This window comes from Pinus tabuliformis, chromosome 9 (assembly GCF_031772625.1).
Source record: "Pinus tabuliformis cultivar Carrire ecotype Pingquan chromosome 9, CPIR1, whole genome shotgun sequence".
NCBI classification, from domain to species: Eukaryota; Viridiplantae; Streptophyta; class Pinopsida; order Pinales; family Pinaceae; genus Pinus; species Pinus tabuliformis.
Window position 1 is genome coordinate 1,284,678,576 of NC_142307.1, and position 72,089 is coordinate 1,284,750,664.

The 72,089-nt window shown below is 37.2% G+C and overlaps 1 protein-coding gene across 2 annotated transcripts; it reads right to left on the reverse strand.

The window, feature by feature from the left end:
* Positions 1-20,201: 20,201 nt before the first annotated feature.
* OEP16-3 (Mitochondrial import inner membrane translocase subunit Tim17/Tim22/Tim23 family protein) lies at positions 20,202-57,645 on the reverse strand. Of its 2 annotated transcripts, none has more exons than XM_089439305.1 (3): positions 57,476-57,645; positions 56,903-57,251; positions 20,202-20,708 (listed from the first exon to the last, which is right to left on the reverse strand). In XM_089439305.1, the coding sequence occupies exons 2-3, from the start codon at positions 57,231-57,233 to the stop codon at positions 20,572-20,574; spliced, it is 468 nt and encodes a 155-aa protein (XP_089295431.1). In that variant the 5' UTR covers positions 57,234-57,251; positions 57,476-57,645; the 3' UTR covers positions 20,202-20,571. The 2 variants fall into 2 exon arrangements, with proteins under 2 accessions (XP_089295431.1, XP_089295430.1); XM_089439304.1 differs by having other exon boundaries at positions 57,480-57,642.
* Positions 57,646-72,089: the final 14,444 nt, after the last annotated feature.

A 72,089-nucleotide genomic window follows, 5' to 3' on the forward strand; every position in this document is an offset into this window, starting at 1 on the left:
TATACCATGAAAATGATCTAATCATTTATTTTTCCATTAAAATTTGTTTATCCAAATGACATGATATGTTCTCTTTTATAGGTTGGTATATTCTTGTTTTTAAGCACAAGTGATAATGGGTTTATTATGAAAATCAAAACATTTTGTTGGAAAAATCAAAGTATTTTATTGCGACAATCAAAATAGTTTGATTGGATTTAATAAGTAAGAATATGTATTTTATTTTAAAAATTCATGAGTTTAAATTTAAAGGAAAATAAAGTATGTATATTTTTATATGTGTTTTATGTTAAGAAGTTTTGTGTTCAAATTTAATGGAGAATATAATATGTATATTTTATTAGATTTTAGTAGCCAAATTATTTTAGGGAGACAATTATTTTGGTGTACAAACAAACGGATCTTTTACACCAATTTAACATGTTGAATTGCTAACACGTTGGAGTAATATGGGTCAAGCCCAAGATCAATTCTTCTAGCTTCCACACACCAATAGTATATTCAACAATCGGAAACACTTGGAGCAATATGGGTCAAGCCCAAGATAAATTTGTCCATCTATCACTATAACACCAATAGTATATTCAACAACTACAAACCACGAGTAGTATATTCAACAATTAAATCGGTAACACGTAGGAGCAATATGGGCCAAGCCCAAAATAAAGGCCTCCATCGACCACTATAACACCAATAGTATATTTAACAACCTACAAACCAAATATATCAATAACTTATGACTTATAAAAAGCTAAGATGTTGCATGAGTGGGGACGCCTACTCTTCAAACCTCAAATAATGTTCCCAAATTTTGGATTACCTAGTGAAATGGTTAGGAGATTTTTTTGGAGCTTGTGTCAACTCAATCATAGGAGTGGGATTACTCCACTGGTGGGCTCGAAGAGTTTTAGAGGAGTTTCATGGGTCTGACTGGGATCACTTACGATATTTTATCATCGAGATCAATTGTGCCCTGTAATGTGGAAAATTATGATTTCTTCCATACCATGTGGCACTACTGATGTGTGCCACATGTTACTCATATTTTCGTAGCTATTAGGCCCAAAACTCCAAATCCAAGTGATGCATGTCTTCCACCTATGACTTCTACTTCATCATTTTTAACATCATTGTGACATCATTCTTTAGAAGTGTAGATTCTTTGATACTCCAGTGTTATTTGTTGACATGCCTGATGAACAATAATTTTTCATTGAGTGAAGTCCATTACATTGAAGTTTTTTCATACCAGAGTTTGACCAAAAATCAATTCTTCCATTCTCTTTATGCATTTATCATCAATGTAAAGGGTTCATTGACCCTCTCGTGGTGTTAGGTAATACATAGTTATCTTCCGAATACATCTAATACACTAGTTCAATACAACTGCAAAAGTGTTAAAACCTCCCATGGAAAAACATTTGAGTAATCCCTCATTTCAGTAATGTGACTTGGTGCTAAGACTGAGGCATCTAAACCAAAAATTCTCATAGAATGTTGTGTAAAGGATTCTGTACCCATATTTATCTTTATAAAAAATTAAGAATCAACCCAAAATTTCCTCTATCCTATATTAGGGACTTCACAATTGGTTATTAGTCCAAACTAGTGCACATTATGGTTTTTTTAAATCTTTAGCTAGTCTGCAAAAACTCTAGAGTCCTTTAGGGAGCTCTTTGATATTTTCCATACGATGTTTTGAGAATACTTCTTCTATTCTTTTCATAGCACAACTTATGTTCTTGCAAGTGACTTCCACATCATACACAAGATTCTCTAATTACTCCAGTTCACCTAGAGATTTTCCAATCTAACTAATGTAAGACCATGGAAGCTAGTCATGGCTAGGAATAGATGTCCTTCAATCACATGATTAATGTGTCATTTTCATCCTATCCATAACATAAAGGGTATGAAGCATAAGTATGTTAAATATTGATTATGGGGCATATGAGTATTATACATCCATTTTAGCCTAATCTACGACTTCACATCATAAATATACATTATATAGACCATACCTTCTACTAAGAAAACAAGCACAAAAAAATACATTTTAGAAATGACCATTTATTTATTATTAACATGGTTCACATTACAAATATGAAGTCCATGAGGGTACTTATATGATTAATATCCTATGTTTTTTGAAACTTATGAAATGTGACCCATATTTCACCCAACTATAGGCTCTACTTCACTCCAAGATTTCTTTTAGTCAACCACCCTCAACCACATGAAGAAGCCATGAAGGATTTTCTACTCAATATTATAGGGTGGATCCATGAAGTCCATTCTCCTTCATAATATTAACTCATTAGTTCCTTTCATATCGCTATCACCAAGCCCATAGTTTTTCCTAGTTTCTATGGGTGGTTTCACATTTGTTCTACACAACAAGAAACATCTCCCTTGCTACTAGTGGTGTAAGCATGAAGGCCACTCTCCTTCCGTCATGTTCAAGAAACATGAATGCTACCTCTCAAGAACTGAACCTAGGATCATGACACAACAAAATATTCCCATTGAAGGAATGCATAGAATAAGAAAACACCTTCATTGCTTCCTAGAATACCTTGATGAATCTCCTTCTCTCCATTTCTTTGCACACATAATACAACCAAACAATTGATTTCCTCTTGGTCTAATTGACTCATTTTGATGGATCCCTCCCTAGTTTCCACCGCTAACATATTTTAAACATGGACTCCCTCATAGGCTTGTCATGACCTAAGGGATTGTTTTTCTCCCTTTGTTCAGGTCACTCTTCCACAAGTCTTGTAGTTTAGTATTCAAACGCCGAACTACTATTTGTGGGTTCACAAGTTGTTATCACTCTATAGCATGTGATGGTTCATAATTCACACACACTGTATCTCTAGTGAACATTTTCCCTTCTTTTTTCATGACCATTTTCTTTGCATGAGAGCTCCAAGGTCCCTCCTTAGACTGTGGAGTCAAACAGGACCTGCTACAGGGTACACAACCCATGCTTAGGGTAACATGGTACCTCCTTCCCTATCCTTTTCGTAACTTCGTTGGATGTTGGGTAGTCGAACTAAAACATCATGGGTTATAAAATTAATTTCAAGAAGGATAGGAAATTTAGCTACCCTCCTCCTCATGAATTCTCATGGTCTATATCATATCAATCCTTCACTGCTTCATTATCTAGTGTTTAAACTATAATTACAATTATTTTGAGTATTTTTTCCATTTACATTTAGGTGTTCTTAAAAGGATCAATAACCTAATTAATTACAATTAGAATTTCAATGGGGTTAAGAGTTGGGGATGTTAAAAAGTCGACGAGGTTATAGAGAGAGAGAAGCTTAATTCAACTGAGTCTTAACTGCCCCTCAAACCTTATTAGGGCCTTGAGTCTGATACCTAATGATGAAAGAATTGTGAGGGAACTATCATCTTTCATAGGAACCAAAGATACTCTCTAGAGGCAACGTGTGGTGCTTTCATTCATTATCCATGGTTCTAGATGCATAGAAACAAAGGGAGATAGTTTTTAAGAAAATATAGGGGCCTAAGCATTGACGGGAATAGGATCTATGTAGAGACTAGAGTGAAGGGGTAGAGGGGATCGAATTTTGAGGGGATGGTGGGGCATGAAGGGGTGGTGTGACAGGGAAAAAGGGGAAGAGGTGGGAAGATATGAGTGGTGGAGGGTTAGGAAAGGTGCAATGGTAGGCATGAATGAAAGGAGGATGAGTTAAGGAGGAGGTGCAGGTGAGAGAGACACATAAAAGAGGACATAGGTGAGACTAGGGGATAATGGCATGAAGGGATGGGATGAGAGGGGAAAATGGGGAGGTGGTGGTACAAGTTTAAGGCTTGAAAATGGGGAGGTGGTGATATAAGGTGAAGGCTATATAAAATATAGGAGGAAGGAGAAAAGGGGTAGGTCATATAAAACTAAAGAGGGAGGAGGTGAGGGAGGAAAAGAGGGGAAGGGGGGATGTGGTGGGATAAGGAGGTGAGAATAGGTGAAGCAATGATTGATAAGATATGGGGAATGGTTGGAAAGAAAGGAAAGGGGGAAAACTCATCATAGATTTTGGATTGGAGGCTATAAGAGAAGGAATATGCATGGGCATTGTAGGTAGAGGATGTGGGGGGAGAAAAAATGGAGATAGGTGAGACTAGGGGAGGTGGGCATGAAGGGTTGTGGTAAGAGGGGAAAAGGAGGAGGAGGTGAGAAAATGGTAAGGGTAGATAGTTAGGAGAGGGGAGTAGTGAGCATGAACAATAGGAGGAAGGGGCTAAGTGGGAGGGTAAAGATGGATAAAGGAGATGATAGAGGAGATAGGAGGAAAATGTGACTTAGAGGGAAAGGGAAAATGTAGTGGAATAAAGGAGAGTGGAGATGAGGGGTAGAGGGGATGGAGTTCTTAAATGGGTTGGGAGTGGAGGAGAGTGGATATGAAGGTTAATGGATATGGATGGGAAAGGATTGAGGGGCATAGAGAGTGGTATATAGGTGAAACAAGGAGAGGTGGGCATAGAGAGTGGTATATAGGTGAAACAAGGAGAGGTGGGCATAGAGAGTGGTATATAGGTGAAACAAGGAGAGGTGGGCATGAGTTGGTGCTATAAGAGAGTAAAAGGGTGGATGGGTAGGGAAGGGAGATAAGTGACACCATGAAATAGATAGGACAAGAGTGGGAGATAGGTTAGACTAAGAGAGTTGGGAATGAGGGTTGGGGTTAAACAATCAAATGGGGAGGAGATGAGAAGAGGTCAATCATTCTATAATTTCCTCATGTCCCACATTAAGGGCCATTACCAAAAACTTATACTCTAACACCAAATTTCAAGTATCCATTACCAAACAAAGTGAAAAAAATTGGTTCCCACTAAAAGAAATGCATGCATGAAGCATAAAAGAAATTCTTGTGAAACTAACTAAAAAAATTAACTCATAGATGCACATTATTTAAGCTTACACATCATTCATGAATTCACCAAACATAGAGTAAAAGCGTAGCATTAAAAAATAAGAATTATACATGGCATTAAGTTTGTAGATAAAAAATAATCATAACACTTACATGATGTGGGAATTGTTTCCAACTAGTTACATACAAGGGTTGTTCCTCCCAAGCATAGGATTTTATTCCATTTCTCTAAATAACAAGGCACCCTTGAGTTGGGTCTATGATTCCACGGTGAGGACTTGCTATTTTGGCTATCCACTATCCATAATAAGCAACATAATGTCCATATTTTTTACTCAAACAAAAATTCCAATCCAGCAATTATTGTTCCCTATAACCTACACGTCCTAAGCAATGGTATTCTCTTCTTTTCCATGTGGTCCCTTAGGATATCACACCCCCCTTTATAGATATGGTGTATGGTCCACTAGAAAATATATTAGTTGGGGACTCCAAGAATTTAGAGTTGCCATATAAGTGCTCACAATAGCCTTCTCAATATTCTTGAGTAATTTCATCAACAATAAATTCATTTACAAGAAAAAAATATGATTCTAAACCTATACTCATCCAAATAGAGCTACTTTTTCCATTCCTTGGATATCTAGTTCTCTTTATAATCACCAAACTCTCCTCATGCTCTCCTCTCCAAGATGAAAAAACTGTCCCTTTTTCCTACTGAAACTTTCTTTTCTTTCATGCATTCTTTGACTCTCACATTTCCCAAAATGTGGCTACAATTAGCCCATTTTAACATAAATTGGTAATATGTATTATCTCACCAACCTCCAACATGTACCCAAAAACTATTTTGATAACTCAAAGTAGGTAAACATTAATAAAAAAGGCTTGAATTATTAGGAATGTGGAATTATTCCCATGGACCCCACTTTAGACCCTTGTCTTATTGGATCATAGCCCCCGAATATAACTATCCATCTTGTATCATAACCAATGATTTGTGTTTATAAATAAATTCAACATACAATTTACATGCCAAGTTTGGGCCTCAACCATATCAATAAAGGTATGATCTCCAACCCACAACAAACTATCTCACCAAACTAAATAAAATTTGCACAATAGCAATACAATTTATGGGAATTAAAATAGGGACGTTATAGTTTCCAAGGCCTTGGGACATATCCTTTCTCAAAACCACCTAATAGTGCAGTAACATCGATAATAATAGGATAATGATACTTTCAAGAGGTGATGTGTGGTTGTTTGAGACATTTGTATTGGCCCTAGATGGGTAGAAGATTCCTTTAGTGCCTAGCATTCTTCATTCCACCCACAACCATGTATAAGGCATGAAGACCCATACCTACTGCTAAAAATGGTTATAAATACCTATATACCCAATTAGAGGAAAATAATTCCCTTAATAAGTCATTTGTGGGGAGGAGGTGAGGGAGGGAAAGAGGGAGGTGAGATGTAATGGACTAAGGACTTGAGAAGAGGTAAAGTATTGATGGGTAAGGGAGGCGGCTCCATGGGAATGGAGGAAACGAGGGAAAATACGTAGAAGGGTGAGGATAGGAGGTGATAACAAAAGAAATGTCAATGGGAATGAGATGCAAAGCATGATGGGGGAGAAGAGAGGTAGATAGGCGAGACTAGGCTACGACAACATCATGAGGTGTAGTGAGGGGAAAAGGGGAAGGAGATGAAAATAGGTGAAGGATAGATGGGTAGGGGAGGGGGGGTGGTGTGGATGAAGGAAGGAGGGAGGAGCCAATGGAAAGGGAGAGATAGGATGAATCGGAAGTTGGAGGAGAGGTGAGGAGGTAAGGGTAAGGAAGAGGGGAATGAAAAATGGTGTTTCTTAGGAGAAGGTGTAGGTGAGGGGTAGAAGGATAACTTATGTTTAAGGGCTTGGTAGAGGAGGTGAACGAAGAGAGAAAGTGGATGGACATGAGTGGAAAAGTTGAGAGAGGTAAGAAGAAGGAGAATATGTGAGACAAAGAGACGTGGGCGCAAGGGGGCCGCGGGTGCATGAGTGGAGAATGAGGAGAAAGTGAGAAGAGGAAAATAGGTGACGTGAGAAGAGGAAAAACAGAGAGATATTTGACGTGTATACACATTATTATCATATCCATCTTAAACCCAAATCCATACGAAACTCAAATTTATTAAGGTGTAATTTTTTTTTATCATTAATTTTATGCCATGTATTAATTCCTTAATATTAAAAGATTAAAAAAATTACACTTTAATAAATTTGATCCATCTTTGGTGCTTCATAGATATAGACTTAAGATAGATCTATGTTGGTTTAGTTTTTTAAATATAGTCATGGACATATGCACACACTAATTTATGATTTTATTGTTATTATTGTCCTAGACATGTGACAACATCTCCTATATACTATGTTGTAGATCATCTCACTACTATCTATGTAATGAACTATGAACACATCCTACATACTTCCAATTTTTTTAGTTTATTGTCAACCAATAAAAAAAACATTTTTCTAATATAATGGTTAAGAAAAACCATTAGCATAAATAAGTCTTTATGAATTTTCTTGTCATAAACTAAGCACACATTTTGTCATATGTTTTTATAAGAAATGTATAATTAAAAAGCAAATCTTTTTTTTTATTATTATAATGTAATAAAATCAACAAATTTTTTTATTTCTAATTTGAATTCCAAAATATAAATGTAAATTTACTCTAAAACTAATGTATTTTTTAGTTTAAAGTTTATTTGGATTTCTTTTTAACTGAAGTATTTTATTATTATTGTTTAAATATAACGAAAGGCTTATGAGAACATCTCTACTATCATGGAGTCTGTTTAAAGGCTATTACAAAATTAGATGAAGAGAGAAAAAAATGAAATCCACGCATAACTAGTGCAATTTTACAAATTAAATCGATTATAAATACTATAAGGCATTAATACATGATAAACATCAAAATACTTATTTCATGAGAGATCCCATTTTGTTATAATTGGAAAAATCAACTAAACTATAAATTTATTTTCTGCGAGAGTATATCCATCTTAACCCAGAATCAACCAAAAATCGAAAGGGATCAAATCTCTAAATGTGAAAAACTCTTGTTTAGTGCAAAGTTCTGAAAGTTTTGTTCCTCTCATAGATTGATAGATGCTTACTTAAGATAGATCAATCTTGGTTTTTAATAATACTATTTATATTATATAAAGGTGTACCGTGTAAGTTTTGTTTCTTCGGCTATCTTTATGAAGTACTTATGGATACTACATAGCCCTTCTAATTTTATTGGAAATCAAATCAAGGCAGACACTAGTAATTAGACAACTTACCTACTTTTTATAACTCAAAGCTCATTCTTTCTTGTGGTCTTAGTGGACTTTAATCATCATTGTTATCATATAATTAATTAATAGAATGTCATGAATTAATTGTTTGTTAAATATAGTGTTATGAATTAGATATTTGCTAAAAGCTTCTTTGTTGTTGGTGATTAATTGATAAACATTTAAAAAACCATTAAGCTTAGGAGGTGATGAGACATAAATTTGAATAAAATGTATTATTTTTTTTAATAAATATTTTTTAATAAACCTAAAATAAAAATTAAACTTTTGATTAAGAAGTATTGTTTTTATTGTAATTTTTTTATATTTCAAAAATATACTCAAATAATTAGAAAAATATTTAAAAACATTTGAATTTTAAATTAATTTATTGTTGTAAACATTGAAAAGGGTTAAATTAAAGAAACCTAAAACCAATATTCCTCTTAAGCAACCAAAATTACACTAAATAGCTTTTGTGTTTTATATCACCGCCTAGGAAATTTCCGAATTAGAGAAAATAACATTTCAATTCTACCTAATTCTTTGTCTTCTCGCAATTTTTAATTAAAAACGTATAATTAAAAGCAAATTACTTAATATTCTATATTTAGTTCAATTGAATTTTAAATTATTTTTTCCCTAGAAAAGACATTAGCATTTATAGTTTCTATTAACAAATACAAAGCAATTTGAAATTATTTATACTTGTAAACTATAGAAATAGTTATGAAAATAAACCATCACTATGTGCAATTTAGGGATTACTAATAGTTTCTTCAATAACTTTTGAAACATCATGATTGAAATAGTTTTTGAAACATTATTGTTGTTGTGCTTATGTGGTTATTTTGGCAAAATATAAAGCAACACTTAAACCACTCACAAAAAAGTCAAATCTCATTAAAATAGAGTCAAAAGCTCAACCTTCCTAAAGGTTCATATTGGTAAAGATATAAATTAAAGCCAAATAAACCCTAATACCTAGCAACAAAAGAAGAATTGAACTTATTAATTGTGTAGAAAACGTTCAACAGATCTAGAATGAACCCCAAAGGGCGCGAAAAGTCAAGCAGGGTCATAACTTTATTCACACTTAAAAATGCAATGCTCAGGTTCTCTCAGATATTGCAAAGAATAAAATTGAAAAACTGCTCTAGCAGACATCTATGTGACTTTTTGGGGTTTTCGTTGAAACACCGAAACCATTGTTGGTAATTTTAATAAGATGTTTGTTAAATTTTCAAATTAAAAATGATTCCAAGAAAGAACACAGCACACATCTCATCTCCTCCTCTCCGGCTCAAACACACAGCGCACACAACATCCTCTGCAACTCCCCCCATGAAATCTTTGCACGAACGTAGTAAATGGCAGACATTTTCTTATTATTTCCTCCTGCGCGAGGGGATTACAGTTTGCCTCTTGCAGTGAAAAGGAGGCGGAGGTCTTGGGTTCCAGAATATTGGCCAACCCAACACACTGGAGAGCTCACGAGATGACGTTCTTTATGCATGCTACCAAAATTGCGACATGCAACATAATGACTAGGAACCCTGTGAGCGAAGGAAGAGACTTGAACCATGGACCTCCAATGCTATGAAGATCATTGTGGGAGACGAATAAATAGAGAACAAAAGAAGACAGTCAAGGTTGAGGGATGGAGAGGTCAAATCCAATTTGTGGGTATAAAATCAGATGGAATTAAAAAAAATCCAGATGGGATCCAGCCAGCTTGAAAACCCCACCACTGCACGAAAAATTTGGCCTCAGTTTTAACCCACAAATCTTGCAACAATATTTCTATGAATGAACTGCGCAAGTCCATATTATATGCATCATCTAGTATTGTGTATCATAATTAAAAAGAAAGGGTTGCAGTGAATATGAGAGAACTGGTACATCGGTGAAAAAAGAGCGTGCTGAATAGTGCATAAAACAACCTTGCTCGGGTAGTGGATAATGAAGAAACAAAATAGGTTTCCCATGTATTTAAGAAGTACGTTGCGCAGTGATTCCAAAATTCGAAATTGAAATGAGAAGGAAATGGGAGGGAGTACGCCACTTGGGGTTTTCAAATTTTGAAATTTAAATGAGAGGGAAGTGGGAGACGATAAATGATAGCCAGAACGCATGACGCCATGGTATGATGGGCATGTCATATATGGGCACGAGTAAGATATGTATGATGCACATGAGCATGCCTCTGCATTTCAATGACCATCCATACAAACAGCCAGATGGATGATCATATCATGAACGGCAACGCCTATACACATTCTCCTATTAATCGGAAACTGTTAGCCGGGAAATGATGCACACGGGTTGACAGCCAGAGCCGATGTCAGAACCCGTGTCCCAAGACTGTCCTTAGAGCCTCTTAATGGAGCTATAGAGGTGGAAATAGCTCTTGCCCCCACGTCACACCATTCCATGATTATTGCCAGTGATTTCTCTATCGTTATTGTATGACCTGACGCACCCATACATCCAAGGTTGTGGTCTATTCAAACGTACCCTTGTATCATTTGATACCAACTAATATATTAATTAACCGAGATTAGGCATTGAAAAAATATATATATTGCAAAGGATAAAAAAACATGAAAAACAATTGTTAATAAAAATAAATTTATGAAGTTATTTGAAAAAAAACTATATAAAGTTATACATATTAAAGTATTCTTGTTTTATATATATATTAAAAGGAGTATTTCAAAGTTGTGTGTGTGAAGTGAAAATCATGTGAAGCAAAAGGATTACACACTTTTATAAAAGATAATATATATATATATATATGTGTGTGTGTGTGTGTGTGTGGAATTATTAAGGGAATGAAAGAATTTTAATTCAAATACTTTAGAAATAACTAAAGAAAATATTATTAATAATTAAATTTAAAATATATATATATATATATATATAAAGTCAAAAAAAAAGCAAAAGATATATTTGATAAGAAATGGTCGATTCTTTTGAAAATGCTTTCTTTGTTCAGAAAGATATTTTAATTGTCCAGAATCGTTTAGAAATCAAAATGTTGTATACGGAAAATGTTGCAAAATTTTACTTTAATTGAATATACACAAAAACAATCGTTAGGAGATATGAAGTTTCATGAAGGAATAAAAAATTAATAACAACACTTGAATGAAAACATGCAGATTTTAATAAAGGATCAAAGAAAATAGAATCCAGCTTGCAAGTTGAACCCCTGACACCACTCCTACAAGACAATGTAATTCAGTGTGCCAAGAAATTGCAATTCGAAGATTAAGAGAATTCACATATTAAAAATTTAGAAGACAAAATGGCCAAACTTCAGCAAAACAAGGAAGTAATAAAAAAGGACAAATTTCGTGTCTCAAAGATCACAATGAAAAAATACTCGCACAAGTTAAGAAGGCTAAGGTCACAAAGAAAAAAACTCAAGAAACACCTATCAAGAAAAGGAAAATTTACGCTTAAAGAACCTTAATCAAAGGTTATTAGAACAAATCAAAATTTTAAGAGATAAGAAAAAAGACACTATAATAAAGTCGATAATCTAAAAAACGAAGAACTTTCATGTCTAAATAATCATAATCAAAACCTACTTACGCAAATAAAGAAGCTTAAAAATGATAAAAAGTCACTAAAACACAAGTTAGAACAACTTATTCTAAAAGAAGCATCAAAATCTTCAAATGTGCAAATTCGAGTCAATGAAAATGGAACAAACATTGATCGAGATAATACCACAACCCAAGAAGATATCAATCCAATTGAAGTGAAGAAGCATGCAAATGTTGCAATTCAAATGATAGAAATTTCAAATAAAGATCCAGCAATTAACCAAACAACTTCTTTACCAAAAGGAAATCAGATACCTCAAATAAATCAAGAAATCGCCACAAACAAGTTAAGGATAAATCAGATCACAAGAACTCCTTATTGACACCCAAATCATAAAAGCAAACATCTCAATCAGTCTACTTATCTTTATCATTCAAACCAGAAACAAATGACTTGTCTTCCCAAAAACATCGATGTCACCATAATCCAGTCTTATGATAACAATTCATCCCAAATTTCTAATAATTGCAAGATTCCACAGAAAATTAATTTGAAATGGTTAAATCATTTCACAGTAAGACAATTTTATACCACACTCATAAGTTCATGTCATTTTAATTTGAGAATTAAGAGATGTGAAGCCTTAACAAGACATTAAAGATATCGAGCATTGCCTTCAATAAGCTTGGAGGACAAGCTTCTCTAAAGGGGAAGGCAATGTTAAAAATAAAATATATAAAAATAATATAAATAATAATCATAATAATAATTAGTCGCTGAAGAGGCATGTCTCTAAGGACATGACCATTCGTGAGGGGCACCTGCTTAGGTATATAAGCGGACCCTCATTGGTAACCACATAATCTCATATGAATTCTTTTATATACTATTCAATATATATTTCTATCCTCAATAGATATTTTCATATTCCAAGTGTTTTCGAGTATTTATCTCGTGAGTGTATGAACTTTGTTCGTAACAAGTGTAAAAACCACAACATCGAAATCAGGGCAAAACACTATGCAGGAAAAACCCCAGGATGCAAACAATAGGAAAAATCATAGCAAAATCCTTCTACATAAAAAAATTGCTAACCATTAAAGCCGCGTCATGCTTAAGAAGATTTTGTGTATGGCTTCTCCATAAAATCAAGTTATTGACAAATAATGTGCAATGAATCAAAGTGTGCAGAATTTGCTCTTTGTGCACCCACCCTAAGACAACATGAAAGGAACCCCATCTACTAACATGGGAGGCCTTCTTCCCTTTCATAACCACCCATTCTATGTCCAATTATTAATTGATTACAAATACCTAAAATCTAGCGAAAGTGAATAAAGATGGCTCCCCTGGAATTGCCTTAATTTGGCTTTAATTTTTTCTTAATTCATTCCATTGTTGAACCATGGGCACCTCTCTCAAGGACCAAAATCTCCTTCCATTTGCCTCGAGCCTTTGTTTCAGCTAATCAAGCCTAAACCTAGATATGTTTGTGAAATACTACTTGTGCATGTGTTCTAACGTTCTTCAGCCATTTGAATCTCTATTTATGTCTCTTTGACATTCAAGTTTCAACTTACTCCATTAATTTTTTGTATTTCAGACACAACCTACAATATGTTCATTTCCCTCTCTTACCATGGGTAGTTGCAACAGAATCTTTCATATCTATTGTGGTTTGACCTAAAAACCAAGTGAATCCCATAAAATAGGGTTGGTTTCCTACTCTGGGTGGTATCGGCTCCTGTAAACTTGTAGTAGTGCATAACAAAGAGTAGTTTTTGGGTAAAACTCACAATATGGTCATTGAAATATGATAAAAAGGGGTTTCCTCTATATTTTCCACTCCATTGACACATTGTGCACAAGGACAGCCCTCAGCGATCTACATTATGTTCTTTGGCTTTTATTCTTTCTCTTTTGTGCTTATTTTTCACCTCTTCTCTGCTCTCTCCTCCTTGGAAGCTCTAATTTTTTTCTATTGCAAATACAATTGTGGAGTGAGAGCCCTTAGGTCTCAAAGCTTCTTTGTGTTTGAAGCCAATGTAAGTGGTGATTCATCCACGAATGTTTAGGAGAGATCTTCATCTCTTACACTCGATGCCTATGCTTTGCTTGTCTTGGCCATTGTTGCGATTTTCCAAATTACACATAGCAATCTTCCACTCACAAGAAATCAGATGACACTTACAAATACCAAAAACAAAGCCATGAGAATGAATCAAAGTCATTTTGGGCAAATACAGTGTATTTTATTGGCAAACTAAGAACAACATCATAGATTTCCATCAATGGAAAATTCAACTTGAAGAATCTGATACACAAACTAATATTGAGCCAAAGTTTAAATTAAGTTTCAAATTGAAGTCACATAAGGAAACAGAGAACTTGAAAGATATTTATATGGTCACAAAACATTTCCAAGCAGCATTTCCTATCGAGAAATCTAGGGCATAGCAATTATGTGATTTCTCTTCTATTAGTAACTGCTTGTGGGTGCTTTTTACTTCTTTAGATTAGGATCTTCTTTTACTTAGGTTATTAGTGTTCTTCTTCATCAAACAGCTACCAATGCATAAACCATAAAGAGACAAGAGACAAAATATAAGCTATCAGCCAAGGCCAAAACCTCTCACTCTTTGAGAGGAAAACCTGAACAAATTCCTCTCCTTATAGAGATTCCAATTGACAAATACCAAGACCAAGACCCTTGACCTATTTGTCTCTCCAAGACCAAGACACAAAGATCCTTTGTCAACGATAGTCCACCTTCTGTTGCTTCCTCCTCGACTTCTTCTTCACCCTTGGCTCATTTTAGACTTTCAGCGTTATTCCACTTCAGCTCCTTAGGAGGATTGCACCACTGCTGCAATAGACTTCGGGCTTCGCTACTGCAATAGACTTCTCCTCTTCTCAGCCTTCACTGCTTCCATAGACTTTCACCTTTCCTCAGCCTTCACTGTTGCAATTTACTTTCACCCTTCCTCGGCCTTCACCGCTACAATGTACAAGTCTGCAATTTCATGTGTGTGGAGGTAAGATGGCCCACAAAAGAGTCCCAAATCAACACAAACTTCCTCGTTGCCCTTTCTCCCTTCCTCACTGGTAACTCGGATCCCTTAATGAGCCTCGCACTTCAGAATTTGATCAGCAAAAATATGTCCTGAAATGAAGACGCATTGCACTATATATAGTTGTTTCCCAAGTTAATAAGCCGACTTGATAACAAACTGAGCTGACATGTCATTTGGAGAGATAATTAATTCTACTTTGAAGCCGACTTGACGTTAATGCTTGTGCTTAGTCTTGGAGGGCTACTTGACATTTCTATCGACTCATACACAATTGTAATATGCCCAAGAAGGGTCCTTCATACATGACATAAACTCAAATCGACTTTTATGACTAAATGACAAATCCTAAAGGCTCGCAATGGGAGCCATCACTAAAATAAAATTCCTTGCTCATGAAACCCATGAGACAAGCATTACAGTAATAATTTTATTTTTCTTCTTTTCATCAATTACACATCTCATTATGAAGACCGAACCTAGTTACTTTTCAACACTCCCTCTTAACTAGGGAGGTATTAATAATGGTACTTGGTCATTCACAATCTGAAGAATTTCTCATAAGAAAAGTCGGATTGGTAACGCATATGTATAGCATCATATCAACCAGCATTGTCACATAGCAAGGCCTTGACCAACAACTCTATCTCTCCACGAGATCTGAGCACAATGTTGGCGAGACCAATGATGTATAAACACCTTCTTCATTGTCTCTCTCAGCACATACCCCACCCGGGTTCTCAGGGTGTGTTCCACCTGGACTATTCTTATATTGGATTCCCAATCCTCAAAGAATATTGATCTTCTATGACTACTCTTATCTTGGATGCCCTAACTCATCCTCAAAGAGTATCGAATGTCAGATGTTTACTCAATCCTCCATTATGTTTTCCCAAGTGAAGACAAAAATGATGTGTCTATCTCTCCCTCTTAATTAGGGAGGATATATCTATTCCAATAAAGGAATGTACCTAAGCTCCCTCTTGGCTTAGGAATTTCCAAGTTTCTTCCAAGTAAGAAACATGTTTCCAAGATCCCTCTTAATTAGGGACCTACAGTAGCTCCTCAAGTGTAGATAATGGGACAACCAACTGCTTGAAGAACCCCTCCTCACGATGTCATGAACTTCTTTTCGTTATCTAGGAGTCTTCATGTTTGGGACTTCTACATAAGGCACCGACCATCCATCACTTTCTTCCGTGAATCAGCCATGTCATCATTGGAAAGTGGTCCATCAATCCATATTTGGTCTTCCTTCATGCCATGCCATGCTACTTTTTTCATGCCATGTTTACTTAAGGATCTTTTATCCTACTACATGTGCATCGGTGGTGGAAGATATCCATAGATCTTCCCTTGGCGGCCCTGCATAGAACCATCCAGATATTTGTTCAAAAATAAAGGAATGAACATTAAAATCAACATTACCTTTGTGATGGTTTTTCATCATAACTTCTTCTAGTTTGCATCGGCAACCTACATACATATCAACACATCTCCCCAAGATTTATATTGTCAAGGGTCTCTTTCCTTTTCAAACTACATCAAAGTCTTCATATTTTCCATGGAGATATCATAGTCAAATCTTCTTGGTCTTTCGGGTGTTGATTGTCTTTACCATGATTGCATATTCCACAATCTCTTCCTTTTTTTCTTCACACACTTCATTCTCAAGAGCTTCCAATCATAGTTTCTCAATTGTAGTCAACCACCTCATACTTTATATGAGGACATATTATATTGATTTCATCTAGTGAATGTGTGACCCATGCATTCCTACATTCCTTTGAGGGAGGAGATCCTTTCTTTTGATCGTGCTCTTAAGATAGAGCATTGGTCCATGTTACCTGCAACCATATGACATGACACTTCAATATAGACTGTAAGCATACATACCTCATTTTCCTTTGGTTCATTCACACTTCCTACAGCAACTTCCTTGATTAAAAGAGCTTCATTCCCTATCTGTTTCATTTTTACGTCATCATACCATCATCCCATGAATTCCACAAGTTTGAAATTCTTGATGAAACACTTGCTTTCACTCATGATCGGTGAACCTTTCAATGAAGATTCCATCAAAGAATCTTGAGGATCTAAAGTATCCCCATCAGCAGATGTTTCCATTTTGACAAATGTATGATGAACCTTGTACAAAATGACCTTGCCACTTGCGTTTCCAATGAGATTCCCAAGAGCTATATCCTTGACTTCCATAGATTCTAACTGTCTTTCATGCTCCTCTATGATGATGTCTCGAGCTCCTGCTTTCAATGCTTTTATGATGCCTTGATGCATCCCATTATTTTACTTAGTGAATCATGATAGCCATATCTTAAAAGACTTGGGAATTTGGAAAGAACTTATGTGAGGAAGATTATCTCAATAGTGGAGATCTATTACTTCCTCCTTGGATCTCTTCTTTTCAACGTCCTCCACTTCCTTAGTGATGTGAGCTTTTTATCTTCCTCTTTTGTTATTGTCCTTCTTGATCTTAAGACAATCTCTCATATAGTGCCCATATTCTTGACACCCATAGCATTGTATTTTAGCCATGTTCTACTTATTTTTCTGAGAACCAAACTTTCTAAATTGTCCCTTTCTTCTTGTCATTGCAGCATAAGTTTGATTTTGCTCACCTGCTCCCACATCAAATTTGGCCTTTAGTCTAGATTCTTCAATCTTGCATAGTGATAATAGATCCTGGAATGGAGTAGCTTCTTTCTTCCCATAAATACTTGAAGTAAAGTTACCCCACTCCTCTGGTAGCACATTTAATACAACTGTAGTCATTTCACTATCAGACATGACTTCTCCCAGAGCTTGTAGTTGATCTCGAATCTCAGATATCCTCATAAAGTATGAAGCTATTCCATCTTCCTTAGACATCTTCAGCTTGTAGAGTTCTTGCCTTAATGAGATGACTTCTCCAGCAGTGCTTACAGAATACAATGCTACCAGTTTGTCATAGATTTCTTTTGAAGTTTCAAGTTTAGATATATATGGGATGAGGGGAGCCTTGATGGATTCTATGAGAATCCTTTGAGCCCTAATTCCCCTTTCATATACTTGGCAAGAGCTTGAGCATCTTCCTTTCTTGGTTTAGTGATAGAACCTTTGACATGTCCATAACCTCATTTTCAATGTGATTCAGATCTGTCATTTTCTTCCATGCAAGATAGTTTGAAGCAACAACCAATTGTTACTTTCCTTGCAAAAAAACATTTTATGTGGACATACTTACTTGATAGGATGCTCCTTGTTCTTGTTGCTTCCTTGATGTTAATGATGATATAGAGGATAGAAAACTTCTCCTTGATGAAGGCAGTTTTCTTCAAGAATGATCCTTGATCATGCAAAGAGTGAGATGACATCGCCTTTTGATCTAACTTCCTTTGGATGAGTAGTCTTCAAAACACTTTAACTTGAGTAGATGTAGGGTTTTGGCTTTCTCCCTCTTGATGATGATCCCAATACTTCTTTGTAGACTTCTTTGATCCAGGGTTATAATGTTTCCTTTGACTTAAAGATGATCTTCGCTTTGATGCCTTCCTTGAGATTTGATCCTTGGGTGCCCCTGCCCTTCCTTGATTTAGTCACCTTAGCTCTGATTCCATGTTGAGAAATCTAAGGCATAGCAATTATGTGATTTATCTTCTACTAGTAACTACTTGTGAGTGCTTTTTACTTCTTTAGATTAGGATCTTCTTTTACTTACGTTATTAGTGTTCTTCTTCATCAAACAGCTATCAATACATAAACCATAAAGAGACGAGAGAGACAAAATATAGGCTATCAGCTAGGTCCAAAACCTCTCTCTTTGAGAGGAAAACCCGAACAAATTCTTCTTCTTATAGAGATTCCAATTGACGAATACCAAGACCAAGACCCCTGGCCTATTTGCCTCTCCAAGACCAAGACCAAGACACAAAGCTCCTTTGTCAACGATAGTCCACCTTCTACTTGTTCCTCCTTCTCGACTTCTTCTTCACCCTTGGCTCACTTTAGACTTCCAGTGTTCTTCCACTTCAGCTCCCTAGGAGAATTGCACCATTGTTGCAACAGACTGCAGCCTTCACTGCTGTAATAGACTTCTCCTATTCTCGGCCTTTACTGCTTCCATAGACTTAGACCTTTTCTCGGCCTTCACCACTGCAATATACTTTCACCCTTCCTCAGCCTTCACTGCTGCAATGTACATGTTTGCAATTTCGTGTGTGTGGAGGCAAGATGGCCCACAAAACAATCCCAAATCAACACAATCTTCCTTGTTGCTCTTTCTCCCTTCGTCGTTGGTAACTCGACTCCCTTGATGACCCTCGCACTTTAGACTGTGATCTATGAAAATCTATCCTAAAATGAAAACGCACTACACTATATATAGTTGTTTCCCAAGGTAATAAACGACTTGATAACAAACCAAGTCTACATGTCAGTTGGAGAATTAGTTAATTCTACTTTGAAGCCGACTTGAAGTTAATGCTTGTGCCTGGTCTTGGAAGGCTACTTGACATTTCTATTGACTCATACACAAGCATAATATGCCCAAGAAGGGTCATTCATACATGACATAGACTCAAATTGACTTTTATGACTAGATGACAAATCCTAAAGGCTCACAATGGGAGCCATCACTAAAATAAAATTCCTTGCTCCTGAAACCCATGAGACAAGAATTACAATAATAATTTTATTTTTCTTCTTTTCATCGATTACATAAAATCACAATTACACGTGCCATTACGAAGACCGGACCTAGTTACTTTTCAACATTTCCAACATCAAGAACTTAGAAAAAGAAACAACACCTATTAAACATGAGCTGAGGAAACCAGGGACAATTTCCAACATCAAGAATTAAAAACAACCATGCCAAACATATATACAATTTGCAAAATTAACTTCCATTGGTAAAAATGTAACCTAAAAACATTATTTCTTATTTTACGCTCCTCACATGAACCATTTCGTTTATTTTGCTCACGTCTTTCACACTGAAAAGACATAAGTGAATCCCTAAGCAAGGTGAATTCAACTTGATGAATCTGATAAACGAAGCAATATTGAGCCAAAGTTTAAATTAGGTTTCAAAACAAAGTCACATAGGAAACTGAGAACTTCAAAGATATTTATATGGTCACAAGACATTTCCAACATCAAGAATTTAAAAAAGGAAACAATGCCAATCATACAGGAGTTGAGGAAACCAGGGACAATTTCCAACATCGAGAAAGAAATAAAAAATAAAAATAAAAATAAAAAAATAAAAAAAAAAACATGCCAAACATATATGAACAATTTGCAAAATTAAATTTCATCGGTAAAAATGTAAACTAAAAACACTTTCTTAGTTTATGCTCCTCAACATGAACCATTTCATTTATTTTGCTCACATCTTTCATACTGAAAAAAAATAAGTGAATCCCTAAGCAAGGTGAGCCGAACTTGAAATTTACAAGATGACAGACATCACTTGATAATGACAAATAAATGGTCCAAGCTTCCTTGTCCAACAGAAAGTGTAATTATGCAACAAGGATGGAGATTAACAAATGAACACCAAACATATTTCATCCCAACATGAGAAAGGTTCAGCCTGGCCCAGTTATTTTCAACTTGGACCAACATCCACCCAACGGATTACTCTCAAATTCAGTTCACCCAAACTAATAAGAATTGCAATTTGACTGACAAATTAGTTAGGGCTTCTTTTCAACAGTGTAGGGAAAATACACCGTTCCGTTGTCAATCCGTGTAGTCTGTCCACTGGCATCAACAATAGCAGCAGTAGCTGCCAACGCAGCACCAGCAGAAATAGCTGAGGAAATGGTGCGGCCTGTCCAGTTCAATTGAACAAAGTTAGGAACCAACTCAAATGTAGGCTTCCAAAAAACACTTTTTACACTACGCAAATATTAAGCAAAACTGGTGCAGGCATCTTTTAAAATACAAATCAGTTGTTACATTTAAAGTCAGTAGAATTTCCACAAAACCAGTGCTCCACTTATATTTATAAGTCTTTGCACCAAAGATGGAGACTGCATCAAATAAATTTTGCATGATACTGATGCAGGCTGTTTTTCACATGGTTTTAGAATAGAACATGAAGTGGATGGACGCATTAACATCGCAGGTTCATTCAATCTTTTCATGAGATGGAAATTTTCAGCGAAGTAGGCATCTGAGGAAGTCAAGGTGAATACCTCCCTAGCTAAGAGGGAGTGTTAAATTTATGAGGCTGTTACAATCTTTATGTACAACATATTTACTTTTACTCCTACCTAAATTTATGCAAAAAAATTGCACAAATTATGGCAGGCAGTAATTCTTGGTAAATATGTTTAATTACTGAATTATAAAGAATGTACCACATATTTACTTTTTACCTCTACCTAAATTTGTGCAAAGAATCGCATAAATTATGGAGGAACAATTTAACAAATGACTCACATTTTTCTCTCTCTCACACACGTGGGAAGTAATCTGAAGAAGAGGCCGAAGTTTCTAAGGAGTCAAAATTCTCAGTCAATGTTTGACCAGTTGAATTTTCCGAGTGTAATTACTTAATGATGTTCTGGAGTGTGTTAAAGTAATATCATATCTCATTGCAAGTAATTATCAGTTGCAGAAAATTGTGTTTGTCCAACTAGCACTAGAAAATCAACAAGATGGAGACTGCATATAAATTATATTATCAAATATAAGAGATTGAAGAAAATGATACTATCAAGTATAAGAGATTGAAGAAAATGATACTACATATTAGCCATGCAGGATATACAACAGAATCAATGTAAATTCTGAGTGTAGGTTTTCACAGTTAATAAACATGATGCTTAATCCTTCTGGAAGAAAACTGTGACAGTGTACAAAATGTCCAACATTTAGAGTGGATACTCCACCTATCGTCAGGAACAAAAATACTATAATAAAAATGAAACAATCATTTAGGGCGGTGGGATGCACTAAGCAAAAATCTACATTGGTGCTTAATCCTTCTGGAAGAAAACTGTGTCAGTTTACAAAATATCCAGTCTCAAGTGGACAAGGAAAAAACGATAATAGTGATGAAACGATAGTTGGGAAAGGAATTGAAGAAAAAAATTAAGGGTTAGTCGTTGGGATAAAATAATAAAATAATATATAAATAACCATTGGAAATGTAAGGGATAATATGTAATATCCCTTTTTAATTATTTTATCATTTTTGCAAAAGTTTTCTATCACAGATTTCTTCAAAAAAATTCCACAGAAAAATATTTTTGCTAATCAAACAGATAAACCAAAGGCAAATATCTGCAGCCAAAAACTCGGCCTTATTTTTATTAAATGGAATATGAGATTACATGCCAATGCTTTAATTTCACAACCTGTAACAGATTTGTAAATGACCGCTGTTACATGGCATGCTTGGCTGGATAATAAGCTGATGTTGTGGCCTCCAAAGATGAATGCAGCGACATGGAATATGGCCTCCTAAATCTGGCTTCTCCAAGCATTATGCACCTGTGAGAGATCTAATTGACCTCTCATTGTGATCTCCAAATTAAGCCCTAGTGAGTCGATCTAATTTGATCTCTCATTTTTGAGTGGCTAGGGTACATGGTCTCAATACTGAAGCCCCTCAACTGGATCAGCTAGGGTGGATCACCTACCAAGTTACCATCGAAACTAACCCTCTTTCATATGGGCTCTCACCAAGCCAAGCTCCAAGAGCTCAATTCAACAACAAAACAATAATCCAAATGCATGCTTAAGGGGTGAACTATCATCTCTTTTTATAGTTATGGACTATTGAATTACCATGGGTCATTTTCTTCTTTTAACAAAGTGACTTGTAGTATTTTTTTTTCTTTAGTTGTTTTTTAATTACAACATTACATTTTAATATGTAGTCTATGGGAATGGTTAGGCTATTGAGTTAATCTCCGTTCCCAATGCTCGGAAATAAGGGCATTACATAATAAATAGAAGAGAAAGAGAATTAAAATACAAATGGATTAGACTATCTTTGAAGGAGTATTATTAACACATCTTATTTTTCTCCTTTAAAGACAGCCTAATCCATTTCTGATTTAATTATCTTCCTCCTCTATTTATCATCCCCTACATTCCTCGAATCCTTAACATCACTGATACATTGATTTTATCTCTCATCCCAAGTTTATCTACTTAAATAAATGTTTCTGAATCATTTTACCATAAATTTATTTACATAATGCTTTTTCTAACGTTTATTTCCATAATTCTTTTTTTTAATTATTTTCCAACTGTTATATATTTATTATTTTATCATTTTATCCCAATGACTAACCCTTAATTTGTTGCTTTAAATCCTTTCTCCAGCTATTGTTTCATCACTATTATAGCTTGTCCTCCCTAACGATGGGTAGAGTGTCCACTTTAAATGCTGGACATTTTGTAAACTGACACATTTTTCTTCCAGAAGGATTAAGCATCAATGTACATTTTTGCTTAGTGCATCCCACCACCCCAAATTATCAAGATCACTGTCAGTTTACAATGGGTGAAATCCCAATTCCCTTCACACTCAACCAGAGTTTCAAGATTGCCAGATAATACACTGGTGTCTAATGATATAATATAGCCTTCACACCATGGACACAGCTACAAGGAACATGATTAGCAGTTACATTTGAATCAATGTATATTGGCTTTCTATTCCTGCAGTATAACTAGTAATTACAAGAGAAATGTTTTCCTTCATAACATCACTGCTTTACAAGGATGTCATCTCTGCTATATTGAATTGAATCATTGCACAGACATTGAAGTTAATGATTGCTTACCATGAACAACACTGATTAGATTTGTGCTTCCTGCTTTGTTAAGGTAGTCTTCAAACCTAATTTTGTACTCCTAATTCTATTTGCATTCTTGGGTATTAGGAAGCTAAAAAGAATAGGAATTTGATTACTTTTATTCTAGGAAGTTTGGTACCTTTTCTTAAATCAAACATAATAAATGGTAACTTATAAATCCACAAAACATACATATCCTACAAATCCACAAAACATAAATGTCCACTAGAATTCTCCAGTCAGTCTATCATCCACAACGCATAGCATATGACAATTTTAGATCATGCTTGTCGGTCTAGAAGACAGTGCCAGAAATTTCACTGCAACGTTTGGTATGGGTGTGTATAACAATCACCATTGACATATCGGGTACTTCTGTTATTTCTGTTACCATTACCATTATCTTCTTCAGGCACAGTTAAGTCACATTACACAAAGAAGATTATCATGGAATTTGAGCTTCAAATTCAAAATAGTAATATATGGATCAATTATGCATAACTCATATATTTATAGTATAGAAAATTTCAAAAACATAAACCCAACCAACTTTGACAAATTTCTCCATCTTCCCAAATGATCCTTTCATAGATGGGGCATGCATATCAAAATTGTGTCTCTATGTGCTTGTGTGAGAGTGACTGAGGCACATAAGGGGCACACCTGAACCCCCTAAAAAGTCCCGACATTGGAGACTATGTATCTGAACCTACTACAGCAGCCATGAACCCTGGAAACTATGCAATTAGTCATAGAAATCCTCCCTGTGCATTTATGGCAATTGCACAGGAGCATTGTTCTGCTAGATTGAAGATCCAAGGCATCAGTCAGGTAACAAAGAGACTTTCCTCTGGCAACAGAGATGTAGGGTCATCCATGACTTCTTGATACCCTTAGTTATCAAGGCCCCAGTATCTCCATGCCTCTATTAAACTGATATTACACAAGTATAAAGAGGTCGTTTCACCCTGTATTTTATTTTATCCTGCCCTACACCTTGTGAGATCATTAATTATCTTCTTATTTCCACATCATAACATAGCTACATTTACATTAAATAACTCCAGAATTACCAAACCATAAAACTATTTTCTCCCACTCATTTATAACTCATAAATAAACTATATCATCCTACAAATAATTTTTACCATGAAATTGTCCTATATTATGCATGCAAATATGTCAAAGACAAGGACATGTAAAGTCTTCCCAACTTTCTTGACACCTGTAGAAGTAAAAGCTAACCGTATGTCCATGCATATATTGAACTCATATTACACAGACATGAACGATTCGTTTCAGATTCTATACTATTTTCTAATGCCATGTGCCTTGTGTATCCATTACTCATCTTGCCATTTCCACGTTATAACAATACTCTCAAATCTCCCTTTTTCAACTCCCTTGAACGAGCCTTCCTATCAAATGTTTCCTTCACTTTCTCTTAGCTCTGTACAAGGTGGTCAAATGCCCTCCTCTTCTCATCAAGTTCAGTTAACTGGTTTATTCTATCTTGTACTGCCTCCTCATTAGAAGTGAAATGTTGCAATTGTTGATATACTGGGATCTTTAAGTGAACAAGCAATATGACCTCCATCCCATATACCAAATAAAATGGAAATTTTCCTGTCACTTGTCTACTTGTTAGTCAATCAGCCCATAAAGCAAACTCTAATTTACTAGATGATCATCATAAAGTTCTTAACTACATATTGCTCGACTCTGTAAGACCATAACCTTGTGGATAGTAGTTTGAAGCATGGGATATAGGGCAATGCCATATCTGAAATAAAAGTCAAGACAACTCTGGAGAGGCAAAAACTTTGACATTGTCAGTAGTGATTCTGGATGGCACACCAAATCTAGTGATAATCTTCTCAAGGAAATCAAGAACTACTCTATTGGTGGTCCACTCGGTGGGAATGGCCTCTATCTACCATGTGAAATAATCGGTGGCATTGAGAATCCATCTAAAACTGTTACTGGAACTTTCCTTAAACTCACCAATAAAATCAAGGCTCCACTGTTGAAATGTTGCCTCAACCACCATAGGCTACAAAGGTAAAGAAGCTATAAAATCAAGGCTCCATTGTTGAAATGTTGCCTCAAGTTTCAACCACCAGAGGCTACAAAGACAAAGAAGCTAAGTGTTGCTTCCCAAACAACCACTAACAAGGTTGACATGCTCTAACAAATTTATGCATATTAGAGAACACAATTGGCCAATAACATCCAGCCCTCAAATTTTATTTCTTGTAGTTCTAGCAAAATAATGTCCTCCACAAACATCAACATGCAACTCTAACATCAATCTTCGAGACTCAACATTTGTCCACACACCTCAGGACCAACCCATCTAGGTCCATCTAAGCCAATTGTTGAAGTTTGTAGCTCGGGCAGGTAATTTGCACAGGCTTGGTGTCTAGGCATGCAAAATTCACCCCCATATCCTTAGAACACTTGCTCTAGGTTGAGTAAATTGCTAATGTAACTTAGCCTAAGTCCAACTTTAAAAAAGGCACATATTAATATGTTGGCTTATTGACCTAATAAAATTTAGGAAAAGTAAAGTAATTTATTTTAGCAAGTTTTAATCTTAGCCATTGATCTCAAGTAAGGCAAGATCTAATCTCAGTCGTCAAACACTTTGACATTAGGGTTAGGGTAAGGGTTTTGGCTCAATGTAAAGTTATAAAAGCAAGGCTAGGGAGAGGGAGAAAACATACAACAGTAGCACAAGATTGACAGCAGTATCTCATTGAGCATGTGCTAGGTCTGAGGGAGTGCAGAGAGGCTAGGGAAGTAGATCTACAAGAGAGAGCAGATGAGCAGATGTGCTAGATCAAATCCAGAATATTGCAATATGTATTTTCTCAGTTGAGCCATTATCCCAAGACGGGAGCTTAAGTAAGTTCTAAGTTTTACTAATGATGAACTGATTTGTTGGGTAGAAATTTGTTTGTGATTCATGTGATTCAGATCATTAACTGCTTCCACTAAACAATTTTGTTAGGAACTTAGATGTGTGTTTATTTAGTAATTTAATGCTTGGAATTAAATATCGGGTGGTAGGTTGTTGGAAAAACTAACACCAATCCTCCCTAAGTCATACAATATCATGATGCCTTAAGTCTCAAAGCCCTTCTATGATGATATGCTAAACCATTTGGACATGTAATATTTTTCAAGTAATACACAAACATCTATATGCCAATGGTGATGCTCCAAATCATCAAAAATAGCATTCACCAGTGTTGCAGGGGCGCCCCCCCCCCCCCCCCCCGAACCCGCTCCCGAATCGCGCTCCGGGCGGGAGCGGTTCGGGAGCGCGCTCCCAAAATCGCTCCCAGACGGGAGCGATTTTCGAGAGCGCGCTCCCTTAAAAAAATTTGCGCTCCCTGGTCTGTTAGGGAGCGACACAGGGAGCGATCGCTCCGGGAGCGATCGGGGAGCGATCGCTCTCGGACATTAAAAATCGCTCCGAGAGCAATTCGAGCCGGGCCGGGAGCGGTTCGGCGGAAAAAAAATCCGTCGGACCCGAAAAAGAAAAAAATAAATAAATAAAATAAATAAATAAATAAATAAAAAAAAAATATATATATATATATATATATATATATATATATAAAAAAATAAAAATAAAAATAAAAAAAAATATATATATATATATATATATATATATTAGAAAAAAAATTTAGTTTTATAAGCCCAATGGGCCAAAAAAAATTCATTATAACTTCATTGAGCTTGAGTTTGGAGCTGGAGCGAAGAGCAAGTGTGGAGGAGTGAGGAGCAAGTGCCAAGGAGCGAGGAGCAAGCCTGCAGAGGTAAGTAACTTAGTAGTTTAGTTAGTTTAGCTGGTTAGGTAGTTAATTTAGTTAATTTAATTTAGTTGTTTGAGTTTAAAGATCATGTATTTAAATTAAATTAATTAATCCCAATAAATTAAATTAATTTGCAGATTCAAGAATCAAAACCCTACAAACATCAAACACCATGGACCTGGCTATATTTATTGGCATTTTCCTCTTCCTGGTCCCTTTTATGGTTATTATGGTGCTGGAGAGTAGGAAACGGAGGGGGCCCCAAACTGAAGAGGGGGATGAAGAAGCCGGAGAAAGTCAAATGGGTGAAAACCCCAGTGAGGAGGAGCTGGAGGAGGGTGAACATGACCCTCAAAAAACTAAACAAGACCAAACTCCATTGTGGAAATATGTTCACAGGGCTGAAACAGGGAGAGGGGGTGGAACCACTAAATTTCATTGCCCCCATTGCAACACTGATTACACAGGGTCATACACCCGTGCTAGAAGACACCTCTGCGGGAAAAGGCCATGGGATGGAGAGAAACAAATAGGAATCAAAACTTGTACAGCGGTGTCAACAGCAGATAGAGCCAAATACATAAGGGAAGAGGAGGAAGCCCAATACAGAACAAAAAAATCAAGGGTTTCTTTGAACCAAGCTCACAATCACAAAGAACTCCTTCAGCATCCTCCCAAGGCAGTGGATATGGACATGGAGGCACAGGGTCATCATCTTTAAGGCGTAGAACCAAATCAGATTTCCTTGATGAGGGGTGTAGGAATGATGTGGATTCAAAAGTTTACAGGTTTCTCTATGCATGTGGGATACCATTCAATGTTCTACGCTCACCTTATTGGCACGAAATGGTTTCTGCCATAAATGATGCCCCTAAAGGATACAAGAGCCCTGGGTATGACAAGGCAAGAACCGTTGGCCTTGATCATGAAAAAGCAAAAATATCACATTCTTTGAATAAAATGACAAGTTCTTGGACTGACAATGGGGTGTCCATTGTATCTGATGGATGGACAAATGTAAAAGGCAAGCCATTGATAAGTGTTCTTGCTGTGTCTGTTAGTGGTCCCATCTTTCTAGCTGCACATGATTACTCAGACAAGTTCAAGACCGCCATCAACATTGCAGAAGCATTACTTGAAACAATTGAGCGTATTGGCCCATACAATGTCATCCAAGTCATCACTGATAATGCAACTAATTGTAAGGCAGCGGGAGCAATTATTGAGGATAAATACCCGAACATATTTTGGTCTGGATGTTTGGTTCACACATTGAACCTTCTGTTGTATGATATTGTCAAAAACAAAAATGAACAATACCAATGGATTGGTAATTTGTACAAGAAAGGAAAACAAATGATAAAATTTATTACAAATCATAGCAATACCCATGGCCTTTTCCGAAGTCACTCGAGATTGGAGTTGCTGAAGATTGCGAGGACTAGATTTGGTAGCTATTACCTCACCTTCAGGCACCTTTTGAAGGTAAGAGAGGCATTAGCTAGCATGGTATCAAGTCCACATTGGCAGGTGTTAAAGGAAAGGGCTACAAATGTAGCTGACATGGCAGGTTTTGAAATGGCGGAGGAGGCCGCTCTTGATGGGCAGTTTTGGACAACTGTGAGGCAGGTATTGGATTTCACCAAGCCAATTTATCACATGATTCGGTTTGCAGATACAGACAAACCAATGATTGGCGAGGTGTATGAGCAAATGGATACCATGTTGGGGGAAATAAAGACATTGTTCATAATAGAGATCCCAACTTGTACAAACTGATTCATGATTGTGTGTGTGAACGGTGGAATAGGCTTAACCTTCCACTACATTGCTTGGCGTATATCCTTACGCCAAAATACTACTCTACATCTTGGTTGGGCCAACCTGCAGCAGGGGGTGGGGTTAGGACCAAACCCCATTTAGATCAAGAGGTAACTAAAGGATATTTGGAAGCATTAGAAAAGTTGGTACCTGACAGCGAGGAATGTGCAGCTGTGCGCCTTGAAATAGGCAGATACTTCAGTGGCACTGGTTTGTATGGTAACTTCCATGCAATGGACGACAAAGATAAATTTGATTCTCTCACATGGTGGGAAACATATGGCGGCCACGGACTTTTGCCAAAATTGGCAAAAAAAGTTCTTTCACAGGTTGTAAATTCTTCTTCTGCAGAGAGGTGTTGGAGCACCTACAGTTATATACATAATGTGAAAAGAAACAGACTCAATGAAAACCGAGCAGAAAGCTTGGTTTATGTGCACTACAACTTGAGGTTGTTGAGTCATTACTGTGATCGGGCTAATGAAGATCCCACATATAAAATTTGGGACAATCACCCAAAGGATGACAATTTGGAGGATGGCATTGTACATATTGAAGAACTAGAAGAGGAACTTGTAAGGGATGAAAATGTAGCAGCAGCCATGCCACCTCCACCTCCACCTCCACCATCCAATAGCAGTGCTCGAGGTCCGAGTCTTGTTCCTTTGCTGTCGCCACCTCCATCTACACCCTCACGTGGAGGTTCTAGTTCTGGTCGTCGGTCTGTGCGGGAGACTCCTAGAAGACCACCACGACCTGCTTATACTCCTGGAGACTCTCGTGGCAAGGGCCACATGTAGATTTACAGTTTACTTGTCTTTTTTAGTTTCTATTAGACTTTAATTTTCATAACTGTTGAGCTTTGAGTCCTTGACTCTTGACTCTTTCATATCATTATGATATTTTTTGTAAACATTATATCACTGTGACAATGAAAATTTGAAGTTTGAAGTTGGGCCTTGGCAATTATAACTCATTGGTAACGATTGTGAATTATGAATATGATGCTTTGTGAAAGGCTAAAGTTGTTTCATTTCATCTCATTATTCATGTTTCATTTTATAAATTTTTAACATTTCATATTATGTTAACAGTTAGAAGTTAGGACTTAGAAATATCTTCGATATTACTTCTTGTAATGGTTAAACTTAGCTTACAAGTACAACTTTAGTGATCAATGATGATAAATGTTATTGAATTTTCAATTCTAAAAGCTTGAAGTTGAAACTTTAATATTGAATTTGATGCATCATGATTTATAAGACTCAATATGTTGCAGTTGTAATATGTATTTTACTAACTTGTGGACATGGTTGATGACGATTATAATTTCTAGATGATTGATGTGATATGGTTCAATGATCAATCTATGTTTTTTTATGTTTTTTATGTCTAATTCATCATTCTACATGTTTTTGTTGACATATATGTATCAAAAAATTAAAAAATATAAAAAATATATATATTTTTAAAAAATCGCTCCCGGATTCGCTCCCAAATCGGGAGCTTCTGAAAATGGTCGCTCCTGCTCCCGTTTTCGCTCCCGCTCCCCGCTCTCGCTCCCGCTCCCAAGTAACATGGGCATTCACCATGTTGTGACCACCTTCTCCTTCCAAACCCACGACTCTTTCTTTCCCCTCAATGAGCATCTTGTCCAACCATTGACCCTTTACAAATTTTGTTGGTCTAATCCCCATGTAATATCCTTGAATCTAGGAAAACCATTTCCCCAAATGCCCAAACCATTATGTTGCATCAATATGTCTTTCACTACAGCATGTGGAACATAAACTATAATTCTTGAGTACCCAAAAAGCTTCTAAAATGTTTTAAAAATTGAACTAAAGCATAAACTTGTTTTTTCCATTATAGAATAATTTAGTTCATAATACCTTGTTGGAATAAATAGTCATTGATGTCAAAGGGTGAATAGGCCATTGATATGATGATGATATGCTTGTTAAAAGACAGTGGATTTGGATCCAAGACCACTCCAGATTGGCAGCCCTCATAATGACATTTCGTTTGATAGGTGGTATGTCTTGTGGGTTTTCTTGGTCAGAGAGATATTCAAGCTTCAAGGTTGATGCCCCAAATGATGGGTGTATCTCCAGCTCATGCCCCATGAATCCGTGGCCTTAATAATTCATTGTTGCCCCTAGAAGGAGGTCAAATTGTAATTTAAATTGGCCTAAGTCCATGTGTCCAAGTAAGCTTGAAAGGAGCTATAATGAAAGATAAAAAATAATATTTTTGTAAGAAGTCTAAGCCTCCTCCTACTGGCCGTCTTTCCTCTTACAGGTTGGCTTGATAAATGTTTTTTATTGGAAAACATCTTGTATTTTTACGGGTTGGTCGGCCCCAATTTAAACCCCCTTCTTTAATGTATACAAAGGGCACTCGGTTGCCCTCTAAACATATCCAACTCTCAAGTAGTATCTTTGAGATTGACTGAGGCTATGAGCTTGTTGAACATCTGTAGAAGAAGGTCGAAGTTCCTAAGGTTTGTGGACTTGATTGCTTTATCTTTCTATGAGTTTTTTGTTGGGATAAAATCGAGCTTCTAAGGCTTGATCTGAGGCCAATGCTTAGCCAAAATTCGGCCCTCTTAAGGCAATAAGGCCGAGTTATTTGAGGATTGCTTATGAGCCCATGTTAGCGTTGTTATGATCACTGATAAGGATTTGTTATAGGGACATAAAAGCTGCAGGCCTGAGGGTTAAAAAGGCATGTTTTAGCCCATATTCAAGGAACCAAACTACTCCTGTAAACAGCTGTAGAATATCTAGACCTTTTTTTTCATTATATATTCTTTTTCTTTTCCTTTTTGTAACTTTCTTTTTCTCTTATAAACTCTTTTTTTAGTATATATATATTATTTTTTTTCCTATGGCCAAAGGCCTAAATCATAAACTCGCAAAATGGAAAAACTCCAAAAACTGTAGCGAAATGCTTTGATTGCAGTGATAACTACGTTGACGAAGACTTTAATGGCCAAAGACCAGATCAAACTGGCTCTGTGCAGCAGTTTAGCGGCCAGAAGATCGAACAGCTCTGATACCAATGTAACGAACAAAGTTTGTAGACTCAAAGGAATGAATATTCTCAATATTCTTATATAATATATTTTGTCCTATAAAGAATACTTTTATATACCAAATCTTCTGAGTATTCCACTGCATATACGAACTTTGTTTGTTACATTGGTGTCAGAGCATTCCTTTGAGTATATGAACTTTGTTCGTTACGCACCCTTACAGCATATGGAATGAGAGAACGGATACAGAAGCCAAACAGTCAAACAAAGAAGCAGCGTTCAAAGCCACAAAGAAGACAAGAAAAAAAGAACTCAAAGGTTGAAGGAATACCATGGAATGAACCAGATGAAGAAGAAGCAAATTTCATTAGCAAGCTCACGAGGGGAACTGGAAAACACAAAGTTAAGTTACCCTTTAAATGTTTTAATTGTGACAAAAAGCACTTCATTGTAAATCAATACAAGATACAATTATGCAAGAAGCAGGAATAATTATGGATTTGCAAGAAATGACCATAGATCAGAAAATGTTCATGGATATTCAAATAGAAACTACAATCCATTTGAACCACTAATAAATTAGAACATTGTATGTTACAAACGCAATAATCTTGGTCACAAGGCACGAGATTGCAAGCTTATGAAAGAAAACGCCCCAATCATTAAAACGGAGAAGCCGGCTATGATATGGGAAAAGAAAAAGAAGGAAGATTGCAATCTTGCATTGAGGGGGTAATATGGGGTACCAAGGGAGGTACCCAAGCTAATAATGTAATAATGGGATGGGCCATAGTAATAAATAAGGTGGTAAACCCATGTCATGTAAGGGACCACAAGTAGTTAATAATAATGTAATGGGCCCATGGTATTAGTGGATGGTATGAGGAAACCATAGTAATGATGCATGGTATTGTATGTATGAGGCCTATATAGAGGCTAGAGACTCCACATGGAGATATATGAAGAGAAGTATTATTGTATGACAGGCATATGGCTTGTGGAGTGCACTCCTTCCTTAAGGAGTGAATGTATGGTGTTGCCCTACCTTAAGGGTTTGATCAATAAAGAATCATTTCATATTATCTTTGGGTTTACTTGCATTATCTTATATTTTTATATCAGATCTATAGTATTTCCGGGTTAGATCTACAACAATTGGTATCAGAGCTATAACAATTGGTATCAGAGCACTTTCTTGGGCACAAAAGTGGAAATTTTTTTTTATTTTTTGCAGGGTTTCGGGGGCGGCGACTTTGCAGGTCAGATCTGTACATTTTGGTGCAAGATCTGTAAAATATAATTACAGATCTGGATTCTTTGTGCAAAAATAGTCGAATTCAAAAAAAAATCAGTTGAATCGGAGTCCGGATGAAGGAGATATCGCTGATTTAAAAATCAGTGGAGTTGCAATTTTCAGGGCAGCGAGTTTGCGGCGCAGATCTAGACGTCCTGGTGCAAGATCTACAAAATCTAATTGTAGATCTGAATTGTTTGAGAAAAATTACCCAATTTCAAAAAAAAAATCAGTCGAATCGGAGTCCAGATGAGGGAGATATCGCTGATTTAAAAGCAGCTCTTTTTTTGCAGAAATTTTGGTGACGACGGGAGAGTTGCAGCGCAGATCTGGAATTCTAGTGCCTGGATCAGGATTTCTATCACATGGGCAGATGCAGAATGGTTGTTCCATTTCCAAAAACAGGTTATAATAGAGATTTTGAGCAATATTGACGAAACTGTGACATTTTCAAATTTTCGCCAAGTGAAATTTTTTTTTTTTTCCAAACCATTCATGGCTTCTAGCAAGCTTCTATTATTTACAGGAAAAGATAATGGTCCTACTATTGAAGAATACATACAAAGATACAAGTCTACACATGGGAAATATTGGAGGATTCCAATAATATGTAATGTGAGAGATGAAGCTAAAAATTGGTGGTTATCACTTGACCACGAGCAGATGACCAAACTTTCAGATGCAGAATATGAAAAAGTCTTTCTGGACAAATGGTCTCGGGCTAGAAAAAAGGAGAATAAGACACATAAAAGGTTAATTGCTACAGGTGTCTCCTTATTGCAGGTTCATGGATTCATTCAAAAGGAGAAGATCATTGTTTCTATCAATCCTAGTTGTAAACATAATTTTATCAGTGTTAATTTGGCAAAAAAATTACAAGTCCCAGCAAAACAAATTGAACATACACAGGTTGATAATGAGGATGTTCAAGTGTACAAGGATTTGAAGATTTCTATGGATAAATATGTATTGCATGGTGATTTTTATGCTTCAGAGATGGATAATATGGATGTTGTTTTGGGATATCCTTGGATGGAATCCGTTGGTACTATCAATATTAATGTGCAGAAGAAATTCCTGAAGCTATGGTATAAAAAGAAGAAAATTACATTACAGGATATTTCCATCCATAAACAGGTAGAGCACATGGAGGCTGTAGCAGAAGATGTTCAAGGGACTGACATATCAGATGATGAGCCTTTGATGATCGACAATCAAACACAAACAGAGGCTGCAGAAGAAAAGGTTACAGGTGATGATACATCAAAGGAGGGCTCAGTGGTTGAAGTCATATTAAAAAAGAAGACACCACAACAGGCACCACAGCAGGGTGAAGTCAAGAAAAAGCCATCGTGGGTTAAAACTTCAACATATCATCACCCACATCACCCAGCGAGACAACCATCAAGATGGAAACCAAGTCGTCACATGGCGGATCGCGAGGAGAGAAGATCCACCCACTGCACATCAACACAGAAGAGCTGCCACGGTCAACTTCCATCTCAAGCGAGCGAGGCACCAGCGAGATCGAGGGTTCACCTTTCTCTCGGATGGCTAGATGCATGTGCATGGTATCAGTGGACTACTCTTTTGAGTAGATCTTATTATTTGTGTTCTTCCCATGTTTCGAAGACGAAACATGCTTAGGGGGGTGGAATGTTATATACCTAGGGGGGATAATATGGGGTACCAAGGGAGGTACCCAAGGTAATAATGTAATAATGGGATGGGCCATAGTAATAAATAAGGTGATTAACCCATGTCATGTAAGGGACCACAAGTAGTTAATAATAATGTAATGGGCCCATGGTATTAGTTGATGGTATGAGGGAACCATGGTAATGATGCATGGTATTGTATGTATGAGGCCTATATAGAGGCTAGAGACTCCACATGGAGAGATATGAAGAGAAGTATTATTGTATGACAGGCATATGGCTTGTGGAGTGCTCTCCTTCCTTAAGGAGTGAATGTATGGTGTTGCCCTACCTTAAGGGTTTGATCAATAAAGAATCATTTCATATTATCTTTGGGTTTACTTGCATTATCTTATATTTCTGGGTTATATCTATAACAATTGGTATCAGATACCACTTGTTGTAGCTCTGATACCAATTGTTGTAGATCTAACCTGGAAATACTATAGATCTCATATAAAAATATAAGATAATGCAAGTAAACCCAAAGATAATATGAAATGATTCTTTATTGATCAAACCCTTAAGGTAGGGCAACACCATATATTCACTCCTTAAGGAAGGAGAGCACTCCACAAGCCATATGCCTGTCATACAATAATACTTCTCTTCATATCTCTCCATGTGGAGTCTCTAGCCTCTATATAGGCCTCATACATACAATACCATGCATCATTACCATGGTTCCCTCATACCATCAACTAATACCATGGGCCCATTACATTATTATTAACTACTTGTGGTCCCTTACATGACATGGGTTAACCACCTTATTTATTACTATGGCCCATCCCATTATTACATTATTACCTTGGATACCTCCCTTGGTACCCCATATTATCCCCCCTAGGTATATAACAGTTAAGTTACCCTTTAAATGTTTTAATTGTGGCAAAAAGCACTTCATTGTAAATCAATGCAAGATACAATTATGCAAGAAGCAGGAATAATTATGGATTTGCAAGAAATGACCATAGATCAGAAAATGTTCATGGATATTCCAATAGAAACTACAATCCATTTGAACCACTAATAAATTAGAACATTGTATGTTACAAACGCAATAATCTTGGTCACAAGGCACGAGATTGCAAGCTTATGAAAGAAAACGCCCCAATCATTAAAACGGAGAAGCCGGCTATGATATGGGAAAAGAAAAAGAAGGAAGATTGCAATCTTGCATTGATCGTTGAAGACAAAGAAAATGAATGGTACATAGAAAGTGGGCGCTCAACACATATGACAGAAGATCAAAACAAATTTGTCAACCTAAAAAGAAAAATCGGCAGTGTTGCATTTGGAGATAACCCCACCTTCAAGATACTCGAAAAAAGGTGTAGTAAATCTTTGAAGTGAACTTTAAAAGCGGCAAATGTTTTGTTGGTTAAGGACTTGAAGCACAATCTTCTCAATGTCGACAAAATGTGTCATCAAGGGTATAATCTCTTGTTTGATTTCTGGAAATGGAAAATCGAAGAAGAAGACTCAGGAAGATTGGTTGCAACAGCTACAAGAAGACCAAACAATATATACATTCTTGACCAAGCTGAGCAAAAGAGAATTTCATCCAAGAAAAAGAGCTTCGGGAACAACAAAGAAGGAAAGAACAAGAAGACAGAAGCAATGTTTAGTGCCATGTATTCAAGGGGAGCAGCCCAAAAGAAACAAGGCACCCTTTGCCATTGATGTCAAGGGGGGCAAAAGGAATCAAAGCATGGAGACAGGGGAAGCATGACAACAAGTGGCGCAGGATGACAGGGGTAGCATGAGTATTGACATCAATGACAAAGGGGGAGGTTGTTGGAAGAAATTGTCATTGATGTCAAAGGGCGAATGGGCCATTGATATGATGATGATACGCTTGCAAAAAGACAGTGAATTTGGATGCAAGACCACTCTAGATTGGCAGCCCTCGTCACGCTATCCTGTTTGATAGGTGGTATGCCTTGTGGGTCTTCTTGACTAGAGAGATATTCAAGCTTGAATGTTTATGCCCCAAATGATGGGTGTGTCTCCAGCTCATGCCCCATGAATCCATGCCCTTAATATTTCATTGTTGCCCCTAGAAGGAGGTCAAATTGTAATTTAAATTGACCTAAGTCCATGTGTCCAAGTCAGCTTGAAAGGAGCTATTATGAAAGACAAAAAATAATATTTTTGTAAGAAGTCTAAGCCTCCTCCTACTGGTTGGCTTTCCTCGTACAGGTCGGCTTGACTGAAGTTTTTTATTGGAAACCATCTTGTATTTTTATGGGTTGGTCAGCCCCAATTTAGCCCCCTCTCATTCATGTATAAAAAGGGCAATTGGTTGCCCTCTAAACATATCGAACTCTCAAAAAGTATCTCTGAGATTGACTGAGGCTATGAGCTTGTTGAACATCTCAAGAAGAATTTAGAAGTTCCTAAGGTTGGACTTGATAGCTTTATCTTTCTGTGGGTTTTTCGCTGGGATAAAATTGAGCTTCTAAGGCCTGATTTATTAGAATATTCCTATTTAGTATTTAATGCTCAGTCTTTTAGCTGTTGCTATTTTTATTCTTTTAGCAGTTTCTTAGATGAAACTGTTTGTTTCCATATTCTACATAGAAACCTGATGTTTCTATTATTGTAAATATCTTTGTATTATCATTGAGCTGTTTGCTCATTTCTAATTAATTCATTCGATATTCTTTTATGGTATCAGAGCACAGGGATTTTTTTCGAAATAATTTTTCATAGTTTGAAAAATTCAGTAGTTCATTTCGAAACTGCTCTCAGGATCTGTAGATTTCTTGATTAGCTATCCTCTTCGTATCCTAATCTCTTGAGTTCCTTCATTCCTTTCTAAGGTCGAGCCCTCTGTAAGCCAGGTAGCCTTCACTGAGTCTTAGCCTCGGCTTTGCTCACTGTGATAAAAGCTTACAGTCGTCAATCTCGATACAGAAAGGGATTCTTCTCCTGCATTATCACTTTATGAGGAATTAACTTTGTGGCGGTGCTCGGAATCGTAAAATTGCTTTGAAAGGAACAGTTTATTTGTTTGAAGCTGTGGTGTCTCATGGTTCTCGTGGCCCTTGAAGCCTAGCTCCTGAAGAGGAAGAATACGCGCAAGTTCAAGGACTCGGTATTTTTTATTGTTGAAATTGACGGGGATGAGCACAATCTGTAAAACCCGTATTCGGTTTTCACCCTCGCTGTAATAGCCAGCTTCTGCGCTTTCTGTCGCCTTCCCTTAATAGCTTATTCTCCGGCTTCAAAGGCTTCTTTTCTGTTGAAGACGAATTCCCCACCACCGGTTTTTTCCAGCTGCGGGCCTCTTCTCTGCTCTCGGGGCCATTGATGCCACTATCGTGACTCGAATCTCAAGACCACACAAAAGGCTCGGGGTCACTATATCTGTGAAAAGGAAAAGCGTCAGTGGAAATCGCGTTCGTATCCTGAGCCTGAGTATCGAGAGCCTGAGTATCAGAACCGGAAGCGGAACCAGATCGAGAAGCGGAAAACCGTTTTTTTTTTTTTTTGCTCACGAATTTTTGGCTCATTCGACAGATCGAGATTACAGTTCCGTTTTCACCACGTGAAGCATTTTTTCAGTGACGGCATTTTTTCAAAAGGTATCACGCATTTCCCAGATTACAGTGACGGCATTTTTTTCAGTTCAGTTCAGATTCTATCACGCATATATATCACGCATTTTCCAGATTATAGTGACGGCTTTCTCCAGTTCAGTCCAGATTATATCACGCATATATCACACATATATAACAGCGTATATATATCACGCATATATAACAGCATATATCACGCATATATAACAGCATATATATATCACGCATTCAGTCTACGCATATATATAATCAGAACAGAACAGCGTATATATAATCAGCGTGTATATCGATACATGTGACCTCTTGTCATATTTTTTGATCTGGTGTGTTGATCAGGTACAGATCTGAGTTATTGTGAAAGCCTATTTTCTTTCAAATCAGAATTTGTTAAGGTTTGGTACAGTCATTCTGAAAGAGGGATTTTAAGCAGACAGCTACATTGTTTTTTTCAGACTTCTGTATTGTCTTTGGGAAAATGGCCACGCTCACCAATCTGATGTTAGAAGGAAATCAACGCTTTAATGGCAGCAACTATAACATTTGGAAACAAAGAATGCTGACCATTTTTTAATACAGGCGTCTTGATCAGCTCATTTTGGGCAAAGAGTCTCGTCCCGGTACAGCTGGTACCGATCAAGATAAATTTGATGATCGAAATCAAGAAGCTGTTATGCTTCTCAAGCTCTCTGTCGCTGATGATCAGTTACCTCAGATTCCTTCTGGCAAGACCGCTGCCGAAATCTGGCAACAATTGAAAGAACTGCACGAGACATCTGACAAAAGCAGAGCATTTTTTCTCAAAAATCAGTTGTTCTCCATCATGATGGATGAACATATGTCTTTACAGGAACATCTCAACAAAATTAAAGACATTCGAGATCAACTCGAAGCCATTGGTCGGACCATGGAGGAAGAAGATATGGTAGTCATTACTCTGAAAAGTCTACCGAAATCTTATGAACACTTCATAGAAACTCTCAACATTACGACCACAAATGTTGATCTGAAGTTTCCAAATTTATGTACCAAACTTCTGCAGTAGGATCGGTGGAAACAGCAGTTTGGTAGTGGTGCTTCATCAGTGTCCTCAGAAAATGCATTTACTGCAAAATACCAGTCCTCTCAGTCCTTTCAGCAGAAAGGCTCTTCTCAGTCTTTGGATCCTGCTAGGAAGAAAAGTGTGCAGTGTAATTACTGTCACAGGTTCGGTCACATGAAGAAAGATTGCCGACAGAGGATTGCTTCTGAACAGAAGAAACAGGGAGGGCCACATCAGACAGCCAATGTTGCAGAACATTCCGAGCAGACAGATTCTGCCTTTTACGCCTTTATGGCTAAAAGGTCTTCAGAACATGTTCCTTCCTCTGCATGGTACATTGATTCTGGTGCATCACGCCACTTCTCTCACAGGCGTGATTGGTTTATTGACTTCTCACCGTTCAGTGATTCCGTGGTATTTGGTGGAGGTGAAAAGTACACTGTAGCTGGTAGGGGTACAGTTCAAATTCAGTCTGGTGGACGCACACTCATATTTCTGAATGTATACTATGTTCCTGGTATGGAGATTAATCTACTATCTGTCAGCCAGATTATGAGGAATTCTCCTCAGCTTGATGTTGTGTTCAGTGCACACAAGTGCTCCATCATTGACAGGGAGACCAGTCTAACAGTTGTTGTTGGGCTAGAGGACCATGGTCTATACAGGCTACTTGACACCGGTGACTCTCCAGAAGTGGCTCTAGCAGCACGTGTCTCTCCCATCAGCACTCTATGGCATCAGCGATATGGGCATCTAAATATGCAGTATCTCTCTCAGCGCTCTCGGGAGGGACTTGTGTCAGGATTACCTGATATTCAGACTCAGCAGTTGGGGGTATGCAGCGCCTGTCAAGCAGGAAAGCAACATCGGTCTTCATTCACAAATGGAGAATCTTGGCGCGCATCTAAGGTACTTCAGTTACTTCATGCTGATATTTGTGGTCCTATGAATACAGCTTCTATCACTGCTTGCAAATATTTTTTACTTATTGTAGATGACTTCAGTAGAAAGAGGTGGGTGTATTTTTTAAAAAATAAATCTGATGCTCTTAGTACCTTTCAGAAGTTTAAAACCTTAGTTGAAAACGAATCTGGTTGTAATATCATGACCCTTAGGACCGACAATGGGGGGGAATTTTGTTCCTCAGCTTTTGCCAACTTCTGTGATATTCATGGCATCAAACGTCAATTAACCACCCCTTACACTCCCCAGCAGAACAGTGTTGTCGAGCGTCGCAACCGCACGGTTGTTGAAATGGCTCGTTCCATGTTACAACACAGGAGTGTTCCAAACAAATTCTGGGCTGAAGCAGTATTTACTGCTGTTTACCTTCTTAACCGATCACCTACTTAGGCTGTTAAAGGGAAGACTCCTGAAGAAGTTTGGTCTGGTCGTAAGCCTAAGACCAGTCACCTCAAAGTATTTGGCTCAGTTGCATATGTTTGGATTCCATCTGCTAAGCGCTCTAAGTTGGATTCCAAAAGCCAGAAACTCATGATGACAGGTTACAGTGATCATCACAAGGCCTATAGGCTGATAGATATAGCCACTGGTCGTCTTAGCTTCAGTCGAGATGTAGTATTTGATGAAGACAGAGGATTCTTTCAGTCTTCTTCTTCTGAGCAGCGTTCTGAGGATCAGTCTCACAGTGTTCTTCTTCCGGTCGGTCCACCTGATGGGAGGGATGATGTAGCATCAGTATTTGATAATACTCTATCTGAGCTTTCTCCAGAAGCTAACCCTCCCCTTGCTGCCCCTATTGCTCTTGAGTCTTCTCCATCTCCTCCTGATATTGGTTCCTCTACTCCTGATATTGGTTCTTCTTCTCTTCGGCCTAAATGGTGGGCTAAAACCATTGGTGATCTCCGGATGATGATCTCCGGATGATGAGCTCCTTGAAGGTAGAACTTCTAGACATAAGAACAGACAACAGTCTACAGTCAATTTTGCTCTTATGGCTAACCTACACAGTGTTTTTGAGCCTCAAACCTATTCAGAGGCTAAGGGTACATCTGAGTGGGAACAGGCTATGGAAGCCGAATTCCAGAGTCTTCAGAAGAATCACACCTGGACACTTTCTGATCTTCCTGCCGAAAAAAAGCCCATACGCTGCAAATGGGTGTATAAAGTGAAATACAAAGCTGATGGAACCATAGACAAGTATAAAGCTCGTCTTGTGGCTTGAGGGTTCTCACAGAAGGAAGGCATCGATTATGAGGAGACTTTTGCTCCTACAGCCAAGATGAGTACCATAAGGCTTGTCCTTGCCCTAGCAGCTCAGTTCAATTGGAAAGTTCATCAGATGGATGTAAAGAGTGCTTTCCTAGATGGTGATCTTCAAGAAGAAGTCTACATGACGCAGCCCCCAGGATTCAAGGTTGCTGGTCAAGAACAGAAAGTGTGTCGGTTAGCTAAAGCAATCTATGGATTGAAACAAGCTCCTCGGGCTTGGTACATGAAAATTGATCAGTACCTGACAGATCAGGGTTTTCAGCGGAGTCCATCTGATGCAAACCTGTATATCAAGTATACTGGTGATGATATCTTGTTTGTGGTTGTCTATGTGGATGACCTTATCATTACTGGCAGCTCTGCACATTTGATCCATGGGATCAAACAAGATCTATGCAGAACTTTTGAGATGACAGACTTGGGACTTCTTCACTATTGTCTGGGGGTTGAAGTTTGGCAGACTGAAAATCAGATCTTTCTCTCTCAGTCCAAGTATGCCAAAAATCTTGTGGAACGGTTCAGAATGCAGGATTGCAAACCGGCCACGACTCCTATGGAACCAGGGCTCAAACTTTCAGCACAGTCATCCTCTCCCCTTGTGGATGAAACTTTATTCAGGCAATTAGTGGGCAGTCTCATCTATCTTACTGCTACCAGACCTGACATCAGTTTTGCAGTAAGCTACATTTCTCGCTTTATGTCAGCTCCTAAAGCTAATCATTGGATAGCAGCAAAGCGGGTGCTACGATATGTGCGTGGTACTTCTGATTATGGCCTCTTATATACTCGCAGCTCCAATCCTATTCTCAGTGGCTACACTAACTCTGACTGGGCCGGTTCGGTTGATGACCGTAAATCTACAGCTGGGTATGTGTTTAGTTTAGGATCTGGTGCTATTACTTGGACTAGTAAGAAGCAACAGGCAGTGGCTCTCTCCTCAACAGAAGCAGAGTATCGGGGAGCAGTTAAGGCATCCTGTGAGGCAGTTTGGCTTCGTCGTATGCTTGCAGATATGCATGTTTTCTAGACAGGGCCTACTTCTTTGTTTTGTGATAATCAGGGAGTGCTCAAACTTGCCAAGAATCCAGTCTTTCATGAACGAACAAAGCATGTGGAAACTCATTGCCACTACATTCGCCAGCTGGTTGAAGACGGCTCAGTTCAGTTGCAATATGTTCCCACAACAGAGCAGCCCGCCGACATTTTCACCAAGCCTCTTGGTCTTGATAAGTTTGTAAAATTTCGAGGGTCTATTGGTGTTGTAAATAGATTGAGCATTAAGGGAGGGTATTAGAATATTCCTATTTAGTATTTAATGCTCAGTCTTTTAGCTGTTGCTATTTTTATTCTTTTAGCAGTTTCTTAGATGAAACTGTTTGTTTCCATATTCTACATAGAAACCTGATGTTTCTATTATTGTAAATATCTTTGTATTATCATTGAGCTGTTTGCTCATTTCTAATTAATTCATTCGATATTCTTTTATGATTTGAGGCCAATCCTGAGCCAAAATTCAGCCCTCCTAAGGCAATAAGGCCGATCTATTTGAGGATTGTTTCTGGGCCCAAGTTAGGGCTGTTATGATCACTGATAAGGGTTTATTATAGGGCCATAACAGTTGCAGGCCTGAGGGTTAAAAAGGCATGTTTTAGCCCATATTCAAAGAGCCAAACTACTCCTGTAAACAGCTGCGGAAGAAAGGAGTATAGGCCTGTAAAGACCGCTGGAGAATGACGATTTTTGGGCTACAGAAAAAGGTTGAGGTTGTCCACAGAAGACGATTTTTGGGCTACAGAAAAAAGTTGAGGTCGTCCACAGAAGAAAAACGATTCCAGCCACAGGAGAAGGCAGTGTCTTAGGCTGAGTTTAACCCTGTAGCAGATCTCTGAGTTTGAGCCTGTAACAGACCTCTGAGTTAAGCCTGTAGCAGACCTGTTTGAAGAACAATCCTAAAACAAAGTCAAGGCAAAGACAAAGGAAAATCAGTGACAGCAATGATCATTATAATTAGATCGCTTCCATACCGATATGATGTTTAGAGGTATGATGCATTTTATTAAAATTGTTTGGTTCTATGGTTTGTTGTAAATGAGGTGATTTCTTGACTAGTCAGTGCAAGGTTTGAATCTACAGTACTCAGTTTAAATGAGCAGTTTTGAAGACTATGAGTTGGGATAGTAGTAAAGTTATCAGATTTTATACTATTGTAATTGAGTCACTATCCCTCCTACGGGAGCCCAAAGGTTTTTGTTCTATCTTTTATTACAAGGGGTGGCAGGGTGGTGCTAGGGAAGGAAGTTGTACATTCCTTCAGGAGGTTGCCGCCTCCTTCCAGTGGGAGCTGGTAAATCACGGGTTGTAGCCCTTCTAGTTGTAGCTGGTAAAGGCAGAAGTTGTAGCTTCCTTTCAAGATTTATGTAAATTGTAAACGCAAATCTTGTGTACTTCTGATGTGATGTGATTGGTTACTGTTTTGTGATACTAAATTGTAAGAAAAAATGAAATACTGATTCACCCCCCCTCTCAGTATTTCCCACATACCTAAGTGTTTTATAAATGTTATGGCATGCTCCATATTTTCCTCATTCTTTGGGAGCAATACTCCTACGAAGTGTCCTCAGATGCAAATGAAAACATTTCAGATTCTTGATTTTAATCCTAGCTTACTAATAATAGGATTGAACTTATGGCTTGCTTAATTTTGTTAAAGGCATCCCTACTCATCATTTCATTCAAAAATCGATTCTTTCTTCAACAAGCTTGAGATGGGCTTGGTGATTTCTACAAAGTTGGGTATGAACCTTCCAATGAAATTGATTTTTCCAAATAAAGATCGAACAACTTTCTTACATCCACACAAGGGGATATTTTGGATGGTTTCTACTCATGATGGGTCAATTTTTATGCCATCCATAGAATGATGTGGCCTAAAAGTTTCCCTTCATCTAACCCAAAAATTGACTTTTTTAGGATTTAATGAAATCTCTTATTTTACACACTTTTTAAATACTTGCCTTGGGTGACGAATGTGCTCATCCCTCCCACTTGGAAAAAGCAGTTAAATCATCTTGGTAAATTTCTATCATTTTGTTAATTAAGTCCTGGATTGCAAAATCCATGCACCTTGGGAAAGCGGATCCAACATTCAACAACCCAAAAGGCATTCTTAAATACTCATAGGTTCCCAGTGATGTAGTTAAAGAGGGGCCTTGTATTGATCTTCATCGTTGCCCAAGTTTGCTTATAACCAAAAAAACCATCTAGAATAGACAACATACCTGAACCCGTAACTATTTGCAACAAGTTTTCCATGTTGGGTAACAATTGTCCTTAAGAGATAATTGCTTCAAGTTTCTAAAGTCAAAACATAACCTTATCTCACCATTTTTCTTTCCCATTACAACTAGGTGTGCCAACCAATATGAAAGTTTAGTTGATGCAATGATCTTTGCATCCAACACCTTTTGCAGTTCTTTTTGGATATGGGGAGCGCATTTATGGTTTGATTTTTCTAAGTTTTTGTTTAAATTGCTTGACACCTTCCTCTAGAGGAACGGAATGTTGAATAATACCTCCCCACCTTTATATACATTTAGATCATGGCAAGGTCCATGCAAATATGTCTCTATACTCTTTCACCAAGTTTTCTATTATTTTCTTCTCACTTGTTAAAAGGCTCTTTCCTACCTTGATGAGTTTGGGACTCTCCTCAAAGCCAATGTTTATTTCAATGTAATCCTCTATTTGTTGAAAAAGTATAACTAGTATCGATCTTCATAATTGTTATTTGGCTCATGATGTAATTTTTATGCATTTGTCAAAAGAAAAAAGAAAATATTTTTGTAAAAGAAAAAATTCATTTATTTAAGCATGGGTTTCATGCTCAAGGTCATTAGTCATTAGGTCAAAGCACCCATTGAGTGCTTCTACGGTTTTTGTCTTGAGTCAAAGTCATTGTCATCATGTAAAAGACCCTATTGGGCACATGTAACAAGAAGAATGAATATTATTTTTCTCTAAAAATGATTTCAAGAACCCCAAGACCAAGTCGGTCAGCTATTGATGAAGTCGGCCTAGAAAGGCCTAGTCGAGCACCTTAGAAGACTATATAAGGAAGAGGAATTTGACCTCTTGAAGACATACAAGCAAGTCACACATATCTCTCTCATTCTGATCTAAAATAGAAGGAAGAAGAAGTGTGAGGATACTAGAAGGCAAGAAAGAAGTCTAGTCAAGGAGAAAAGAAAGTATCGATGTCTAAAAGTTTGTCTTACCAGCGCACAGATGCAAATTTTCTGTGGTATCTAGGATTACACATGTTCGAATATGTACAGGAAGGTTGCAGACCACACTTGAAGGACGAAGTCTTGAAGAATCTGGCTATTGATGGTTGACTTGGTTTTGGTGGGATCTCTATTCTTAGGTCTTAAGTCTTGGAAATCTCCTTTGAAGTTGTTTCTATAAGAAGAGAAAAGTTATTTTGGGTTTTTCCCCTTGGAGAGGTTTTTCCCTGGCTTGGAGCCTATCTCTAGTGTCTCTCTCATTTTTTTGTGATCTTTGTGTTTGGCAATTGTCTTGATGATAAGAACATAATATTCATGAAGAAGAACTAATAAGAAATCACAAGTAATTGTCAAAGTTAAGAGAAATCAATGAATGAGAAACCCTAATGTTTCCCTAACCGATGTCTCAACATGGTATCAGAGCTAAGGTTACAAGAATAAGCAATTGGAAGATCACAAGAAGATTTCCGTACTGCTCTAAGGATTATTCAAAGTCAAGCATTTGAGGATTGTCTATAATAGTCTTGAAATTCATGCCATCCAAAAGGAGGTCTAAGCAAGTTAAAGGACCATTCTAGGTCACTATTATAATAAGTATACATCTTAGAAACTAATCCAAAGTTTTGTGCTTAAGATCCGAGGAGCTTGTGGCATCTAGAAGCTCCAATTTTCATCATCTTAAGTGCACAAAAAAGAGACCTAACCAAAAAGTCCGAAATTGAAATCTCAAAGGCCTAAAATCAAACTTATAGGCCATCAAAGGATGCACCTTGTAGAAGAATCAAGACCAAATCTTATAGAAGCAGGACCAAGCCATTTAAAGAGCATATTTATGGGCTTATTAAAAGGTCTACATCATTACAATTGGGTAGCAAACCTAGGTCAGAAGTCTAAAATTATTAAGAGAGTCGAGAAGTAGCCTAGCCATCCTTTCAAGGATCAGAAAAGCTATACTATAAGGCCGAGACCACTGAGAGGAAGATCGAAGACCTGCGCATAAGATAATTGAGATCATCTCAACATCGGAATTATAAGGGTCTTGTAACAAGGCCTACTTCAGTGGTTGTCAAAGTCCTAACACATCAATTTATATCAATCATCTTCAAGGCTAGTGACAGCCCTTCCATTCATCAAATTATGAAACGTTGAAGAGGAATCTAATTCACATTCTCTACTTTACAATATAGTTTTGTGAATGAATAGAAGGCTATAGGTATCTCAAGGGACTAGACCTATTATCAAAGGTAGCAAAAAAAGGAGAATTTTGTGTGGGCCTATTATTCAAGACGTTGAGCATCTACAAAACTCTGACCCGAACCCAAGAAGAGAAGTAGTATATCACCTTGAAAAGAGCTTCTTAACTTAGCACCTTGGAAGCTTCTACTACGACCAATATTAGAGAAAGCATCTAGCATCTTGGGATCAGCTTAAAGCAAGTCAATAGTATTGTGCACCTTGAAGTCCTCATCAAACTCAAGTATTGGTATTTCTCTTTATGTCTCAATCATCTAACAATATGTCTTCAGTTTGCAAGAAGAGCAATAAGCTCGATGGAACATCAAACTTTCAATCATGAAAGACAAAGGTATGTAATATTGAGGTATGTATAGCATGATTCATTTGTTAAGGATGAAATGTTTTAGCGTTTAGTTGCATATATGATTATAGGGTTTGTAAGTTCTCATTGTGTTGGATTGGTAATATCTAAGGATCGTAAACCTTAGATAGCACATAAAAACCCTAGTCATATGGACCCTCATCCTAATAGAAACTCTAACTCATGATGTCTAGGGTTTGTAGGTAATCCAGGATATATGGCAATCCTTTGCAAAAAAATGGAATTGAATGATGTCCAGGTTTTGACATAAACTATAATGTCCTTAGAACTAGTTAGGGTTTGTACTCAAAAACCCTAGGAATTCATCCTCTAAAATTTAATGGAAACCTTAGATTATCATTATGCTCTTGTGCTTGAATATTTTGCTTGGTGGTACTTTTCAGTAAATGTTGCAGGTACTTAATAATATATGTTGATCTTATTAAGAGTGTGATGAATAAAGACTTGTTAATCAAGTTGGATTCTTGGGCAGTGTGATAAAAGTAGACTCATATGGATATGGACCATGAAGATGTCATGATAAGAGAAAGCCCTTCAAGAGGGAGACCTTTCAAAGTTTGTAGAAGTAACTCAAGGTATATTTAAAATTCTAAGATTTGTAGCAGGGCCCTATCATATGAGCAGGTACGATCATTTTTTTTTAACCTATTTATGGTAATGACTCGCTCATCTCTATGGGATCATAAAGATTCTTATATTCATAGGGTGTTTGATCTCTAATCAACCCTTGTAATAACTATCTTTTGCTATTTATTCACTTTAGTGTAACCCTAGCCTTTTGATTTTTAAGGTTTGTTGTTGGTATCTAGGGCATACGATAAAACACTAGCTTGTTATGGTTTAATCATAATGATATTATCTAGGTTTTATGATAAAAAAACCCTAGTATAAGTTGAAATAAGATTCTAGGACTTGAGAAAAATAACCTTAGATGCTTCCATTATGGTTGAAACTATGACATGGCTTAGTTGTTAAATATCTAAGGTTTGTTACAAAACCCCAGCGAAGGTTGTTATAAGTGTCTAGGACATGAAAGTGTAACCCTAGTTAATTGCTTATGTTATGATTGTGACCCTAACCAGGTCTTGAATATCTAAAGTTTGACAGTTTTGATAACCCTAGATGCTCTTTGTGACCCTCGTTAAATTCATGCCCTTGTACATATATATTTATATGCTTGGTTGTAATTGTTGTTGAGATTTGCAGGCACATAGTTTGCAATGTTGAAGGAAATGAAACTAGGTTCGGTCTTCATAAATGTACTTTTGATATTTGTATTTATTCAAGAAAAGAAATATTATTTTTATACTATATGTCAATGAGTTTCTTGCTCATTGAAATAGGTCTACCGTCTAGCACTAGTTTAAGTGCTATAGGTGAGTCAAATAGTCAAAAGAAATGTTGAAGGCCTTAAGGGCATGTTACACCTTGTATAATTATGTATAAGAGTCAAAGAAGACACCTCCAAGCAAATTCAAGTCTTCTCCTAGCAAAGACATCATCAAAAGAAGCAATGACACCATTAAAAGCACCTATTGCAGCAAGAAAATCAAGTCGGCCTCAAAGTTGCAAGTCAGCCTACAAGTTGGCCTAAAAGGAGGGACAGACCTCTATATATAGAGGTTGTCCACTCCCTCAAAAAGGAAAACGCATTCCTCTGAAATCTGCGAAGGTACAAGGCAAGGATAAGGGCACCAAAAAGACAAGAAGAAGGTCTCCAAGGCAGCGAAGAAAGGAAGGATAAAACTGAAGGGTTAAAGGACCAATTATAGCCACACGTGCAAGGAAAGGAGAGCAGTCCCTGCAGGTGTGACAACAGAAAATTACAGTTCACCATATCTCATTGTTTTGGGTGCAAACTAGGCCTACAAGACCTCTCTCTCAAGCGTGGAAGAAGGGTATGCAAGCGAAAGGTGGGAGATAAGTCTAACAGAGTTTTGTGAAGAAAATATCCCACACATGCAAAGAATTAGGGTTGCATTGTTGCTGCCCTAAGCCTGCAATAGTTGTCAAGAGAAAAGAAGGCTTAGTTGGGAGGCTAGAAGGTCATCATCCTAAAGATAGAAAGACTCCATCTCAAGAGAAGGAAGAAAAGACAAGGTTCATCCTAGAATACACAATCTAAGGTCTCTATAGTTGTCGGAAGAAAGGCCGAAGGGAGGAAGACAAAGTGTTGGAAGGAAGAGGACAAAGTGTTGCAAGAGGAAGTGATCTTGAAAGGACTTGACTTGTGCTTGGAGGATATTCTAGTCAAGGGTCTAGGGTTTGGCATTGATCAAAGAAGCTTCAATAAGAGAAATTCACTAAAGGGTTTTCCTCTTGAGAGAAGAGAGGTTTTGGCCCTAGCAGAGAGCCAACATCTCGTGTTCTTGTTCTTATGTTTTGGTAGCAGTTTGATGAAGTACACACATGTACTAATAAGAAGAAGAAGAAGAATAAGCTAATAAGGAAAAGTAAAAATACTCCACAAATTGTTATCAAGTAACGAAGAATCATACTACACTACTTTGCCCTAGATTCTTCAACATGGTATCAGAGCTAAGAAAACACATCAAGGAAAGGGCATCTCAAGAACACCCATCAAGGGAGAAGCAACTGCAAAGTTGAAGCATCAAGCCTCGAAGTCTCAATCACTTCAAGGACAATAAGGGTATACAATCCATCATTCATCAAGGAGGTCTACAAAGCTAGAGAACGAGCCTTACATAAAGGCACCTACAAAGAAGAGCAAATTGAAGCAGGACCTACACCAAGCTACAAGTCATTTGGACTCCACGGCCCAATGGTAAAAAGACACTTATCTATCCATCTAAATCAATGATTCCACCACCAAATCAAATCAAAAACCAACCAAGCCTTAAATAACTAGCCTAAAATCAATTAACTCAACAAAGTTAAATCATAAAGAGAGAGCCATCTCTGAGCATTAGGAAGGCTAGATCCTGATCTCAAAAGTAGGTTTGTGGTTACCTCTATTATTTCTTTCATGACAACCCTAAGGAAATTTTAGAGTGATAACACCTAACTCGGCCTCCATGCAAGTGTGAACAGTCCTCAAAATACATCCACTGCACCTTCAGCAACTCGACCTTCAACCACAGATTTCTCCCACGCTATCCCAAAATCTCCTCAGCCTCCTTTACAGCAACTCGGTCCTCCAAAAGACCCATGACTTTGTTGCGGCTAAGACCTATTTGGGCAGCGTATAGGTGTCTGCAATTAGGGCTCTTTCTGTCACTGCGTCTAGGGTTAGATCTCCCCTCTAGGACTGCGGCTAGGGCATCCTCTCTTAGGCAGCTCCCTTAGTCTCCTTTCCTCCTGCGTCTAGGGCTTCATCATCTAGATTTCTCTTGCCACTAAAACCCAGAACAAGTGGAGAGAAATCATGAGTTAAGTGTGTGTAGAAATGACTATCAAGTCACCTCCTTTTATACTAAAACGTTGAGCACATGTGTGGGTTATTTGGTTGCTAGCCGACCTTGACAAATTGTCTTATAACACAAATAAATTCATAACTCCATAAATACTTATCGGAATCGGATGATCTTTAGATCAATCCTACACCTCTCGATGAGAGGAGTCCAAGAAAAATATCATCTACCATAAATAAGATGACCCACATGGAGTTTGGCCCTAGTTGCCAATTTTAACACTTTCGAAGAGCATTCTAACTTCTCTATTGTCTATTATACTTTCATGATGATATTAAATACAATAGATACTTGTTCCACATCTCCTTGGCTTACTTTGGAGCACCCTAGGGGGATTGATTATAGTTTATGAGATGTGGATGTCTAATGGAGTGCCTATTGTACTTCTACAGTGATATTTGACATTAAAAAAATCACTCTTCTTACAAAGTGCCTAGCTCCTTGGCACATTTTCAGCGTTTCAAGGCAACAATGGGGTATGTTTGATGGATCTCACTATTTGGACAATGGCATTCTTGGTTTCTTGTGTCCATTATGCTCCTATGGTCATCTTCTATTAGATAGACACTCAAATTCATGGAGTGCTCCTCCCCTTCCTCATGATTTTTCAAAGATCTATGGATGCCACATGGAGGCTTTGTTGCATATCTCTAGAGTTGGTTATCTTGAAGTTTGAACATTCATACCACTTTACTTGAGTGCTCCTCTTCATGAGGTCTCTATCTCCATGATGAGGACTTGATGACACCTGGTTGGAGATGGTGATAAGCACACGCCACTTGCACTTGAGGATGGACTCACCTTGCACACATATCCATGTATATCCACATGGGCATTTGCTTGTTTCTTGTGTCTATTTAGTTCTCCAACTCCTCATCTACATTGGGATCATGCCACATGTGCCATGTCGACTTATTCTTGCACACCCATTGGAGGAGATCAACTTGTCCCATGCTTCTTTATGGAGGTCATTCCGCTTAATCTTCTAAAAGAGCATACCTGTAGATAAGGATATGGCTTGTTATTTAGGAGCATGACTTGGTTTATTGTCAAGCTAAGGAAGTGCCCTTCACTTTCTAGCAAGTTGTTGTAACTAACTCCTATTTTATTCATTGTTGACTTAGCTCATGGAGTTAGTTAGATGTAAGACTCATTGAGAATTGTTTCCTACATTATTGTATTCTAACCTCCTAGAGGAGATTATGGAGCAATTGGTTTTCTTGCATATATTGTTGATCAAAGTACTTTTCTAATTTCAGCCAATTTTATGAAATAATTACTAGAGAAAATTCAAGATATCTTATATTTTCTTCTTGTTTTCTCTCACACGCACACTCAAGACCATTTGTAATCCATTAGACCACCTAAACAATAACCAAGCTACATTGCCTATAGATTCTTAGCTTTACCAAGTCTTGTAGTTTTTTAAATAAAAACCTTTTAGTTTTAGAATGATGTCCCCTAGTTGGTGGTGAGCACTAGAATTCTTAATATTACAACCTCAGGCAAATAGAAAAGAAATGTCAATGTTTTAGCAAGGAGAATAACTATTAAAATTGGCAACTAGGGCCAAACTCCATGTGGGTCTTATTTATAGCAGCTGATATTTTTCTTGAATTCCTCTCGTCGAGAGGTGTAGGACTGATACAAAGATCATCCGATTCCGACATGTATTCATGGAGATATGAATTTATTTGTGTTACTTGACAATTTGTCAAGGTCGGCCAGCAACCAAATTACCCCCACTCAACCTCAATGTTGCACCATAAATAGAGGTGGCCTTCAAGTCATTTGGTCACTCATCTCTTGTGATCTCTCTCCACTTGTTTGGGTTTTGGTGGTAGGAGAGATCTAAAGGAGAATACGCTGCCCTAAAGGAGATGCCATAGCCCTAGACGTTGTCTAAAGAGAACCTACACGCTGCCCTAAATTACAGTCATGAGACATCTAGACGCAGGCCCAATAGATGCAGTCATGGAGGAGAATTATCACAGTCAAGAGAGGCTCCTACGTTGTCCTAAAGGAGGCTCTTCTACACAGCAAGGAGAAGCTTTAAGGGAGCCTCTATACGCTGCCAAAGGAAGCTCCAAAAAGAGCCCTAGCTGCAGTCTTCTACTCACAGCTAGCTGCAGTCCTAATGGGAGGATACTAGTCTTACCCTAGCCGCAGATAATGAAGAGATTTGGCCGCAGTCCTAGGGGAGCTCTAGCAGTCAAAGGGAGCTTCAATACACAGCTTAAAAGGTCCCTAATCCGCAGTCTAAACTTCAGCCTAATCGCAGTCTCAAGAAGCTTCTATCTGCCTAGCCGCAGTGAAAGGAGAAGGTTCCAGCCACCGAAAATGGAGGTCTCAAGCAGCTGTCAAATTGTGCCTTAAGCCGCAGTAGGAGAAGCCCTTATACTCAGCTACAAGAGACCTAGTTACAGTCATCTAAGCTGCTGTCCTAATGCCACATTGCTGTAGGTGACAGCGTGGCCTATTTGAGGACTGTTTGGGCAGGTTGATTTAGTTCATGAGGAGGCCCTAAATCCGCAGTTAAGGGTGCACCTAATTGCTGTTCAAAGAGGCCCCTATACACTGTATAGAGGAGGCCTAACCGAGACCTAAAGTTCCCTAAACACAGCAGGTTGTCAGCGTGAAAGTGGCAATGGTTTGGGCATTTCTTTTGTGACAGTATAAGGTTGGTTTCTTCTTGCAAGAGGACCGAGTTAGAGGAGCATAGTATCAGACCTGTTGAGATGTTATTGAAGGACAAGTAATAATGAATATGCTTGCCTGAAGACTGTGTGTTAGGCCGCAGGCCATAACACCACAGTCAAGCATTTCCTATTAGAGTATGAGGGCCTATATATGCCCAGATCTTCAGCATAATCTAGGAGTTGTCTTGTCTGATAATACTGCTGAGATCTAAGGCTATTTTGATGACTATTGGAGGGCTGTATGATGCTGCTGCGATATGAGATGGACACTACCATGGTTTAGTATTACTGCATGAAGATTAGTCAGCTAGCAAGGTGCAGCATGGTGATGGAATCACCTTGGAGAATCAGTTGAAGAATGAGGACTGATAAGTATGCCTTCACCTGAGTTCAGAACTGCAGTCCTTGTCATCAGATCTACAACCTCATTGTGTCATCTTCATGGTGAAGATCTCTGATGTCTGATCTCTTATTTTGGCAAGTCAAAGTGTTGACTTCAAATGTATTTGTACTATCTCTCTCTCTGCTGAACTATTGAAGAATATAAGAAGAATTGATCAAGGGTTTCCCCACATTGGGGTTTGTCCCTGGCTGGTGCCACATCTTGTGTTCTCTTGTCTTGGCTTGTCTTCTGCTGTTTATGTTTATGTTCTATCTGCACTTTACTATCATGCTGATGTGATTGCTAATCTGAATATTGTCATTGGGCTAATATGAAAAATTGAAGTAAATTGCTCTGAGCATAGAACATACCTAAAACTAACAATAACAATGGTTCAGATGAGAAGAATGTAGATGAAGATGCAATGAATGAAACACACAACATTAGAAGTCACTCTTTCGTACTGAATATAATAGAGAATGAACAACATTTGGGAATCAAACAAAAACTGAAGGCATAGCTCCCATGACTATATCATTACTGGTATCGATGTCCTTTTTTCAGAAGGTGCTATAAAAGACACATCAAGGAACTTAATTTCCTTATTAAGTTCCTTATTAAGAAATATTGTCACGTATGCTAACCAGGGATAAATAAGTATGAAAAATATCTAAATTTTTCGGCAATGGCACTAAGAAATTTAAGCAAGTTAAAAAAGGCACAGAAGACACTCGAGGGGAAGCTCCAAAGCATGGAAATCTGCCAAGCAATAAACAGCTTCCTAGACAAGTTATGGCTTATGTCTCTTTGTTTTTCCTTCTGCGTTCTTCTTGACCTTAACAGGCTTACAATGCTGGTAGTCTTTATAATAAAGGAAATGCAGTTGTTTATATGGTCAGTATGCTTCCCTTTTCTGATATTGAAGAACGAGCAGCTTGTTTGTTTTGACAATGCACGGAAGTACAGTGGCCAATGGAAAAGAATGCAAAAGAAAGTAGGGATGTAAAGAGCAACGTTGGACCAGTGTTACCAGACTTCGGTTTAACTCGTGATTGGCCTCCAAACAGAGCAGACCGGCCTCCAAACAATCCAATTCAAATCAGGGCGACTCAATTTTTTGTTGACCGAGTTTGACTCAAGTCAACCTTGCAAGTCCTGCGTTTGACTCATCCGAGTCCCCTGGATGCCTGTAAAAACCCTTTTCAGTGCAATTTCAGTCACTTTTTCAACCTGTTTCAGCAAAATTTGTCTCTGCCTGCTGACTACAACTGACAAACAGAGCCACGGGGGTATATGTGTATCTCTCTATTTTTTGTACTTGCTGAGTTTTTCCCGATTTATTCCCGATCCAATTCAAACTCTTACTCTTTTGCCGATTCCGAGTCTGGCAGTTGAATATCCTTTGTGTAATACTATTTTAATATTGATATAGTCTCCCATCTGCCCTTAGAAAGGGCAAAAGAAAAAAAAAAACTGAACAGATTACATTAACAGGATGCTATCCAAAGTGTCCCTATTCATTTCAACTTGTCCGTGTTTAATTGTGCATGGAAAAGGAAACGGTCTTTCATTGTCTTTAACGACTTATTCCAGATTTTAGGAGCATTACAATTTTCACTTGCATGATTATAATTTCGCTTACAATCGATGAAAGATAACAGTAACTGTGAGTGGTAGTTATGGGGAAACACCTTATAAAATTGCAGAGTTGGCATGATTACTTAACTGATGAAAATTGAACTGAAAATCTGTGTCGTGAGACTCGACTAACAATACAACCCACACCCACAGAGGACGGACAGAATAATAAAGTTGTCATTCCCATCGTGTGCTTTAAAAAGCTGATTGTATTGAGACGCCAAATTAAAAATCTACCTGTTAACAAGGGTGTTTGGTTACGAAAGAGGGGTGTTACATACTCCTATCAACGTTCGAATCGCACAGACACGTTTGGCCCCTCGGGGTCAGGGAACATCTTGCCAAGCAGGCCATGACAAGCAGCCGGAGCAAGGTACAAGTCCTGGAGACATTCTGATTGAATAGATACCCACCCACGGTGTCTAGCCAAGGGATCTTTGGAATTGTATGCCGTAATCAGGCTACATTGCATATTAACATTTCCAGATTGTCCATGAGTTCGCTTGCCACGCAGTGATGATAGTAAGCATTTTGTCAAATATAAATAAATAATTATCAGCATTATAATTGAATTAAGAAGAATTTTGCCCAGAAACAACAGAGCTTTCCAACGGGTAGAATTCTACCTCTCAAACCCAAAACGGAGGCGCCGGCAACAAAGCCACCAATGGCTCCGTTCCAGAAGTCCTTCTTCTCTCGAAATTGCTCAGCCACATGATCGGTCAATGCAAAGACCCCTCCGATTGCAGCAAACGTGAGACCATAATTCCCCATAAGTTTCACAGTCCTGATCAGACCCGGAAGGGCAACGCTCCTCTCAACCTTGGGCACATCGTACCAACTGGCCACCACAGCTCCCCAGACGGACCCCCCAACGAAACCACTCAACGTGCCACTGACCGTCTTGAACGCTAAACCATTGGAGTCTTCCATCCTTATCTTCTCCGTAGGATCCATTGCCACCGATATCTTGCCCTGCAAAATCCTCAAAAAATAGATGCCTTTCAGATTAAAACCCTAGTTAAAAAATTTAGGCTCGATTCCCAGAAAGGGCTAAATAGACAAATCTTTGATTACACTGAGCGAATAACGTAATTTGTCCACTCATTCTATGATTTCAGAGTTCCCAAACAAATTTATGGTGAAAATTTTAATGTTTATGTCGCTCCTGCGCAGAGATTTCCAGGCTGAAATACTACCTACCGCAAAGCGATCCGGAAACTCTGTGAAGACCTCGGCAGTTCCAGAGAGAGTTTAGAGCAAAATGTTGTACCTTGCTCGTTTGTTTATGAAAATCGGTGTTAAAGATTTAACTGGATTTCCTTCAAGGCAGCGATTAGTATTTTTAGTCTTTGGTAGCTGCGAGTGGATGATTATTGTTGATTACACCGAGTAATTGTGAAATCCTTCTTAAAACACATTTTTTTAATTATTATTTGTGTATGAGTTGCTTACAGATTTGTGTTTACCTGAGCTTGGCTTTATGATTAATTCTTTTGAGTTGGGTTTTAGTTATCTTTATTTTTGTTTTTATTTTTTCAACAGCTTAAGCCCCATTACATTTAAAAAGCACTAAGTTGGAGGTTTAATGTGAGTAAAACATATTCATGTACATCATAACAGGTTCTCATGGGGAAATATACAAAGAATATGGGAAATATACCAATATTCTTTTATCATTTTGAGTGTTTTATTAATATTTTTCTCAAACATAGTGAAGAGATTTCATTTTTTTCTCATTTATAGACTTTTGAAAATTTATCTTAGCAAAAAAAATTGCACAACATTCTTATAACATTGTGTGTTATCCATTTGAAGGATGATCATCCTCGTTGTTCTAGTTCTAGTTATCTAGTAGTATGCTCTCCTCATTTAGCCTCCAAATCACTTGCTCTAACTGAGATCTGAGGAATCCAACTTTTTCTTCTAATCTTTGAAAATTGAACTTAAGATTTAATATATTATCCATGAACATTGAAAGATCATAATGTAGAGACAAGAGTTTGGCCTCTAAATTTTTGTCTGCACCTCCCTCAGTCATAGATTTAGTGCATTAGAAAGCAAAAGAAAATTTCAATCCTACGAGGTCTCCAAAATGGATCCCTAAATTCTAATGGATACTATGCATGGAGGTACCTTATCAAACAGTTGGTCATGGGATTACAAAAGCCTTGAAAGATTTCAACAAGAGGATTTGGCCTCAGTTCCCTTTGTCTTTTGGTATTTTCTCTTTTACTAATTATGGACATGCTGAGAAAGAGTTGAAACTTATTGAGGTATTAAAATTGGATACCATCCTAACTAGGCCTTATGACCCAAATGGAGTAGCAAAATAGGTTGCCATAGCTTCTGGAATTAAAATATCTACATGAGGAGCATAAATTTGATGATCTATTCACTGAAGTCTCCTATTACAATCTAGTTTTGAGTCAATTTGACGACACTCTGCCAGTGAAGGAGCGAGAGCAATTTTTTTCTTTTAGAAATGCAATGTTGTGTTGACACTGCGATCAACACCCTCCAACATTTTGCCTACATGTGAATTTTGGAGCCTACTGAGGATCTAACAATCTATTCACTTCATGATTAATGAATGTTATGCTAAATGTTTAAGTATTATTTTCAGTTTCTGAGTGTTAAAGTGACTTTCATACACATGTTTAGTCCATAACAAGTTCATGCTCGCATTCTTTTACGAAAGCTTGAACATGCATAGGTCATTCCGCAAAGACAGTTCTGTGTGATGTGTAACCTATGACAACAATCAATGTGCACTTTCAATTGACAGTCTCTCACTTTTGATTGTGATTGTACTTCTATTTTGGTGAGTTTCTCCAACTATCACTTTTGCACACCTTCACTTCACAAGTGTCACTTTCATGTTTATGAGTGTCAATTTTTCTTGTTTTCATTTCAATAAGTGTCGCTTTCATGTTATCTTCACTTTGCATGTGTTGCTTTCAATGTTGTTCATATTTTGCAAGTGTCGTTTGCACTTTTCTCTTACTGTCGCAAATGTCGTCCTTTGGCATGGGAAGTGCCACATATCACATAATCATAGTCATGGTTCATTTAAAGGGGTAAATTTAGTGCTAATGAGTCCTATTTATCATGTAGACATGTATTACATTCATTCCCAAGTTTCAAGCATTGTCGTATTGGCATCATCATTGCCATCGTAAAGTGTTTCTGAAGTGTCGCACCTAGTTGAAGGGAGTCAGTTGTACATTCTTAAATTGAATTTCTGATGCATTCTCATAAACTACTATTTCCCATTCATCATAAGGAAATACATCAGACATATTCCCTAAGTATTGAGCATTTTTTTACAAGTGTCGTCGCTATCATCGAAAAGTGTACCCTAAGTGTCGTACTTGGAGGAGGTTGTTGTATTGTTGTCACATTGAGGGGATCATGTTGTTCTTGTGTATTGAGCATTCAATGTTGTGTCATCAATTGTTTTGAGTGTGTGTGATCATTCATAAGTTCATTTTGGCCTCACTTCTACCTTGTTGATCCCACACTTAGCTAAATCCTGAAAGAGATTTTTGCTTGACCAACTTGACCTCACTTAACCCTCTCAAATTGTGCACTATGCAGTGTCAACCCTTAAGCTCAACCCTTTCCTCCTAGAACTGTGCAATGTGCAATTCCTACCTCCAAGGACTACACATTATGCAATCATAGCGCTCAAGAATTGCCTGCATGCCCTCGTAAACTGCTCAATATTGCCTCCCATCCAATCTCTTTTTGTTCATTGTGTAGTATCAATCATCAAGCTATCTCCCTAAGTCCTTGAATTGAGCAACTACACAATTCATTGTTCAGTCTCCCTCCAAAACTGCGCATTGCATAGTCTCAAGGTTCAAGCCTACCTCCTTGACCTCTACAAATGCACATCCCAGCCACCCAGTCAGCTCCTTCTGTGCACTGCATAGTCACAAGCTTCTAACCTAACACCTTGCATTGTGAAATCCCTAGGCCTCTTTCCCTGAAGAACTGCGCAGTGGGAAACCTCAAGCCTCAAGCCTGCCTCCTTGAGCCCCTCAATTGCACAGTCACCCTGCAATGGCCCTCTTGAATTGCGCACTATGCAGTCTTTAGCCTTAGTCCTTTCTCCTGACCTCTTGAACTATGCAACGATGCAATCCCATAGGTAGCCCCTCAGAGTAGCACCTAGTTCCATATCAGCTCATGATTTTAATGAAGGATGTTAGACTAGAAGTTTTTGGACTGATGTATTCTTGTCATGAGTGGATTTCAGTTGCAAGTATTATACCTTGTTATGACAGGATGGTGATGAAGGATATGAAGAAGGAGCCCATGCTAGAAAACACCTATGTGGTTGCAAAGACAAGTTGATCTTTGAACAAGAAGAAGAAGAGACACTAGCTTTTAACAAAAGATCAAAGATCAAGATCGCGTGAAGACTCCATATCAATCAACCCCTTGGAGGATGAATACAAAACACATTCAAGATCCATGATGAAGATTCAAAAAAAGCAACAAAAGGAGCTCAATGCCACATCATCATGAAGTTCCGTGTCATCATTATCAAGAGTCATCTCAAGAGTCACATGTGTCTCAGTGTCTTGCCACAACATTTGTGGAATAGAATTATGTAATTCTCCAAATGAGAAAATGTAAAACATGTGAAGGACCAAGGGTCCCACATGTAATATGAAGAGTCACTATTGAGTTCTAAAGTCATATAGAATCTCAAACGTCATGTAAGAATTCAAAGTCATTGTAGAAGCTCAAGAGTCACGAGGGACATCAAGAGTCACATGGGAGGTGAAGAGTCCCCCATTTGTTATAAATACACCCTTATAACTCAAGTAAAAGGACTCTTGGGAATTAAACTTTCACCCTGGCTTCTTTAGCATTGGCATAGGAGAGAAGATATTTCTTTGGAGAAGTAAGTGGTGACTTAATGTTCCACTATTGGGGCTATTGTGGCAACATTGTACTTGTATATCTTGGTACTTCCACTTAATATATGAAGCTCGATGAGCCAACACATTTTCATGCATGTATTATGAATATCATAGGACTATTGTTTAGATATTTGTGATATGTATTTTGTACATATGTACTAAGAAAATGGAACTATTTCAGTGGCTTTGGTACTTATATTGTTGAAGGTTTGTTGTATTTGGTTTTATGATCGTGGTTGGTTTGTGAACTAATTTTCAAACTAACTTACAATCCTCTTAAGCTCTTGCATGTCTCTTTTAGGATGATACTATTAATTTTCTTCTAGAGGCTCACTAGGCTTTCTCCCTGCCATGAAAGTACCCTATATACATCACAATTGTATGCCTCACAATGTCAACTTACTTGCTCGTTTCAAAGAATGTTGTATAACCTTTTATGATAATAATTGCAACCAAGGAAAATCCCTAAGGACAATCGAAACCGACCGTATTTCCATATGGAGCTCCTACTCCAAATGGTGTGAGGTATAATTGGGACTTCAAATCGGGGAGACCCCCTTAGTTGACAGATTTTCAACACCATCAACAGGTTGGCTATCTGTTAGATTTGTTGCAGCTTCCCCTACAAAAGTAAGTATCTTTAAAGGACACTACGATATATACTCAGCAAGAGGTTTCCTCCCAACCAATGGTTCCTCCTCACCAATAGCAAACAACAACAACTATTTCTTCTGGTGGAGAAATTCCTACAATCCAAAACAATCCAAGCAAGGAGAACAAGGAAAGGAGATCCTAAGAGGATAATTTGTTTCTCAACAACAAACTCCACAGAGTAATCCTTTTTCTTAGCAAAATATCATATTAGAACAATCAACAGCTGAGAAGACACCATTGGTCACCCATCATGAGGTAGAGATTATTCCAATCAATCCTACTGCAGATATCTTCCTCAATATTGAGGAGATCTCTCCAATGGACATTTTTTACAGCCCAATGCACAAAGCAATTGTAAGAAAAGGAAGACAGATGAATCCTAGGCTCTAGTCCCAGGGAAAACCTCACAAGTTGGTTCTCTTGAAGTTCTATAAAAAGGTACTTCTACTTCCCCTATTGATGAGCTTGGGAAGTTAACACAATTTACAAGTACAAGAATTGTTAAGGGATAAGGATGAGAAGATTTCCACTATGGAGAAATATTTTTTGAATGAGAAAGAACAATTGAGAGCACAATGGCAAACTCAATTAGATCAAAAAGAAATTACATTGATAGAACAACAAAAGCAATTCAATGCTCTTCAGATTCAACATGCCGAGAAGATTAAGACAAAAGATATATAGCTCAGGGGATCTCAGAATAAAATGGAACAATTATAGGCCATGACTCTTCATCTGGTGAAATTTAAATAAGAAGCTCATGATCTAAATGCATAGCTACAAAAGCAACAACAATTAAGCGCACTTGAGCCAGAGGGATCTGGGATGGGTGACCTCCTGGGAAGTCCCGGTTACCAGGTGCAAGCCCCGAAAGTGATGATTGACACTATGTGATTCATTTCACTAGTTTCAATCCCACTTCTTCACCCCTGTGAGCATCACCCGATGCAATGAGTGCTAAGTGGACTATTAAAAAATCATGAGAAATTAGTCAGTTACGACTACCTCTCATGGAAATGGTCATAGATGAATGACTTTCTTAACGCAGTTGAATCCCAAAAAATGATTCTAATATAATACACTACGGAATACCCTCAATACTTAAATAATGATTATTCTGTGAGAAACTGAATTTTATTCAGGAACAATGCAAATTGGGAAATACTTGGACTGATGAGCTAGTGGATATGATCACATGTTATGATGAAGCCAAAAAGGATCTCAATGAAATTCTTAAGTGGCAAAACAATGTTGAAGGGAGGAATTCTGGTTTTCCCAAAATAGATGAAATGCATAAGTCAGTCATTTTTAAAGGATGGAAAGCAAGGATCCATTCGGTTAAAAAGCTCATCAATGATGCTCATGAATCGTCAAATTCGTTAGTTGAATCCATTAATTATTCTTAACTTGAATCAAATCTCATTTCCAGTTGTCTAGAAGATTCTCTTCTAGATGTTGAAATCTTGCTAAAGAATTGGCTTGAACAGAGTGTGATATTCACTAAAAGAATTGACCAGTTGAGTAAATTTAATCTTGAATTGAATTGACAATTTTTGGTCAAACTCCACAACAATTGGTTGGTTTTAAAACCACTCACAAACGTCTCCATTCAAATGCTACCACCACTGAGAGAATCTATCTTCAATAACCAGATGCAAATCAAGCCTCGTTCCCCTACAGAGTTGGCGATGCTTCTGGACATTCAAAAGTTATGGCAAAGAACAATTGGCCCATCCTCAACTAGCTATTACAACCAATTTAGTTTATGTTAATTTTGTTATGCTTTAGTTGAGTATTTTTTGGGAGAGCAGTTCCGCTCTTTATTGTAAAAGAACTCTATAAATTCTCCTCTCGAACTCATTGCAAAAGGTTCCAAATTTTGGAAAAAGCAAGGCTTTGCTGCAATTTTGTACTCAAATTTTTCTTTATTTTAATCTGAGCTAATATCAATTCTAAGCATGCACAAATTTCCAACTGTATGGGTACTTTTATCTGCTCTGTATGCTTCTATTTTTAAGGGAATTGTTTTAAGTATCTAGATATTGTTCATGTATGTGCTTTCTTTGATTCTAGCATTATCACTTTTGATGTATTTGGATTAAATTACATGACATATAGTGAATAAAAAAATTATTTTGTATGTGATTAACTTACAATTGATTTGATTAACTATTTAATCAAATCAATTCTTTTTATCGATTTTAATAACATTAATTCGTGGGAATCTTCATTGTCATGAGATAACATTATTTTCTAGCACATATAGCTTAATATACATGGGTAAAAGTAATTAGATTATATTAGTGTTGTTTTGTAATCAATAATATTATTATTTTATCAATCATTGTCGCAATTATTTTCATCCCCATACACAATTCGCTGTAATGGGTAACTAGACCCATAATACCAGTCAGAATCACCAATTTCAACGGAAAAGAGTCTGATTTGGTGCTCTGACTGGGTGGATTCCCAAATGTTGATGCAGTCAATTTTGGCCATCAACAAGACCTAACATAGTGGTCCATCAAATATTGGGGGACCCAACCCCACTATACCCAGTGTATTTATAGGGGGGAACCAATCTTTTATTCCACTAGTTATTGGAGCTACTCCTTCTATGATGGATCTCAAATGTACATGGTTCATACTTATAGGATGCCATATACCAATGCACATATTCTAACTGATGGTTTTCATATTGTTTATATGCATACCATGGGAACTTCGTTGCCCACTACTATATTCCTTTTCAGTAGGAGAAGCACCCTTGGATTTTATGTAGGAATTATATCTGTAACTACATCTGACATTCCTAAAAGTTGTTTGATAGTTCTAAACATGCATTTTCATTATGGTTGAAATTTCTCTTCTAGTATTGCTCCTCCACTCAACAATGGTAATTGCTGTATGAGATTAACGATTGCAGACAAAAGTATCTCCCCTATGTCGGTGGCTAACCTAGAACAACAGAGCGACAAGGAACACAATGCTTTCCCTTAAAGTAAATAGATGACGGAGTGAGGCCTACCTAGAATCCTTTGCACACTTCACTCCTTATTTAGCTTGGAAGCTCAATTTCAGCTCCAAATGCCAAAATTAGAACTTCTAGAGTCAGATAACACAACCCAAGAAACTACAAGATCTATGCGATATCATCTAAGTACTTCATTCAATAGATCAACATGGTATTGAAATATGTGAAATAATAACATCATATAGGAAAACAATGAATTCTTTCCATTAATATAAATGGAAGGAGATTACAACCATAAGTAGCAGTTGATCTTGTAGAAGATATCCTCCAAGTTGTTGACTTGTCTTATCCTTGTTACAATATGCACCTATAATCACCCTAAATGCATGAGATGATGACCACTCACTACAACAGTATAAGGGCAAAAACACTCTCCAAAAGCCAACCCCCAACCACATAGAAGGCTGGGAATATATATAAAAGTAGGGTAAGTTGGGAGTTCTTATCCAATTACCAATATAGGGTAAGATATCCACCTTTGATGGAGGGATAGGATCAAAGGATAAGTGGTGAAAACTCCAAAGTAGGGAAGGATAAGATCCGAATGTTTTATCCAAGGTAAGTAGTTGAAACAACTTCTGGAAACTCCTGGAAGGGGAAGCTTCTAAAAGTTCGATCATTCTACCAGATTTCTAGAACCAACGCATGTGCAAAGGAGAGCAACATGTTGGTGACCAATGCATGCCACAATGGAGAAACCTGTAGATGAACGCACCCCAGTAGGCTTACAAGGAGCGTTGGTCCTCAAATTGGCTCAGATGATGCCGTTTAGGGCATAAATTCTGGGGGATGAAGGGAACATGTTGAGGGATTTGTGTAAGATGGTGACAAGGGGGAATAATATGTTGATTGATCCCATTAGGAGGCTCACTGACCGGATGTGAAAAAATGGCCTATAACAGTAATGTTCTAAGGAGCAACGATGCAAAATTGGGGTTGTAATTTTCACGGGAACAATAATGCACCTTGGGACTGTAATGTTATAGGTGATTTTTTTTCCTATAGATAGCCATTTCTAATGAGGCAAGGCCCATGGGGAGATTATACCTATGTTAGCATAATATAAGGTGGGATGCAAGGACCTTCCTTCAAAAACAACAATGATTTAGAGCATACTTAATCACAATTCCTGGCAACTTGTTAGCCTACTATAATTTTTGTGTTTCTTTCATGATCTCATTTATCATCATCTCAGATAACCCATCATGTCAACGAAGCTTCCATTGACCATAACCAAATTTGATGGAAGATCTAGATAATATCCCTCTATGCACATCATGACATTCCACCTCTAGTTTTCATCCCACTTATTAGTGGATGATAGTGTTAATTGAGTCTTATTAAATGCACTTGAACTAGCAATGAATCACATGGTACATTAATCTTCCTCACAATACCTTTTTTAAATTATTCTCTTTGGTCATAGCCTTGTTAATGCACTTTCAACTACCCATCCACTATGAGACGAGTACTAATATATTTATGTCATTTTGACATTCCAACTCTACTCACATTTCTAATCATATTCATGAATTGATGTTTTTAAATAAGCTTATAAGAGATAAAATCTAAGAAATTTTTCTAACATATTGGTTCGTGAAATCCTTGTTGTTGAATATTTGTTGAATAATGCAAAATATGTATCAATGTCAAGGGCCCTCATTGAGGATAAACTTCTTCTACACATTCAATAACTAGATTTTCATCAGGTCATAAGTCAAATGGAAAAATATTTTTCTATTTGAACTATATTACAATTTTTTAATCTTCCCAAACTTCCTTATCCCCTGCCTAGACCTCTTGTGTTGATGCAGTCCAATCTATGGATCAAAAGGAAAACTAGTAACCTAGAGGAAAGAAGAACAATGAAAGGAACAATCCTAATGCTAAGAAGGTGTCTTTTGTGATCTTAACACTATTACTAAAGACACTTGATTCAATTAGGTAACAAACATCAATGAATCCTTTCCCTCTAACAGGGAAGAAAAAGGTTGTTGCTAACCCTATACATCCTCAATGGGGAAATCATGGAAATCCCATGAAAGAGGTGAATGTTATGATTGTCAACATTTTTATTTGTGAGAAAGATGCCCATATCTAGGCCATAACTCATAATTATGATGATCCTATGAATAAGTTTGCTAAACAAGATCCAACTACATCATAGGATGGTGGCCCTCTTCACATAGAGAATCAATCTAATGAAACAATTCCTTACCCTCATAAATGTATATTACGGGTGCAAATGCATAATCCAAATGTTAGATATACTTAGAATAGAGTATTCTTTAAGTCTTATCTCAGGAATCTTGTGCTATGTCTTCCTAATAAGTGCTTCAAAGATACCCATTGTAGTTAAAGGCATTGTTGATAGCTATTGACAAAGACGATCCATAATATGATCACTTAGTTACTTTCAATATTGAATAGGCTAGGCCCAAACTACCTCATTAGATTGATTTTCATATACAAGTATCATATCATGGATTAAAATTTTTATATTTTGATGTTAACGAGGGAGCTTATACTTGCCTTATGTCATTGTCTTGTTGGCGTTGGAACCAAAGGTTATTCAGGTTCATCGCACCTTTGGATCTTTAGAGATAGTCAATCTAGAGGCAACAATTGACTAGCAAGTTAAACTAAGTGATCGACTGAGTGGTTGACCAAATCTTCGTCAAATAAGAAATCAACTGATAATTTAACTAAGCATTCAACTAAACCTTCAACTAGCTAGTCAAGCTAGCTACTATAGTTTACTAGAAGACATAAAAATGATATATTAAAGGAAGCAGTTAGACCCATCAATAGTTACATGTAGAGAAATCTTCCTCATTTAAAGGAGGTTTATTAGATTTGGTTTGTATATGAGTATGACCCTATGGATTAATCAATTATAAAATTGAATTGAATTAAACATGTATTATGCTTTATGATGCATTATGATGTTATCTTGTGATTAAGTGTTGTAAAAATGTAATTAGAAACCACCTTTTCTTGTAATAATTAGCCTTCTAATATATATTCAAATTTCTCATTTTTTAGGTTCCCCAACATGGTATAATAGCTAGTCATTTATATCTATCCTATTGTCTACAAGATTGTGAAAATTATTTTCTATGCATTCCAGATGAGAGTGAAAGAAAGAAGGATAGACAAATAATTCTTGGAATAGGCAAGGCTGGATACTAAGAATATTGTGGGTGGATAGAGTATGTGGGTTTTTTGGGGAGCCTCTTTCACCTTTTTTTTACCATATGCTGCATGTGTGGAGGTGATAGAAACGACACAAGTGATAAGGTGTTTCCTAAGGGACATAACCCCCTTCCCTTAGATATATTGAGTGTAAACACAAAAATGGTTGGTGAGGAGTACTTACAACCCATCCATTCTTATTTGAATCTTCCACTTCCTGCCTATTTCCTTTAAATTCCTCCTATCCCCCATTGATTTATCTACGAAATATTGGCTACTATATTATGAAATGATCCATCTATTTCCCACTAGTGAGGAACCAATAAAGCATCTCCTACCTGCAACATGGTAATCACACACCCAATAAAGCATCTTCCACTAGATTGATTAGATCGATTGACTAAGCTTGACCCAACTATTCATGAAGAATGGGAATGAAAAAGGAAAATTATATAAGGATAATGTATGAACAAATCCTCCACCCTCCCTCCTTTATTTTTTAAGATATTGAGGTAAGAACATTGAGAAGCTCTCTTTAGTCTTTGTTACTCAACTTAGAACCAAATATTTTGGCTTAACTACAAAAACATGTATTTAACTTAATTGACTTAATTCCTCCTATCCCACATTCATTTCTATATGAAATATTGGCTACTATATTATGAAATTTCCCCAGTAGGTGTCAAGTAAGAAATTAAGTAATCCACAATTTTCTAGCCTGAAACTATATGATCCATCTCCCGCCCGCAATTGAGCAACCAATAAAGCATCTTCCACCCGCAACATAGTAATCGAATGAGCTTGATCAAACTATTCATGATGAATTCAAACAAAAAAGGAAAAGGATATAAGGATAATGTATGATCAAATACCCCACCCTCCCTCCTTTCCTTTTTAAGATATTGAGGTATGAACATTGAGAAGCCCCCTTCAGTCTTTGTTACTCAACCCAAACCCAAATATTTTGACTTAATTACATATGTATATATATAAAATTTATATTCCCTCTTAAAAATGCCAAATAGGTCATGGTTGACCGACTCTCTTCAAGCTAGATTAGAGGCGCATAATTACCAGATTTATTTGGATGCTCGAATCAATTGAGAAGGTAGGGGAATAACAAAAATCTAGTAAAAAAAAACATGCTTTTCAAGTTCTTATTTCTTTTCTATACATAATATTTGAGAATGTTGGTTCATTAATTGCATTAGCCAATAAAAAATTTCAGAAACCTTAATCATATACCGTTGGGGAAATTATATGTGTTCTAATTCCAACATTTAATTATCAACCAGGGCTCGTAAGCTTCGAGGCACAAGCCCAGGTAATGCAGGATCAAAGCATGTAGCCTAAAATAACATCTTAGAAATTCTTGAATAAGGTACTGAATAGAGTATGAAATTTCTGTTCCTAAATCAATTTACTACTTAGTACAAAATTAGGCACAAAACCTCTGTTTCCAGTTTAATTTATCTAATGATGAACAAAAATAAATCTAATTAAGCTTTCTACGAAATCAAGCAAATAACAATTATCTACTCTAATGATTAACACACTACGACTCAAGCAAATCAAATAACGCTATGTAAATGGCATGCAATCCCCTAAGTGTTAACACATAATCTGTACTAAGAAGTCATTCGCTTCCTAATTGATTATGGATATTCAAACAGAGAATAAGCTACATAAGTTTCGCATCACTGACATATGGATTCATAAGCAATGAAATACTTTCATTCAAGACAAAAGATTCAATTTAAAACATGAAAATTACTCCTTCAGAAACTTATATGAAATCAAAACTTTCTTCTCCAATATTCATGAATTTGGAAGAATAATCACAAAGTTGTCACATACAGAGTATGCTCATAACAATATTGCATAGGCTTGCGAAACTCAAATAACATTACACTCATTATCCTTGACTCAAACCTATGAAAATATTAGAGGAAACTTAAGTACAAAATTGAGTGTAGAAATTCTGAAATCACTAATGAAAGTAAATGAGAAATCAATGAACTATTTTAATTATTCTAAAATCAAATTCAAATAAAATATTATCCCCGGGGTCACACCATAAATGAGAAAGTAATTACATAATCTAGAATGCATAAATAAATTGCAGAATGAAGAAATAAATTGACAAAGCAATTATAGAATGCAGAAATAAATTGACAAAGCAAATTGAATCTACTTCAAACCATTTGCAAGAAATAAAATATAAAAAGGAAATACACACTAAAATTCAAACTTACATAATCTATGTTAACCCTGCATACACGATGGGTTTAGGCAACCTTTCTTGTCCATGTGTTGTAGGTCTAAGCTCAATTCACGAAATGGACACCAAAGCTTACACCAACTTCATTCCCTTTTATTCCTTCAACCAAAACAAAGTGTAATATACAACAACCAACAAATGTAATTATGCTTCTCTTCTTGTACATAACTCTCCCTCTAATACTGAGTGAATACAATATATATATATTATGCATTTTCAATTTGATATCCTAAACTCAAGGATATGATCTTAGCTATATGCCAATAATATTACAAAAATACATTTCAAATGATTTTTCTAGAATTTAGTTATGGCAGTTTTGTCTTGGCAATCTTATGACCTATGCATAGCTTGATTGAGATCTAGACTTTATGATTGCAGCTCCACATAGCTTGAAAAAGAGACAAAATATATCTTCAACTCATATCCTCCACGCTGATATGAAATATCTGAAATCGTCAAACCCATATTTATGGTACTTAACTCAAAATAATGAAAATCTAGAATTCCGGTACTTAAGAATTCCACTGACCATAACTTCTTCGTGGTGATGACTTTTGATAAATGGTTTATGGGTTACCTGAATGAGGGTAATTTGAACAAACCCTTCCTCTCTCAATCCCGAGATTCTTCTTCATTTGATCACAAATTGAGATTTTTAAGTACAAAAATTTAGCCATTCGGTACTTAACCTATAGCAACTAGCTTAATTGGCTTATGAATAATTTCATAAATGGGTCCCTACAGTAAATAAACTTGGAAAAACCATCATTAGAAAAACATAGCAAATTCATCTCTAATCATTGAAAAGTTAAGAAAACTAATGATAATCAACCACACAGTGTAAGATATGAATTGGCGACAAGTTGTGGAATTATGGTATGAAATGAGTTAAAAATACAGGAATTTAGGTTATGAATAGTGAAATTGTATGATGGAAAAATGGGCATATTTGAGGCCCAACACCCCCCCATAACCCCCATGCCTATGGATTTGCATGTCCTCATGCAAACAAGTCCCTTGCTCATTGATAGATTCTTGACATTGTTTTGTAGATGTTGGTTCCTATGGAACAACATTGCTTGAATATTTGGAGGTGCTAGTTCTTGTGGAGAAGCACTGCTTGAATATTTGGAGGTGCTGGTTCTTGTGGGGCAACACTCTTCACATTTAACATATCATACTAATTTACAGAGCAATACAAATTGAGGACAAGAAAGGGATGGATGAGGAAGAGATGTTGGATGAAATGAGGTGGTGATGGAGATGGTAAGTATGTGAATAGGTGCTTTAATACTCTATCATCGCACGACCAACGCTTATAAGTGTTTTCCTTTATCAGTTTATGGTAGTAATGACTTCATCCTCTAAATAGAATGCTAGGAGAAGACACTATAGAGTGTGCCTTTATTAATATACCATAAGAATTTACTTTTACATGGTCATGTAATTAGAGTATATGTGTAATGAATGGAAGGAAAACAAAAGGATACTAATTTATGAAAGATGAAATGCATGGAATGAGAAGTGGTGAATCATTAAGTTTCTTAAACCTTCTAATGAATTAAAGAATCTTAAGCTGACTTTACCTCAAGTTTTACCTTTGCTTTTGATGTGCTTGGTGCTACAAGATGAAGTGGAGGATGGACATGCTAGAGCTAATTTGACTGTTGATATGATATGTTGAAGAAGGTTGAAGGATGAATTGAAGG

Excerpts from the sequence above, each read along its gene's own strand:
- OEP16-3 (XM_089439305.1), bottom strand. The coding sequence starts at position 57,233 with ATGGATCCTACGGAGAAGATAAGGATGGAAGACTCCAATGGTTTAGCG. Across the intron at positions 20,709-56,902 it reads CTCCGTTTTGGGTTTGAGAG|GCCGCACCATTTCCTCAGCT; the intron begins GTAGAATTCTAC and ends TGAACTGGACAG.